This window comes from Neovison vison, chromosome 1 (genome assembly GCF_020171115.1).
Source record: "Neovison vison isolate M4711 chromosome 1, ASM_NN_V1, whole genome shotgun sequence".
Classification (NCBI taxonomy): domain Eukaryota; kingdom Metazoa; phylum Chordata; class Mammalia; order Carnivora; family Mustelidae; genus Neogale; species Neogale vison.
The window spans coordinates 83,332,779-83,384,446 of NC_058091.1; the positions used below are offsets into that span (position 1 = coordinate 83,332,779).

The window sequence follows — 51,668 nt, forward strand, 5'->3', positions numbered from 1 at the left end:
GAGGGCATGTGATGCATTGAGCACTGGGGGTTATACAAACCTGATCTATTATTGAACAGTACATCTGAAACTAATGATGTACTATAGGTTGGTTCATTGACATTCAGTTAAAGAAAAAGTATTCAAGCAAACACTCCTAAAAATCTGTATCAACCACCAAACATACTGAACAGCCAAAGCAATGTTGAGAAAGAAAAACAAAGCTGGAGGAGTCACAATATCTTGAAATATCCAGATTTCAAGTTATACTACAAAGCTGTAGTCATCCTAACAGCATGGCACTGGCACAAAAATACACACAGTGCCCTAGGGAACAGGAGAGAAGCTCAGATATAAACCCGCAATGGTGTGGCAAATTAGTCTTCCACAAAGCAGGCAAGAATATTGAAAAGGAAAAGGACAGTCTCTCCAACAAACTGTGCTGGGGAAACTGGACATCTACTCACAGAAGAATGCAATTACTTTGCTTCCTTACACCATACAGACACATAAACTCAAAATAGTTTCAAGACCTTAGTGGAAGACCTGAAACCATAAAAATCCTACAAGAGGGTATAGACAGTAACTTCTTGATCATGGACCAAAGCAACATTTTTCTAGACTGTCTCCTGAGGAAAAGAAAGTAAAAGCAAAAATAAACAAATAGGACTATACCAAAATAAAAAGTTTCCACACAGCAGAAGAACTAGAAAGAAAGAAGTAATAATAAGAAGACAATCTACTAAAAGGGAGAAGGTATTTGCAAATATCCTATGTAGTAAAAGGATAGTGTCAAATATATGTGGAGTGGATACAACTCAACACCAAAAAACAAACAATCCAAATTAATCTAATTAAAAAATAGTCCAAAGACATGAACAAACATTTCTCCAAAGAAGAAATACAGATGACCAATGGTCCCATGAAAAGATGTTCACTATCAGCCAAGTTCAGGAAAATGCAAATCAGAAGTATAATGAGATATTAGCACATACTGCCAGAATGGCTCCCATCAACCACACAAGGAACAGCAGGTGCTGGGAGCATGTGGAAAAGGGGACCCTCGTGCACTGTTGGTGGAACAGCAACCTGCTATAGCCACTCTGGAAATCAGTATGGAGGGTCCTCAAGACGTTACAAGTAGAGCTACCCTAGGACCCAGCAACCACACTACTGGGTATTTACCCAAAGTATACAAAAACAATAACACAAAAGGATACATGCACCCCTATGTTTCTTGCAACATTATTTACAAGATCACAATATGGAAGCAACCTAAGTGTACAATGATAAAGTGCTAAATGAGCTGAGAGATGTGTATATACACACACACAGTGGAAATTTACTCAGCCATAAAAAGAATGAAATCTTGCCATTTGCAGCCCATGGGTGGATCTAGAGGGAATTACCCTAAGTGAAATCAGTCAGTCAGAGAAAGACAATACCATCTGATGTCACTCTTCTATAGGATTGAAGAAACAAACTCACATAAATAAAGGAGAAAAAAGAGACAAACCAAAATACAGATTCTTAACAATAGAGAACAAACTGACAGTTACCAAAGCGGAGGTGGGTGGAGGGATAAGTGAAATCGATGAAGGGGACTAAGAGTACACTTTCTTGATGAGTAGTGAGTAATATATAGAATTACTGACTCACACTATCGCACACCTGAAACTAATATAACACTGTATGCTAACTTGACCAGAATTAAAATAAACAGTAAATAAAATTTTTTCTTCAGTAACCTATTTGAAAAAGCTTTGATACACAATGTTCATATGCCCTACTTGGGAGTATTTTCTCATCAATATTTATTCATTCTATGCCTCCAGTTCAAATTTCAGTAAATTCTTATATTTTACCTGTTAATCCCAGCCCACAAGGAGCCATGGTCCCTTTCCATCCAGGATCAGCACCTATGCATTCAAGAGAGTGTAAGTAGAGAAAGATGCCATGTCATAATCCAGAAAGCAGAAAAGAACCACAGCAGAAAAGAATAGGAAGTTCCTATTACTGTGTCTGTTTTAGTACAAGATGGTCACAGAGTGTGGAACACGTTTCAGACCTGGTTTGTTCTCTATACTGGATCACTAATTCAGTGACAATGACTTGGATCCATTTGGCTACTAGATTTCCTGTGGTGGAGCTTGCTTCCAAGCACATCCATGGAAGACACGAAGGTGGGTGGGCTCAGTGTGTGATAGAAAGAGGATCAAGTACAGACAAGGGTATGACCCCTCCCCTGATCCAGGAACTGCCAAGGGTGCAGGTATGGGACACAGAAGCAACGGGAAGCCACCAAGCTCCCCAGCTGAATGCAGAAGATAGGTCAAGGGATCTCCTGATGTGGGATGTAGAGGCTTCTCTGAGCTACCTCTGGGGAGGGGGAGGAATAAGAAAGAGAAACTGCCTGTCCCAGACCCATGTCACCTGCCCAATGCTCCTGGCACACATCAGTCTACACTGCTGACACAACCTGGGCTCAGGATGGGCTGGGTCCAGGGCTCAGGGACATGCAGAGGGTAGTGGCAAGGAAGGCTGGCCCTGCAAGGCCATCCCGTCTTTGAGTAGACAGCCCTGCGGGACTGCTGAAAACCCACTGAGAGGTTTGAAAGACATGCCATGGGTGAACTCAGGCATGGAGAAACACAAAACAAAATAGGTTTTTAAAGTCACAGCTATCCCCTGAGGAAGTATGACAGTTTCCCTGAGGAGGACTGAGGGGAGGGTAGGCCAGGCTGAAAAGGAAGATGTGGGTCTCCTTATTGGGACCTGCAGCTTCCTTCCAGGGCGGGGCATCATCCTCACCTCACAGGGGACTGATGGAAGTGTTACATCAGGGGACTGACAGAGCTACCTCTTGAGATGGCTACCCTGGCATCAACTTGCCCAAGGCAAAGGATGATGGTGAGATGGAGGGAGGGCAGTACCCCAGGGGGACACAGGGCAAGAGCATGGGAGCCCCTGGCATGAAAGTGCCATGGGCACAGTGCCCACAGCTACAGTGACTGTGCCTTCTGTGCCAGGCATGGTTCACTTCAGGGAACTCCAGACTGTGCTGACCACAACCCTAGGAAGTGTGCACCACCACCGCCCTCCTCTCCCCATGCTGCTGCTAGGAATCACAGTCACCAGATCCCGATTGGTTTTCATGGAAATGGAGCGCTGGCTACCACCACACTGTCCCTCTGGTGTGACCTTCATGCATGTCTCCACACAACTCAATAGACAAGAGGGTGTCCCTGAATTACATAGGTTCTTTTTTTTTTTTATAAGATTTTATTTATTTATTTGACAGAGAGAGATTACAAGTAGGCAGAGAGGCAGGTAGAGAGAGGAGGAGGAGGAAGCAGGCTCCCTGCTGAGCAGAGAGCCCGATGCGGGACTCGATCCCAGGACCCTGAGATCATGACCTGAGCCGAAGGCAGTGGCTTAACCCACTGAGCCACCCAGGCGCCCAAATTACATAGGTTCTAATGAGACAGACCACAGGCCCCACTTCCCCACCCACCACCAACACCCAGTGGGTCTCTCAGGACCTTGGCTATTGTCATGAAACTCACCATGCCCTGTTCCTGTCACTTAAAACAGCAAGTTGGATTCTGATGCCCCAGTTTACTGTACATCCTGGTTTATGACTTGGGCACCTGTTAGAGAAGGCCCCCCTGCACCTCCTTGAAAATGTTTCTAAAGAAGCACATGTTCATCAGGGCTACAGTGTGAACAGTGGTACACAGCTGGCATGGTAGTAATCAATAATTCTAACAAGGGTTGACCACCTCCCCCATCCCCAGTCTCACAAAAACTTTCTCTGTCCCCATGGAAGTCATGGTCTGCTCTCAGAAAATATCCCAGGAAACTAAACCTTTAAACTGAATGTTCCCTTCACACTCTGGTTCAAATCTTGTCCAACCACAGGAATATGAAAGTAGAAATCAGTCAGAAGAAGAAAATGGGACAGTCACAATTATGTGGAAATGCAAAAACATGCTAGTAAACAACCAATAGTCAAATAAGAAATCAAAAGACAATTTAAAAGTACCTTGAGACAAATGAAAAAGAGAACCTATGAAAAGCTATGGGATGCAGCCAAAGTAGCTCTAAGTGGGAAGTTCATAGAAATTCAGATCCTCATAAATCTATCTGAAAGCTCTCCAATAACCAACCTAATATACACGGGAAAGAAGTGGTGGGGGGGAGCAATGCCCCAAATCAGTAGTTGGAAGGATCTAACAAAAAGGAAAGTGGAAATAAATCCAATGGAGATGATAAAGACAAAAAATCAATGAAAATATGAGCTTCTTTTTTTGGAAAGTTAAACCAAACTAACAAACTTTTAGCTAGAAAATGAGAGGCCTCAAATATAATGAGGAAAGAAAGATAATTGAATCCTGTCTTGCATCAAAATCCTAGAGGAGAACACAAACAACAACCTCTTCAATCTTGGGCACTGCAACTTCCTGCAAGACATGTCTCTAAATGCCAGGGAAATAAAGCAAAAATGAATTATTGGGACTTCATCAAGGCAAAAAGCTTCTGCACAGCAAAGGAAACAATTAACAAATCTAAATGGCAATGTACAGAATGGGAGAAGATATTTGCAAGTGGCATGACAGGTAGAGATCTGGTATCCAAGATCTACAAAGAACTGCTCAAACTCAACACCCAAAAAACAAAGAAACCACTCAAGAAATGGGCAGAAGACAGGAAGAGACACTTTTCCAAAGAAGACACACAAATGGCCAACAGTCCGTGAAAAAATGCTCCACATCAACTGTCATCAGGGAATTCAAAACCACAACGAGCTACCACCTTCCAGCAGTTAGGATGCCTAAAATCAACAGGACAGGAAACAACAACTGTTGGCAAGGATTGGAGAAAGGGGAACTCTTACACTGTTGGTGGAATGCAAGCTGGTGCTGTCACTCTGGAAAACAGCATGGAAGTTCCTCAAAAAGTTAAAAGTAGAGCTTCCCTACAACCCAGAAATTGCATTACTGGGTACTTACCCCAAAGATACAGATGCAGTGAAATGAAGGGGCACATGCTCTCCAATGTTCATAGCAGCAATGTTCACAAGAGCCAAACTCTGGAAGGAGCTGAAATGCCCTTCAATAGAGGAATGGATAAAGAAGAGTTGGTATATACATATCATAGAATTTTACTCAGCTATCAGAAGGGACAAAGGACTACCATTTGCATCGACATGGATGGAACTGGAGGGGGTTATGCTAAATGAAAACCACAGAGAATGTGAAACAGAGAATGACAATAATCATATGGTGTCACTCATATGTGGAATACAAGGAATAGTGTGGAAGACCACAGGGGAAGGGAGGGAAAACTGAATGGGAAGAAATCAGAGAGGGAGACAAACCGTGAGAGACTCTTAATCATAGGAAACGAACTGGAAGAGAGGTAGGTTGAGGGGTGGGGTAGTTGAGTGATGGATATTAAGGAGGGGACATGTGGTGATGAGCCCTGGGTATTATATGCTACTAATGAATCATTGACCGTTACATCAAAAATTGTACCTTGACTAACTGAATTTAAATTAAAAGTGTAAAAAACCTTTAAAAAAGAAAGAAACATGAGCTATTACAAGGAATGTTACAAAAATACAAAGGATCGTTACAGAGTACTATGAGCAAATAGAGGCCAACAGCTTGGACAACCTAAAGGAAATGGATAAGTTCCTAACAACAACCTAGAATGAACCATGAAGGGGATAAAAAATCTGAACAGAGTGGTCACTAGTGAAAAGATTGATTTGATAATCAAATCCTCCCAGGAAACAGATGCCCAAGACCAGACAGTTTCACTGAGAAGTTCAACCAGACGGTTGAAGAAGAATTAAACCAACGCTTTCCCAAACGGCTTTTAAAAAAGGAGGGAAGGGCGTACATCCAAACTCATTTCATGAAGGCAGCAGTACCCTGCTACCAAAACAAGACAAGGATGCTACAAGAAAAGGAAAGGCCAATATCCCTCATGAACATATGTGTAAAAAATCATCAACAAATTATCAGGAACATCAATTCAACAGTCCATCAGGAGAAGCACACAACATGATCCAGTGGGATTTATTCCAGGGATACAAGGATGATTCCACATCTAAAAGTCCAACAATAGCCTAGACTGCCTTAACAAAATAAAAGATAAAAATCCTAGGATTGTTACAATAGAGCAGAAAGAACACTTGACAAGAGTCAATATCCATTTATGATAGACTCTAAACCGTCTGGGTACTGAGAAGACATATCTCAACCAAACAGAGGCCCTCTATGAAAAGCCCACAGCTGTCGTTATATTTGAGGGTGAAATATTGAAAAATTTCCCACTACCAGCAAGAATAAGATAATGATGCCCACTCTTTTTTTTTCAGCATAACAGTATTCATTATTTTTGCACCACACCCAGTGCTCCATGCAATCCGTGCCCTCTCTAATACCCACCACCTTGTTCCCACAACTTCCCACCCCCCGCCACTTCAAACCCCTCAGATTGTTTTTCAGAGTCCATAGTCTCTCATGGTTCACCTCCCCTTCCAATTTCCCCCAACTCCCTTCTCCTCTCTAACTCCCCTTGTCCTCCATGCTATTTGCTATGCTCCACAAATAAGTGAAACCATATGATAATTGACTCTTTCTGCTTGACTTATTTCACTCAGCATAATCTCTTTCAGTCCCATCTATGTTGCTACAAAAGTTGGGTATTCATCCTTTCTGATGGAGGCATAATACTCCGTAGTGTATATGGACCACATCTTCCTTATCCATTCATCTGTTGAAGGGCATCTTGGTTCTTTCCACAGTTTGGCGTCCGTGGCCATTGCTGCTGTAAACATTGGAGTGTGGTGAATCCAGGTGACTTAAGTCGCTTGTTTGCTTGCATGCTTTCTTCCTTCCTTCCTTCCTTCCTTCCTTTCTTTCTTTCTTATTAGTGAGAGTATTTATTTATTTGTTTGTTTTTTAATTTATTTTTACTTATTTTACATTTGTATTCTAAATGTTTTATTTTCACTTCTTTTTCATTATGATCATATGTGTTATTTGTTTCAGGGCTACAGGTGAGATCCTTCTGTTTTACACACCATACAGTGCTCACCACAGCACATACCCTCCTCATGACCATCAACCAGCCTCCCCATTCCCTCACCGCCCCCTTCAGAAACCCTCAGTTTGTTTCCTGAGATTACGTATCTCTTTGCTTTGACTCCCTTTCTGGTTTCATCTTGCTTCCTTTTTTTTTTTTCCTCTTCCCCTATGATCCTCTGTCTTGTTTCTTAAATTCCACATATCAGGAGCACCTGGGTTGCTCAGTGGGTTAAGGCCTCTGCCTTCAGCTCAGGTCATGACCTCAGGGTCCTGGGATCAAGCCCCGCATTGGGCTCTCTGCTCAGCAGGGAGCCTGTTTCCTCCCCTCTCTCTCTCTGCCTGCCTCTCTGCCTACTCATGATCTCTGTCTGATAAATAAGTAAAATCTTTTTTTTTAATTCCACATATCAGTGAGATCATAGGATAATTGTCCTTCTCTGATTGACTTATTTCACGTAGCATACCACCCTCTAGTTCCATCCATGTCATTGCAAATGGCAAGACTTCATTTTTTTATGGCTGCATAATACTCAATGGTATATGTACATATATATCCACTTATCCGTCGATAGATGTCTGGGCTCTTTGCATACTTTGGCTCGTGTGGGCATTGCTGCTATAGCCATTGGGGTGCAGGTGACCTTCAGATCACTACATTTTTATCTTTGGGGAAAGTACCCAGCAGTGCAATTGCAGGGTTGTAGGGTAACTCTATTTTCACCTTCTTGAGGAACCTCCACACTGTTTTCCAGGGTGGCTTTGTTGGGTCCATGATCAAAGGAGCAAGACTGATACAAAGCGAAGGTCCAGCAAAGCTTTATTTCATGCCAAGCATCGAGAATCAAACTGACCGGTCAGGTCCATCTCTTATAGAGAGGTGATCTCCCTCTGCCTTACCAACTAACTTTTAAAGGGCAAGGGCCATGTGGTTGGGCCTGGCCATGCACAGGTGGCCAATGAGATTGTGACACACGGAGAAAGCTGCACAGGAATGCTAGATCACACATGGGTGGCCAATTGAATTACAATTTACCCTTGTAGATATTTGAACTAGCCTATCACCTTGGTCAAAATTGGCACCCAAAAGGCTCCCAAAGGGCAGAGCCCATACTCCTTGGTAGCTAGGGAGACAGTATGCACCTCCACCAATTGAATACCTCCACCTGGCCTGACCCACCCTTGTATTTGGGCTTTGTTACCTGTGACTGGTTTCCGGGACTTGTTTTTAAGTAAGACCCTGGCAGGGAAGGGGGGACGGGGCAGGGAAGGTGGGGCGGGGCAGGGACAGCTTAAGTTTTTTTTTTTTTTCCAATTTATTTATTTTCAGAAAAACAGTATTCATTATTTTTTCACCACACCCAGTGCTCCATGCAAGCCGTGCCCTCTATAATACCCACCACCTGGTACCCCAACCTCCCACCCCCCCGCCACTTCAAACCCCTCAGACTGTTTTTCAGAGTCCATAGTCTCTCATGGTTCACCTCCCCTTCCAATTCACCCAAATTCCCTACTCCTCTCTAACGCCCCTTGTCCTCCATGCTATTTGTTATGCTCCACAAATAAGTGAAACCATATGATAATTGACTCTCTCTGCTTGACTTATTTCACTCAGCATAATCTCTTCCAGTCCCGTCCATGTTGCTACAAAAGTTGGGTATTCATCCTTTCTGATGGAGGCATAATACTCCATAGTATATATGGACCACATCTTCCTTATCCATTCATCCGTTGAAGGGCATCGGGTATTTACCCCAAAGATACAGATGTCGTGAAAAGAAGGGCCATCTGTACCCCAATGTTTATAGCAGCAATGGCCACAGTCGCCAAACTATGGAAAGAACCAAGACAGCTTAAGTTTTACTGCTTAAGTTAAACTTAAGACAGCTTAAGTTTTACTTTAAACAACAAAATTACTGTTTAACCAGATGGCATCGTTCTGGCTAAATAGGCCCTTACAGCTTCACCAGCTTGCATTCCCACCAGCTATATAAAAGGGTTCCCCTTTCTCCACATCCTCACCAACACCTGTATTTTCCTGACTTGTTCATTTTAGCCATTCTGACTGGTGTAAGGTGGTATCTCATTATGGATTTGATTTGTATTTTCCTAATGTTGAGGGACATTGAGCACTTTTTAAGTGTCTGTTGGTCATTTGGATGTCTTCTTTGGAGAAATGTCTGTTCTTGTCTTTGGCCTGTTTCTTGATTGGATTATTTGTTCTGTGAGTGTTGAGTTTGGTAAGTTCTTTCTAGATTTTGGATATGAGCCCTTTATCTGATATGTCATTTGAAAATATCTTCTCATTCTTTTTTGTTGCCTTTTGGTTTTGTTGACTATTTCCTTTGCTGTGTAAAAGCTTGTTATCTTGATGAAATCCCAACAGTTCATTTTTGCTTTTGTTTCCCTCACCTTTAGAGACGTGTGTAGCAAGAAGTTGCTGTGGCTGAGGTCAAAGAGGTTGCTGCCTCTGTCCTCCTCAAGGATTTGGATGAATTCCTGTCTCATATTGAGGTCTTTCATCCACTTGAAGTATATTTTTTGTGTGTGCTATAAGAAAATGGTCCTTCATTTCATTCATGACTATGGTATGGTTTTCTGAGCACAAACCCTTTGCCTCTTTGATTAGATGTAGTCCTAGGTATCATATGGTTTGGGGTGTGATTATACATGGAATGGAATCCTTAATTTCTCTTTCTTCTGTCACATTGTTGCTGCAGACAAGTGGAAGTAATTTCTGTGCATTGATTTTATATCCTGCCACTTTACAGAATTCCTGGATGAGTTCTAGCAATTTTGGGGTGGAGTCTTTTGCGTTTTCCACAGAAAGTATCCTATTGTCTGCAAAGGGTGAGAGTTTGACTTCTTTGCCAATTCAGACACCTTTTTTTTCTTTTTATTGTCTGATGACTGAGGCTAAGAATTCTATTACTGTGTTGAACAATATTGATGAGAATGGACATCCCTGTAATGTTCCTGACCTGAAGGGAAAAGCTCTCAGTTTTTCTCCATTGGGAATGATATTCGCTGTGGGTCTCCCATAGATGATCTTTATAATGTAGAGGTACCCTCTCTCCCTCCATGGTGAAGAGCTTGGGTCAAGAAGGGATGCATTAATTTGTCAATGCATTCATTTGTCCTGCATCTATTGAGAGGATTCTATGGTTCTTGTTCTTTCTTCTATTAAGGTAGTGGATTCCATGGATTGATTTGTGGTTGTTGAACCACCCTTGCAGCCCAGGAATAAATTCAATTTGGTTGTGGTGAATCAACCTTTTAATGGGCTGTTGGATCCTATCCTATTGACTAGTATGTTGGTGAGAATTTTTGTATCCATATTTTCAGGGATAGTGGTCTGTAATTCTCCTTTTTGGTGGGGTCTTTGTCTGGTTTGGGGGACCAAGGTAATGTTGGTCTCATCAAAAGGATTTGGAAGTTTTTCTTCCCATTCTATTTTTTGGAAAAGCTTCAGAGGAAGAGATGTATTAAATCTTCTTTAAATGTTTGGTAGAATTCCCCTGATAAGCCATTTGGTGCTGGGCTCTTGTTTCCTGGAGGATTTTTGATGACTGCTTCAATTTTGTTGCTGACTATGAGTCTCTTCAAGTTTCCTTTTCTTCCTGGTTCAGATTTTTTCATTTCTATGTTTCTGGAAATAAATCCTTTTTTTCAAGACTGCCTGATTGGTTGACATAAAGGTGGCATCTTATGTTCTTATAATTTTTTTGTATTTCCTTGGTGTTAGGTATGATCTCTCCTTCTTGATTCATGATTTTATTTATTTGGGTCCTTTCTGTGTTATTTTTGAGAAATCTGAGCAGGGGTGTATCAACCTTAGTAATTCTTTCAAAGAACCAACTCCTAGTTTCGTTGATCTCTTCTATTGTTCGTTTGGTTTCTACTTCATTGATTTCTGCTCTGATCTTTATTATTTCTCTTCTTCTTCTGGGTTTAGGCTTTCTATGCTCCTCTTTCTCCAGTTCCTTTAGGTGTAGGATTAGATTGTGTAATTGAGACCTTTCTTGGTTCTTGAGAAACGCTTGTAGTGCTATATACTTCCCTCCCAGGACTGCCTTTGCTGCATCCCAAAGATATTGAACAGTTGTGTTTTCATTCTCCTGTGTTTCCAAAAATTTTTTAAATTTACCTTGAATTGACTGGTTGACCCATTCATTCTTTAGTAGGATGCTCTCTAGCCTCCATGTATTTGAGTTCTTTCCATCTTTCCTCTTGTGATTGAGTTTCATTTTCAAAACATTGTGGTTTGAAAATATGCAGGGAATGATCCCAATCTTTTGGGATGAGAATGAACATGGCAGCATCCCTATCTCTGGCCCCAGAGGTGAGAGCTTGGGGCCCCACTACTCAGTGCACCTTCACAGAAAAGCAGTCAATTCTACGTGTCTCCCTGGTCTCTGTCTGCACTTTGTGCTCACCAGTCTTGTGACCAAGAATTTCTGTCTCTGGCACACAACCCAGTTTGGAGTCTCCAAACCCAGCAGACTCCTGCAGCATGCTCAGGCACAACTCCTCCTGGGGGAAAGAGGAGGCTCTCCCCCAGTTGTGCCACTCCTTGGACCCCTTCTCAAAGAGCAGTGGCCAGACTGTGCTGTGGATTACAGCTTATGGCAACCCCCAGCTTAGAGCCCACTCCTGAGCTCACTCTTTGCAGCCGGCTTCCCTGCTCCAATACCTGGGAGCTCTGCTGCCCTCAATAGCCCCTGGTCTTCCTGGGACCCTGAGGATCCTGAGACCACCTTGTCCCTTTGAGGGTTCCACCCCCTGCCCAGCCACCAGAGCTACATCCCTCACCAGAGTAGACTTCCAAAAGTTCCGATTTTGTGCTCTGCTGCCCCTAGCATTTGACAGTAGCCGGCTGACATATGCTCCCTCTCCCCAGGATTTATCTTCCTACCTATCAGCTTAGACTCACTTTACTCTATGTCCTACATCATGGAAAGTGGTCGCTTTTCTGTTTGTAGCGTTGCTGCTATTCTTTTCTTGGATCTCTGCTTGAATTTGCAGGTGTTCACATTGGTTTGGTAGCTCTCTAGCTGAATTCCTTGTGCCAGATGAAATGAAGGTTTCCTACACCTCTGCCATCTTGGACTCTCTCTCTCTTCTTCATTCTCCAGATTGCTTTGGGTTCAGTGGACATGTTAACATTATTAGCTCTTCCAGTTAATGAGCGTGGTGTATGCTTACATTTATTTGTATCATCTTCCAAATCTTTGGCCCATACATTCACCCACCAACACACACATATTTTTCCTTCCTTTTCCACCATGTGTTCAGTATAGCAGGACTTCCTCATTCTTGGTTACTTTCATTCCTAGATTTTTTTTTCCTTGATGCAAGTGTCAATGGCATTGCTTTCTTAATCTCTTTGTGAAAATTGTTCATCAGTACACAGAAATACAAGTTGGGGCACTTGGGTGTCTCAGTTGGTTAAGTGTCTGCCTTCAGACCAGGTCATGATCCTGGGGTTCTAGGAATGAGTCTGGCATTGGGTTCCCTACTCAGCAGGGTGTCTGCTTTTCCCTGACTCTCTGCTGCTCCCCCTGCTTTTGCTCTCTCTCTCTCTGTGTGTCAAATACATACATTCTTTAAAAAAAAAAAAAGAAAGAAATGCAACATGTCTCTGTATATTGACTTTGTATCCTGCAGCCTTACTGAATTTATTTATTCTAACTTATTCAAATTTGTTTATTTGTTAATAAAACAATTTTTTGTGGACTCCTTAGGGATTTCTACATATAGTATCATGTCATCTACAAATAGTGACCATTATTTTTTCCTATTTAGATTTCATATCTTTGTTCTGTTTTGGTTGTTTGTTTTGTTTTGTTTTTGTCTAAATGGTTTGGCGAAGGCTTTCAATACGATAATGAATGAAAGTGGTAAGAGTGGGCATCTTTATCTTGTTCTTTCTGGTAGTGGGAAATTTTTCAGCATTTCACCTTCAAGTATTGGTCAGCTGTGGGCTTTTCATATAGGGCCTCTGTTTGGTTGAGGTATGTTCCCTCAGTACCCAGATGGTTTAGAGTCTTTATCATAAATGTATATCAAATCTTGTCAAGTGTTCTTTCTTCATCTATTGCAACAATCCTAGAATTTTTATCTTCTATTTTGTTAAGGTGGTGATTGCTATTGGTGGATGTGCAGATGTGGAATCATCCTTGCATCCCTAGAATAAATTCCAGTGGATCACATTGTGTGATCCTCCTGATGAATTGTTGAATTGATGTTGCCAATAATTTGTTGAGCATTTTGCATCTCTGTTCATGAGGGATATTGATCTTTCCTTTTCTTGTGGCATCCTTGTCTTGCTTTGGTAGCAGGGTACTGCTGCCTTCATGAAATGAGTTTGGACCTATGTTCTTCTCTCCTTCTTTAAAAACAGTTTGGGAAGGGTTGGTATTAACTCTTCTTCTACCATCTGGTTACAACTCCTCAGTGAAACTGTCTGGTCTTGGGCATTTGTTTCCTGGGAAGATTTGACTATCAAATCAATCTTTTTAATAGTGATCAGTCTGTTCAGATTTTTTTTCCCCTTCTAGGTTCATTCTAGGTTGTTGTTAGGAACTTAACCATTTCTTCTGGGTTGTCCAAGGTGTTAGCCTCCACTTGCTCATAGTACTCTGTAATGATCCTTTGTATTTTTGTGATATTCCTTGTAATAGCTCAGGTTTCTTTCTCCTCCAGTTTGTTTCCTATGATTAAGAGTCTCTCATGGTTTTTCTCCTTCTCTGATTTCTTCCCATTCAGTTTTCCCTCCCTTCCCCTGTGGTCCTCCACACTATTCTCTGTGTTCCACACACGAGTGACACCATATGATTATTGTCATTCTCTGCTTGTCTGATTTCATTTAGCATAACCCCCTCCAGTTCCATCCATGCCAATGCAAATGGTGGCCATTCATCCCTTCTGATGGCTGAATACTATTCTGTGGTATGTGTGTTCTACATCTTCTTTATCCATTCATCTGTTGAAGGACATCTCAGCTCCTTCCACAGTTTGACTCTTGTGGACATTACTGCTATGAACATTGGAGAGCATGTGCCCCTTCATTTCACTGCATCTGTATCTTTGGGGTAAATATTCAGGAGTGCAATTGTTGGGTTGTAGGGCAGCTCTACTTTTAACTTTTTGAGGAACCTCCATGCTGTTTTTCAGAGTGACAGCACCAGCTTGCATTCCACCAATAGTGTAAGAGAGTTCCCATTTCTCCACATCCTTGACAACCATTGTTGTTTCCTGTCCTGTTAATTTTAGCCATCCTAACTGCTGGAAGGTGGTATCTCATTGTGGTTTTTAATTCTCTGATGACAATTGACTGGAGCATTTATTCATGGACTGTTGGCTATTTGTGTCTCTTCTTTGGAGACATGTCTCTTCCTGTCTTCTGTCCATTTCTTGAGTGGTTTCGTTGTTTTGTGGGTGTTGAGTTTGAGCAGTTCTTTGTAGATCTTTGATACCAGAACTTTATCCGTCATGCCATGTGCAAATATCTTCTCCTATTCTGTAGGTTGCCTTTTCATTTGTTAATTATTTCCTTTGCTGTGCAGAAGCTTTTTGAAGCTCCTTGATGAAGTCCCAATAGTTCATTTTTGCTTTTGTTTCCCTGGCCTTTAGAGACATGTCTTGCAAGAAGTTGCAGTGCCCAAGGTTGAAGAGGTTGTTGTCTGTGTTCTCCTCTAGGATTTTCATGTGAGACAGGAATCAATTATCTTTCTTTCCTCATTGTATTTGAGACCTCTTGTTTTCTAGCTAAAAGTTTGTCAGTTTGGTTTAACTTTCAAAAAAAGGCAGTGATCATATTTTCACTGATCTTTTGTCTTTTTAGTCTCCTTTGGATTTATTTTCACTCTCCTTTTTGTTATTTCCTTCTATCTACTGATCTGAGGCTTTGCTTGTTTTGTTTTGTTTTTCCACTTCTTTCTCATGTATATTAGGTTGGTTATTGGAGAGCTTTCAGATGGATTGATGAGGACCTGAGTTTCTATGAACATCCTCCTTAGAGCTACTTTGGCTGCATCCCATAACTTTTCATAGGTTCTCTTTTTCATTTGTCTCAAGGTGCTTATAAATAGCCAAGGTCCCAAGTAACCAACTGGGTGTTGGTTGTGGGTGGTGAGGCGGAGCCTGTGGTCTGTCTCATCAAAACCTGTGGAATTCAGGGACACTCCTGTCTGTTGAATTGTGTGGAGGCAGGTACACAGCAGTCTCTGGTGATGCACGAGAGTCACACTAGACCACCACCAGAGGGGCAGTGTGTGGTGGGAGCCAGTGCTCTGTTTCCATGAAAACTGATCAGGATCTGGTGACTGTGATTCTTAGCAGAAGCATGGGGAGAGGAGGGTGGTGGTGGTGGTGCACACTTCCTAGTGTTGTGGTCAGCACTAACCTGGAGTCCACTGAAGTGAACCATGCCTGGCACAGAAAGCGCCCAGTCACTGTAGCTGTGGGCACTGTGCCTGTGGCTACTTTCATGCCAGGGGCTCCCATGCTGCCACCTCCTATTTTTTATCATCTTCATGGTCATGGGCCTCTGCTCTTGCCCCATGGCCTGCCGGGGTACTGCCCTCCCTCCATCTGGCCCTCATCCTTTGCCTTGTACAAGCCGATGCCAGGGTAGCTGTCTCAAGAGGCAGCTCTGTCAGTCCCCTGATGGAACACTTCCATCAATCCCCTGAGAGATGAGGATGATGCCCTGCCCTGGAAGGAGGCTGCAGGTCCTCAATCAGGAGACCCACATCTTCCTTTTCAGCCTGGCCTGCCCTCCCCTCCCCTCACTCCTCCTCAGGGAAGCTGTCATACTTCCTCAGGAGACAGCTGTGACCTTAAAAACCAATATTGTTTTGTGTTTCTCCATTCCTTAGTTCATCCATGGAATGTCTTTCAAACCTCTCAGTGGGTTTTCAGCAGTCCTGCAGGACTGTCTGCTCAAAGAGGGGATGACCTTGGAGGGCCAGCCTTCCCTGCCACTGCCCTCTGCTTGTCCCTCAGCCCTGGAGCCAGCTGCCCCACTGAGTGCAGGGGACATGAGCCAGCCCATCCTGAGCCCAGGCTGTGTCAGCAGTGTAGACTGATGTGTGCCAGGAGCAGTGGGCAGGTGGCATGGGCCAGGGGCATGCAGTATCTCTTTCTGATTCCTTCCCCCTTTTCCTTCCCAGAGGTAGCTCAGAGCAGCCTCCACACCCCACATCACAAGATCCCTTGACCTGCACTTCCAGCATTCAGTTGGGGAGCTTGGTGGGCTTCCTCTTGCTTCTGTGTCCCAAACCCACACACATGTCAGTTCCTGGATCAGGGGAAGGATCATACCCTTGTCTGTACTTGACCCTCTTCCTATCCCGCACTGAGCCCACCCACTTTTGTGTCTTCCATGGATGCACTTGGAAGCAAGCTTGTACACAGGAAATCTAGTAGCCAAATGGATCCAAGTCATGATCACTGAATTAGTGATCCAGGATAGAGAACAAACCAGGTCTGAAACCTGTCCCACACTCTGTGACCATCTTGTACTAGAACAGAAACAGCAATAGCTTTCTGGATTATAACATGGCATCTTTCTCTACTTACACTCTCTTGAATGTATAGGTGCTGATCCTGGATGAAAAGGGACCATGGCTCCTGTGGGCTAGGATTAACAGGTACAATAAAAGAATTTACTGAAATCTGAATTGGAGGCATAGAGGGAATAAATAGTGATGAGAAAGTACTCCAAAGTAGGACATATGAACATTGTGTCTCAGAGATTTTTCAAATAGGTTACTGAAAGAAAAATCTTTTTTATTATTTATTTTAATACCAGCCAAGTTAGCAGACAATGTTATATTAGTTTCAGGTGTACAATAGCGTGAGTCAGTAATTCTATATAATACTCACTGCTCATCAAAAAAAGTGTAGTCTTAGTCCTCTTCATCAATTTCACTCAACCCTCCATTCACCCCCTGCTTTGGTAACTGTCAGTTTGTTCTCTGCTGTTAAGAATCTGTATTTTGGTTTGTCTCTTTTTTTTCCCTTATTTATGTATGTTTGTTTCTTAGTTCTACAGAAGAGTGACAATCATATGGTATTGTCTTTCTCTGACTGACTGATTTCACTTAGGATAATCCTGTCTAGATCCATCCATGTGGCTGCAAATGGCAAGATTTCATTCTTTTTATGGCTAAGTAAATTTCCACTGTGTGTGTGTGTGTGTGTGTGTGTGTGTGTGTGTACATATCTCTCAGCTCATTCAGCACTTTATCAATGGACGCTTGGGTTGCTTCCATATTGTGACCTTGTAAATAATGCTGCAAGAAACGTCGAGGAGCATGCATCCTTTTGTGTTATTGTTTTTGTATGCTTTGGGTAAATACCCAGTAGTGTGGTTGCTGGATCCTAGGGTAGCTCTACTTGTAATATTTAGAGGACCCTCCATACTGATTTCCAGAGTGGCTGCAGCAGGTTGCTCTTCCACCAACAGTGCAGAAGGGTCCCTTTTCCACACCCTCCCAGCACCTGCTGTTCCTTGTGCTGTTGTTGGGAGCCATTCTGGCAGTATGTGCTAATATCTCATTATACTTCTGATTTGCATTTTCCTGAGCTTGGGTGATGGTGAACATCTTTTTATGGGACTGTTGGCCATCTGTATTTCTTCTTTGGAGAAATGTCCATTCATGTCTTTGGACTATTTTTTAACTGGATTTTTTTTTCGGTGTTGAGTTGTATCCACTCCACATATTTTGGACACTATCTCTTTACTGCATAGGATATTTGCAAATACCTTCTCCCTTTTAGTAGATTGTCTTCTTATTATTACTTCTTTCTTCCTAGTTCTTCTGCTGTATGAAAACTTTTTATTTTGATATAGTCCCAGTTGTTTATTTTTGCTTTTATTTCCTTTGCCTCAGGAGACAGTATAGAAATTGACATGCTTTGGTCCATGTCAAGAAGTTACTGTCTATACCCTCTTGTAGGATTTTTATGGTTTCAGGTCTTCCACTGAGGTCTTGAAACTGTTTTGAGTTTATGTGTCTGTATGGTGTAAGGAAGCAAAGTAATTGCATTCTTCTGTGAGTAGATGTCCAGTTTTCCCAGCACCATTTGTTGGAGAGACTGTCCTTTTCCTTTTCAATATTCTTGCCTGCTTTGTGGAAAACTAATTGGCCACACCATTGCGGGTTTATATCTGAGCTTCTCTCCTGTTCCCTAGGGCACTGTGTGTATTTTTGTGCCAGTGCCATGCTATTAGGATGACTATAGCTTGGTAGTATAACTTGAAATCTGGAATTGTACTCCTCCAGCTTTGTTTTTCTTTCTCAACATTGCAGTGGCTGTTCAGTATCTTTATTGGTTCCCTACAGATTTTTAGGAGTGTTTGCTTGCGTTCTTTTTGTTTAACTGATGTCAATGAGCCAACCTGTAGTACATCGTTAGTTTCAGATGTAGTGTTCAATCAGGTGTGTATAACCCCCAGTGCTCATTGCATCACATGCCCTCCTTGATTCCCATCACCCAGTTACCTCATCCCCATTCCACCTCCCCTCCAGCACCCCTCAGTTTGTTTCTGTAATGAAGAGTCTCTCGTGGTTTTCCTCCCTCTCTGATGACTTCCCATTCAGTTTTCTCTCGCTAAACCTCTGATTCTCTGTGGTGTTTCTCCTGTTCACATATGAGTGAACCCATGTGTCAATTGTCTTTCTCTGATAGACTTATTTCACTGAGTATAATACCCTCCAGTTCCAGCCAGGTGGATGTGATGTTAAGTCTTCATCCTCTCTGATGTCTGAATAATATTCTGTTGTAGTTATGAACCACATCTTCTTTATCCATTCAACTGTCCATGAACACCTGGGCTCTTTCCATAGTTTGGCTAGAGTGGATAATGCTGCAATGAATATAGGGGGCGGGGCAGGTGCCACTACTTTTCACTCAATCTGTATCTTTGGGGTAAATACCAAGGTGTGCGAATGCTGGGTTGTAGGGTAGCTCTATTTTTAAATGTTTTTAAGTTCTGGGCAGTCTCCACAATGGATTCTATCTCAGGAGTTCTGAATCCCATCGCCCCTGCTCCTATGGAGTGCCCCCATTGGACACAAAGGCTGTTCCATGAAGATTCCCCAGGGCAACACTGGACTATCCAGTGTCTTCAGGGTGTGCCCCCAAGCCATCTGATGTGGCTGAGGGGCCATGAGCAATTCTGAACCCAAACCAAGGTTTTGGCTGTTATGCCTTACTTGCACACAAATAGCAGTGCCTGGGTCAGGCCTTCACTGCAACTGCTGAGCCAGCTTAGTGAGGACCTTGCCCAGGACACACTAGCCCCACGATACTGTGAGGGCATTCAAAGTCCACAGTGAAGTCATGCAATGCGACAAGGGATTCTACATTAGGATAGATGATGCAAGGTATCAATTCCCACCAAACAATGCAAAAAAAAACCATTTAAATGACAGAATAGTAAGTAGTTCAATGTACTGTATATAATGACAGTGATGGGAAAAGTGAATGATGGCATCAAAAAGGGGAAGGGGAGTTCCAAGAAGCAGGATGGAGTTGTAAAGGGGTAGGGGGTGTCTCGTGGAGGAAGGGACCAGGAGGCTTTCACAGGTTCCAAAGGGTAGCATCAGGATGTGCACTTTGCCTGACCCACAACCCTACAGAAATGCAAATTGGCCTGAGTAGAGTCGCTGTGGTCTCTCTTTGTTCCTGGGTGTGGTTCTTTCTCCGCTTCCAGAGGCTGTTGATTCTCCTTTGTTTTCCTCTGAGCTGCAGTATTTTGTGTGGATTCAGGGCTGTTAGTTGACACAAATTCTTCCTGCAGAGAAGTGGACCAGAAGCCATCCTTGTTTCCTAAGTAGACCTGAATAGATTCCATAGTAGTAGCCCTTTCCCAGGCCCCTGGGCCTTAATGTGCTCTTGAAGTTCTATTCTTAACAAGGTAAAAGAATTCTTTCAGTTTTTTAAAAATTCAACAAAGTCACACTTTTCATCATCTCTACCATGATCTGTAAACACTGAATGAACAAGGTTTGACAGGATGAAGGAAGAATTGGCTTTGGGTTTGGGGCACTGTTGCCCCCGTGTGGCCACTCTCCAGATAGCATGTGGCCTAATGTGTTTGGATTTACCAGATTCAAGGGAGAGTAAGACCGAAGAAGGTTGGTCCCTGAATTCCTTTGCTCCTGAAAACCATCCTCTAATTAATGAGCAGTATTCTAAATCGAGTATCTCTTAACTAGGTATTAGGGTTAGGGTCAGGGACAAGTTACATACATTAACTATAGGACAGCTTCTTGTATGTCAATCTTACCTGCCTGAGTTGTTTTTAGAAAATACAATAGGAGAAGATATAGTCACCAAAGCACTGAGCGCAGGACCTGTCTCCGGAAATAGGTCACTAAACACAATGGTTGTTTCATCTTAGCTGAGGACCAGGAGATGGGCCTATATGTGCTTGGCAGGTAGCATCTGTGGCCAGCTGGCCATCTCCCCACCACAGCCACCCACACCCAGCTCAGCCCATCCTCCGCTCTGTTCAAGGGCAGCAAGCAGACGGACCAGGTGCAGGTGGGACTCCCTCCGGTCAGGCATGACTTGCTTCCAACAGGTAGAGAAGTGGGTCAGCTCCCATGCACATGATGTGTTCCTTTGGTTCTTTGCTGTCAGCCTCCCCTTTCTGTCATCCTGGTCCTGAACCTTTAGCTCCTGTGAGAACTTGGGTTTGCACATTTGTGTTGACTTCTCAAAGTGTAGATCTGTGTTCCTTCGTTCACTGTCCTGGGATTGGAGATGAAGGTGGTAAAAGTCATCCTACTGTGAAAGCAGCCAAAAGAAATATCAATGTGCTCTGCTGCCAGCACCATAGATTTGAAAGCCATGGCCCACTATGTACTTCATGTTCTACACAATCAGCTTTAGGGACTCACAGATGCAAGTGACATGAAAGCGTACTGTAAGAAATTTCATTACCGAACTTTTGCCTTGCAAGAGACAGTTTAGGGTCACTGCCTCTCACCTGCACTATCATTTCCAGTCTGGCCAATGCCCAGTCACACTGACACGTGTAGCCACACAAGGGCACAGCTGTGACATCCTCCTGGAGCACCCCTGGTCCCTGTCCCCCGGTCTGTCCAACCCTGCACACCCCCAGTCCTCCAGAGCATCACCCATCGCATCACAGCTGTGATCACCCTCCTAGAGCATTCCCGGTCCCCCACCCCCAGGTTGTCCAACCCTGCACACCCCCAGTCCTCCTGAGTGTCCCCTGTTGTGACACTTGTCACACAAGGCTGTCAATTGTCTCTCAGTCTGTCCTTTCCGCTTGGAGTACATCTCTTACGGATGTCTGGCTGGGTGACAGGTGGATGAATGGTTTGGGGATCTTTTGTCCTGGAACAGAAGGTGTCCTTCAAATCCCTGATAGGCAGGGGGAGTCTCTGCCCCTCTGTGTGCCCCCAGCCTCAGTGGAACCTAGTGTCCAGGACAAGGGACTTGGGAGTCCTCGCAGATGAAGTTTGTTCTATGAAGGTGGCTTCCTTCTGAGATCACTATGCAACCACATTGCATGGCCATTCCTGGGGGACAGAAAGCATGCTACTGTATTGTATTCTCCTTGCACACTGTGGCTACCAAAGAGGAAACACACGCTCACCCTCACAAGTTCACACTTACACCTCCGTTTCTGAACATCACTAACATGGAAATGACAGTGAATTCCCATTGGACTGCAGACTTGTAGATGGGCCATTCAAGGTGTCAGTAGAGGAGGATGGAGATGGCGCTATGGCTAAAAGGATGGAAGTCCTTGCCTCTGGGGGTGAAGAAATTAGATTTGTCCCAGAGGCGCTACATTCTACTCAAAGAAGGGACATGATCCTACGATCTTTGAGACCAGGGATTGGCAAAGACTTTTCTGTAATGTCTTCTGTAAAGATTTTCTGTTAGGTGTTGCAGTCCACATGGTGTCTCTGACAATGACTGCACTCTTGCATTGTGTCTTGAAAGCAGCCACAGACCATCTATAACTAATGTTCCAGCCACACCTGATTACAAGAATATAGGGGGAGGTCCAATTGGCCCATGGGTGGTAGTTTCCCACACCCCAGATCTGCAAAATGTTGGATGATAGTGGAGAGGGCTCTTCCTTTCCAGTGGCAGAGTGGGAAGACACTGTGATCTGTCCTGCCTGACTCCAGCCCCTGTACTTGAATGAAAAGAAAGATGATAGTGAAATTGGCCAAAAGTTAAGGCCTCAGGAATCCCCCCCACCATTTCTCTGACAGTTTCTGTCAGAGTTTCTCTGACAGAAACTCTCTCGAGTTTCCCCCAACATGTTTGTCTGTGGTGGAATTCAACGTAGGTATTGTTTAGCTGAGTCAGTCCCCACTGCCTTGTGGCTATATTATTCAGGTTATATACCACACTGATGGTCATCTTGTTCAGGCCAAGACCATGAGCGCATTTAGGGTTCTCCTGAGTTAGCAGAGGATCCAGCATGTATGGGCTTCAGGACGAATCTGAATGAGCCCTCAGCAATGTTATGGGGCACCTAGCTTCCTGGGCCCTCTGTGGCACTGTCACGGGGCCATCCTAGGCCACAAAAAACATAGCTTTTTCCATCTTCTCTACCCTCTGTCAGCATCTGTGTTTCCTACCAACTGTGTCTTTGCAGACAAACTCTGAGATGGCCTATGACTTGGGACTCCACTGACATCTCAGAGTCTCATTATAACCAGTGCCAGAGGTTTCTGTGGCCCTGACCTGACTTTTGTTCCCAGATATGCCCCATGAAGAGTCCCATGAGAGCCTGGGAGTCCAGGAAAGATCTGTGGGTACAGAGGCAGGATCACCAAGGTGGTTAATGGAGGGCATGAGGTTCCGGGTTTATGGCCCGGGGGGCTGCCAATGTTGGCAGTGGCCTCAGTGGGGCATGCAGTTTCTCCTGTTCTGAGGGGTCTGTGCAGCTCCAAAGGGCACGGTTTCCTCCTGGGGTGTGACTCAAAGGTCCCCAATCTGGGGGGCTTCAGGGCCAGGACTCTGGGGACAGAAGCCTGAGAACCCAACCCAGGGTTGGGTTTCAGGCCAAGGGGCATGGAAGCCTCACCTTTTGGTGGGTCTCCCAGGGGGTCTAAGGAGAGGGAGATTGGGTAGGCATTCAGAGGAGACCCAGGCCACATGTGCACCCAGCATTTAGAGTTCTCTCAGACAGGCTTCCATCCATGACCAACCAGGACCCTGGGCCAGGCCTAGGTGACTCCCACGAAGGACCCTGCTGCCGGGAGCGAGTTCGCCCGGGGATTCCAGCCAATTCTCATGAGATTTCTGCCCAAATCAGTATTGATTGGGTGGTGATTCTGGCCGGGCACCCACCCGGTGTTGGGAGCGCTTTCTCACTAGTTGCATGTTGTGGCCATGTGGACCATGAGATGGGCCCCCGTGGAGGCAAGCTCCCTGGGGTCTGTGGGAGGGTGTGAGCCTGAGCTTCAGACTCTCGGTTTGTGGTTCGAAGGAGTCACCATAGGCCTGAGGGGGGGCATGTAGGTTTCTCCAGGTATGAGGGTTTTGCGCAGCTCCCAATGGCATGGTTGCCTTCTGCGTGGCAGGTGGAGTTCTGTGGTATGGCTTGGGGTCCCCAATCTGGAGGGCTTGGGGGATAGACCCCTGGGGATGAAAGCCTGAAAACCCAACTTAGGGTTCAGGTTAGGGCCTAGTGGCATGTCAGGCCCGATCTGCCAGTGCTGAGACTGGCAACCCAGAGGGCTGAGCAGTGGGAGGTTTTGGCCATGTGTGCACCTGGCTTTTAGAGCACTTTCTTGCAATGTTTGGGCCGCGACCACTCGGGATCTGGTGCCAGGCCCTGTCAGGTCCCCTTAAGGTCCATGTAGCTAGAAAGGAGTTTGCTGGGGGTTTCTGAGCAATTCTCATGAGCTTTCTGTCCAAGTCGATATCAATTTGGGCAGAAAGCTCATGAGAATTGGCCAGCATCGTGCAATTAAGCATCATGCAATTCAGGCCACACTCGTGCCTGCTGTTGAGAGCGCTTTCTGCGTAGGTATGTGTTGCCACAATCTGGGAACTCAGGCTGGAGACACCCAGTTTCATGGGTGCTGATTCAGAAGGAGATTCTTTGGGAATTCTCCTGGATAGAGGCATGCTGTGGTTTCAAGGGGCTTGGCGTCAGCAACCCTGGGATAAATTTCATGCCTGACGCTGGGTGAGTCAGGTTATCCCACAAGTTTTCCATTTCTCCCTTAGGAAATTGCTGGCAGATAATGTTCTGCTTGAAGCAGAACCCACCTCCACTGTCAGTGGGCATGCAGGCTGTTGCAGCCACTCTGGAAAAAGTATGGTGGTTCCTCCAAGAGCTAAAAACTGAACTCTAGGGTCCAGCAATTGCACTCCTAGGTATTTACCCAAAGGACACAAAAATGCACACTTAATGGGGTACAAGCACCGTGATGTTTATAGCAGTATTATCAACAGTAGCGAAACTATGGAAGGAGTCCCAATGTCCATTCACTGAGGAATGGAGAAAGAAGATGTGGGTGATCTATATCTATATCTATATACAATGGAATAGGACCCAGTTTCAAAAAGAATGAAATCTTACCATTTGCAAGGATGTGGATGGATCTGGAGTGGATTAAGCTAAGCAAAATCAGTAGGACAAGACCAATACCCTATGACTTGACTCCTATGGAATTTTCAAAAAGAAAACATATGAATATAGTGAAGGGAGAAAGGCCAATGAGAAACAGACTCCACCTTAGAGCACAAACTGAGGGTTGCTAGAGGCAGGGGTGTGGGGGAAGGGTTCAATGGGTGATGGCTATTAGGGAGGGCACTTGCTGTGATGAGCTCTGGGTGTTCTATGCAAGTGAGAAATCACGAAATCCTATCCCTGAAGCAAAGGATTTACCACTGCACAGAAACGAGTTGGAATTGAAGTCAATGAAGAAAAGAAGACCATGTTCTGCTTCATGAAGAGTGAGGTAAAAGTGGAGTGATTTTCACTCTCCTATTCTGTAGATGATCATTTTCAAACACACTGTGGTAGGATACGCTAGTTTATTTTTGCATAAGGAATCCTCAGAAAGCTGCCATGGGGAGGCACCTGGGTGGCTCAGTGGGTTAAAGCCTCTGCCTTCAGCTCAGGTCATGATCTCAGGGTCCTCCGATCGAGCCCCACATCAGGCTCTCTGCTCAGCAGGAAGCCTGCCTCCCCCGCTCTCTCTGCCTGCCTCTCAGCCTACCTGTGATCTCTGTCTGTCAAATAAATAAATAAAATCTTAAAAAAAAAAAAAAGCTGCCATGGAAGATTCAGATCTCAGAGCATGTACATGTTCCATTGATACGTTCCTTACAGTTTGCCCAGGTACACAGGTAGGTGGAGAGAAATGTGACAGAAGAGGAAAAGAGGTGTTAAGCATTCAGGAGGTAGCCTTTTCCCTTTCTCATGAAAGACTTGGGCCAGTGTAATTTTGGAAGAAGGAGGGGGATCCCAGAGCTCTGCGGCAGAGGGAGTTCCAAGTCTGCCTTGAGCTGACAGGGTCCCTGAGGTGAGCTAAGCTAAGGCATGATCTGCCAGTGCTGGAGCCGGATCCCTGGGGTGCTGAGTTGAGGGCAGGGTCAGGAGGTATGTTAGGCTGCGGGTTTGTAGCCAGGGAGCTACAGAAGGTGGGGGTGTAAGTTTCAGTGGGGCATACAGGTTTCTCCACCTCTGCAGGGTTCTGCACAGCTCCAAACAGCAGTTCCCATCTGGGTGGAAAGTGGACTCCTGGGGTGAGGCTCCTGGGTCCCAAATCTGGAGGGCTTGGGGGACAGACCTCTGGAAACGGAAGACTGAAAACCCAAGCTAGGGTTCAGGATAGGGCCCAATGTCACGGCAGGCCCAATCGATCTGCCAGTGCTGAAAATGAAACCCCAGGGGGCTGAGTAGAGGGAGGGTTTGGCCACCCGTGCCCCTGACTTTAAGAATGCTTTCTCACAGGGTTTGAGCCCCAACCACTCAACCACTTGGGACCTCCGGCTGGCCCAGGCGGCTCCCCTGAAGGCCCCCACAGCCAGAAGTGACTTCTGCCAGGGGTTTCCAGCCAAATCTCAGGAGCATTCTGCCCAAATCGTTATCAATTTGGGCAGAAAGCTCCTGAGAATTGGGCAGCGTTGGGCGGCGTTTGGGGCCACGCCGCCCCGAGCTAAGAGCACTTTCTCACTAGGTGCGTGTTGCAGCTGTGCAAGACCATGAGCCGGCCTGGAGCACCCCCCCACTCCCCCCCAGGCAAGCTCCCACGGTGCAGAGGTGAGTTAGGGTGTGGCCTGAGCCTCAGTCTCTAGCTTTTTTTTTTGGCAGAAGGGGGCGCTAAAGGTGAGGTGGTCTGAGGTGGGTATGCAGGTTTCTACCGCTCTGAGTGTTTCCTGCAGCTGCCAAAGGTATGGTTTCCTCCTGGGTGGCAGGCAGCGCCCTGCCATATGGCCCTGCCCTTGAGGGCCAGGACTCTGGGGACAGAAGCCTGAGAACCCAACTCTGGGTTAGGGTTTGGGCCTAGGGGAGTGGCAGGCCCCAGCTGCCAATTCTGAGGCAGGCTCCTGGGAATACTGAGTAGAGGGCGGGTTTGGCCACCATTCAGAGGCGACTGGGGCTGCACGTGCACCTGCCCTTTAGAGCGCTTTGTCGTAGGACAAAGGACATCCTGCAGGACCCTGGGCTGAGCCCAGGCAGCTCCCAGGAAGGTCCCGCTGCAGGAAGCCAATTCACTGGGGCTTTCTGGCCAATTCTCACAAGATTTCTGCCAAATCGACATAGATTGGAAAGTCAATGTGACCACTTGATTAAACAGCATACAAAAGGTAAATAAGTGATGAGTATATATTAAATATACCATTCCAGATTTGAAATTCTATTAAAGTTGCTTGATTTAAGTCTTCAAACAGCAAAGTCTTGAACATTCTAGAGCCAAACTTCGGAGGAATTTTTTTAAAAATATTTTTTAAATGTACTGTGCTCTATTTATTTTTTTTAAAGATTTTATTTATTTATTTGACAGACAGAGACCACAAGTAGGCAGAGAGGCAGGCAGAGAGAAAGGGGAAAGCAGGGGAAGCAGGCTCACCACTGAGCAGAGAGCCTGATGTGGGGCTCGATCCCAGGACCCTGGGATCATGACCTGAGCCAAAGGCAGAGGCTTTAACCCACTGAGCCACCCAGGCACCTCTACTGTTCTCTATTTAAAGGTGTTCTTGTCCAGGACAAGATATTTTTAAAAGTTTAGGGCAAAGCCAGCTTGGTAATAAGCTTCAGGGAAAGCTAGGGCAGGGATAAGGATAGACATGTAGATCAATGGAATAGAATGGAGAGTCCCGAAATAACCCCTCGCATTTAAGCTCAATTGATTTTTGACAAGATTGCTAAGGCAATTTAACAGGGAAAGAATGTTTTTTTCAACAAATGGTGCTGGGACAACTGGGTTGCCCATGTGCAAAAGAATGAAGATGAACTTTTAACTCATACCAATATACGAAAACTAACTTCAAATGGATCAAAGATCCAAATTGAAGAGCTAAAACTATAAATCTCTTAAAAGAACACATAGATGTAAATCTTCATGACTTTGGGTGAGGCAATGGTTTCTTAGCTATGACCCCCCAAAGCAGTAGAAATAAAAGTAAAAATAGATAAATTGAACTTCATCAAAATTAAACACTTCTGTGCTTCAGAGAACACCATCCAAAAAGTGAAAATGGAAGAAAATGTGCAAATAAGATCTGAAAAGGAACTTGCAAATAGAATGTATAAAGAACTCCTACAACTCAATAATAAAAAGACAAATAACCCAATTTTAAAATGGGCGAAGGATGTGAATAGACATTTCTCCAAAGAGATATACAAAGGAGCAGTGAGGGGGTGCCTGGTGGCTCAGTGGATTGGGCCTCTGCCTTCAGCTCAGGTCATGATCTCAGGGTCCTGGGATCGAGTCCCGGTTTGGGCTCTCTGCTCAGCGGGGGGCCTGCTTCCCTTCCTCTCTCTCTGCCTGCCTCTCTGTCTACTGTGATCTCTCTCTGTCAAATAAATAAATAAATAAATGTTGACAAGGACATAGAGAAACTGTCACCTCACATCCTGCTGCTGGGCCACAATGTAAAATGGCACAGCCACTGTGGAAAACCATCAGGAAGTTCCTCAAAAGTTAAATGTAAAGCTGCCCGGTGACTCAGCAACTTCCGGGATATGCTCCAGGAAGAACTGAAAACATATTCAACCCAAAAACTTCTACACAAATGTTCATGGCATCACTGTTCTTAACAGTCAAAAAGTTCAAACGACCAAAATGTCTATCAACTGATGAATGGATAATACATAAAATGGAATAATATCCAGCAATAAAAAGAAATAAAATAGGGCCCCTGGGTGGCTCAGTGGTTTGAGGGTCTGCCTTGGGGTCATGATTCCAGTGTCCTGGGATTGAGCCCCACATCAGGCTCTCTGCTCAGTGGAGAGTCTGCTTCTCCCTCTACCCTGTTCCTGATCTATTCTCTCTCTCTCTCTCTCTCTCAAATACATAAAATCTTAAGAAAGTAGGAAAGAAGAGAGAGGAAAAGATGGAAGGAAAGAAGGAAAAAAGGAAGGAAGAAAAATGGAGTAGGAGGTTATGTAGAGCAGTGCCTTCTTGACTGGGTTGAGGCAAATACAGAAAACAGGTGTTGTGGGACACCTGGGTGGCTCAGCCAGTTAAGCTGCTGCCTTCCACTCAGGTCATGATCCCAGGATCCTGGGATGGAGTCCCACATCTGGCTCCTTGTCCAGCAGGGAGCCTTGCTTCTCTCTCTGCCTCTGCCTGCCACTCTGTGTGCTTGTGCTCGCTCTCTCTGACAAGTAAACAAATAGAATCTTACAAAAGAAAAGAAAAAGAAAACAGGTGCTGTGATTTGTCCTCCTCTGTTTTCTCCTCTTCAGAGAAAAAAAATAGAGTACTCAGAGTTAGAGGATAAAGACGCAGGAATGTTGAGCTAAGGGCCTTCCCAGAATTCATAAAGTACAGTCATCAGAGAAAACTTTCCTACAGAAAAGACTGGATCCTGGAAGGAAAATGGTGACTATGAGGAGGATGTTGTGGTAAATGATCCATAGCAAAGAGGTGGTCAACTCCAATGATGAAAAGGGCAATGGCAGGGGCGCTTGGGTGGCTCAGTGGGTTAAAGCCTCTGCCTTCGGCTCGGGTCATGATCCCAGGGTTCTGGGATCGAGCCCCACGTCGGGCTCTCTGCTCCGCAGGGAACCTGCTTTCTCCCCTCTCTCTCTCTGCCTGCCTCTCTGCCTACTTGTGATTTCTCTCTGTCAAATAAATAAAATCTTTAAAAAAAAAAAAAAGGGCAATGGCAGAAAACAGATTAATTTTTTGGCTGAGATAACATTTAGCAATCATCTTCTGTGGGTCAGGCTGGATTATTTCATTTGATTTTCACAACAGCCTACTCTCTGCCCAGGGAGTCAGTCCCCATTCTAAATGTAAACCAGCTCCTGGTACTTGCTGCTTCCCTTCCCCCGAAGCTTCCCTTATGCATAGGGTAGAACGCAGACACCTGACCAATGTCTCTAAGACCGAGGCCAACTTCTAGAATTCAGCTCATTCCACTCCAGCCACTCTGGCCTCCTAGTGTTGCCTTAAAGCCTGTTGCTGTCACAAGGACTTTGCATTCCCTGTCCCCGAGCTTGGAACACTTTTCCCCAGGTGTTCCCATGGCTCACTCCCCGACTGCCACTCTCTGTTCAAATATTGCTTCCCTAAGGGAGGCCTTCCCCAAAGTCACTCTGCCTCACTCAGCATCTCCAATCCTGCTTTGAGCCTGCATCTCTGTCTGGCTAGTCATCGGCTTTACTGTGTCCCTCCTACATTACTAGTTCAATGAGAGTAGCCTCATCTTCTCTTCTGCTCTCTGTTCTAGCTACCAATGCCTGGAACTGAGTCTAGCATACAGCAAGCACTAAATAAAATGTGTTTGAATGAAATTGGTCCGTCAAATATTGTATTTGACTCTCTGTGTTTGTTTCCTCTTGGTTTCCTTCTTATTTTTAGTGGTGTGATATTGCTGGGAGCTTTCATTCATGTTTTATCTGATGAGACAAACAGGGAATGTTTTCTCTGAGGGAAAGGCTGAGTATGGTCCGCCTTTGGACCAGACCCTAAAAGAGGACATGGCACCCCCTGAAGCCAGCGTGATGGCAGCAGCAGTGACAAGCAAGAAATCACCACAGGACAGGTCCATCTGAGGAAAGAAGTTGGGCTCTGGGGATGCCTGGATGGCTCAGTCAGTTAAGCGTCTGTCTGTCTTCAGCTCTGGTCATGATCCTGGGGTCCTGGATTTGAGCCCCCATTGGGCTCTTTGCTCAGCAGGGAGTCTGCTTCTCCCTCTCCCTGCTTGTGTGATATCTCTCTCTCTCTCTCTCTTTCTCAAATAAATAAATAAAATAAAAAAGAAGTTGGGCTATGAGGGCCACCGCCCACCACCCACCCCCTTCCCCCAACCATGGAACCTACCTATCATTCTCTCTCCACTGCCAACCATAGTTTGGTCCCAGTGGACTTGAGCACCTCTAAGATATCAAACAGTAATTATTCTTCTTTCCTGTTTTCCCTTAGTAGCTCTCATAATAACCAGGAGAAGCAAAGAAACCAGCAGGAGTAGGGCTTAGAGTATCACTTCTGGATAGTTCAAGGAGGAAAACCACCAGGAAGGCTGAGGTTTTTTCCTCCCTGACTGAGCATTAGATTCACCTGGGGAGCCTTTAAACCGCCTGCTGCCCAGGCCACACCTCAGGCTAACTCAGTCAGAATCCCTCAAGGTGGGGCGCAAGCAGCGATAGTGCTTACAACTCCGCAGGTGAATCTAATAGGCCCCCCAGTTTGAGGGTGGGGAGCAACGATTCTCACACTTTAATGTGCACACAGATCTCCCAGGGCATGTGTAAAAAAGTTGATTCTGATTCCAGCACTGGGGCTGGGGCCTGAGATTTTGCACATTTGACCAATTGCCTAGCTCTGTCTAGCTCTCTGTGGACCACAGTTTGAGTAGCAAGTATGAGATCAAATACTGGCTTTGACTTAGGTTCACAACTTTCAGATCTAAGGTTTTGTAATCTGGACATTATTAATCCACGTGTTCTGCTAATTCCTGCGCATCTCAGCCCCTTGACGGCCCTTGTTATCTTTGCTCTTCCTGGCTACCTGACTGGCTGTTGCTGGGGAAACAGAAGACCCACCTCTTGAACCATCCCACAATCAATGCTGTCCCCGATGTTTCTCAACTGCATGGCCAACTTGTGGATTATCTCCTCCTGGTGATGGTTCTGGCCACTGCTACTCTCCTTGGGCTGAGAAGGCAGATAGTGACCTACATGGGCAGAAGAGTTCAGAAGAGATTATTAACTATCTGTAAACCCCTCACCACTAGTCATAAAAAACTGTCTTATTAGACGAGAGGGATGAAATGTCATCATCAATGATTATAGAAAAGCAAAGTCTTATATTGGAATAGATTATCTCTGTTCAATAAAAATATAATTCAAACTACATACTAATTTCAAATTTCCTAGTATTAACACCTAGTATAACATAAGTAATATATTCTATTTAAGATGATATATCCAGGGCGCCTGGGTGGCACAGTGGGTTAAGCCATTGTCTTCCGCTCAGGTCATGATCTCAGGGTCCTGGGATCGAGTCCCGCATCGGGCTCTCTGCTCAGCAGGGAGCCTGCTTTCCTCTCTCTCTCTCTCTCTGCCTGCCTCTCCATCTACTTGTGATCTCTCTCTGTCAAATAAATAAATAAAATCTTTAACAACAACAAAAAAAGATATATCCAAAATATTATCATTAAATGTATAATCAATATAAGATTATTGCTGATATTGTTTTGCATTCTGTTTATTATACCTAAGTCTTTCAAATCCAACACAAATACCTACAGCACATCTCAATCCAGGCACTACCCTGCTTTCCAGGTGGAAAATCTTGATCTGTATTTAGTCTCATGCAATTTACAGTTTAAAACATGAATTCATGCATCCAAGTTGTTCCAAACATACTTAAAGTTTTCCAACAATGAAATCAAGCATCATTAAAGATGCCAATCATCATCTGACTTGCCCACACCCCCTTTCAATAGAATCTGCCATGTTGCCTAAGCAATCAAGCTCCTTCTTCCATGTCCTCACCCTGACCTCAGGCCCATAGCTGTTTGGATCAGAGATGGATACCTGACCCAAGAACCATGACTCACTGGCTGGTCAGGTAGTCAAAACCCAGCCCCTAAAGAGAACAGGTCCCTTCCTCTCTGTTCAGTGTTCAGGAAACTAAGAAAAAATCAGCAGCAGGACCAGTAATGCTACAGGACTATGTTGGGCCTAAGGTAAGTCAAATCCATTTGCAAGCAAACATTATGAAAGGGAAGGAAACACTGAAAGGAGAGATGGAGAAAGCTGGTTGACAGAGAAGAACTAAGCCACCAGACACTTACTAGAAAAGCAAGATTAAAAAAAAAAAAAAAGACTGGCCCCAGAATTCCCTGAGAACCTGACCCCACCAACTTCAGTTCTGTTTCATAAACATCCTCACCACAGCTTTTTGGAGGTGACCAGAGTAGGTTTCTCTTCCCTGCAACCAAACAAATAATCATCAAAGTATCATATCAATTATCATTGTGCAGAGCTGTCAAATGTAGGAAAAACTGTGTAGGAAATTATGTTGGCTATACAGCTGCTTCAGGACAGACTCTGAAAGCAAAATTTAAAAATTAGGTCCCTGGGGCTGGCACAGTCAGTGGAGCACATGACTCTTGATCTTGGGGTTGTGAGTTTGAGCCCCATGCTGGGTATAGAGATCACTTAAAAACAAAATCTTTTAAAAATAATAAAATGAAAAAAATAAAAGGTTCCTGGTACTAGTGGCTTGTGTTTTGGTTCTGGTCATTTATCCATTCCTATTAAAATTTGAATGGAGGGGCACCTGGGGGGCTCAGTCAGTTAAACTGGGATCTCAACTGCATGGCCAACTAATTATCATTAAACTCCTCTAGCCCCGCATTGGGCTCCCTGCTCAGGAGCATCTGCCCCTTCTGCCACTCCCTCGCTTGGCCCACCCTCCCACCCCACAGAGCTTGTGCTTACATGCTCCCATGCACACACTCTCTCTCTCAAATAAATACAATATTTTTTTAAAGATTTTTTATTTATTTATCAGAGAGAGAGAGGGAGAGAGCGAGCACAGGCAGACAGAATGGCAGGCAGAGGCAGAGGCAGAGGGAGAAGCAGGCTCCCTGCCGAGCAAGGAGCCCGATGTGGGACTCAATCCCAGGACGCTGGGATCATGACCTGAGCCGAAGGCAGCTGCTTAACCTACTGAGCCACCCAGGCGTCCCTACAATATTTTTTTTTTAAGTTGAATGCAAAATGTCTTCAAGGCTCTGCTGTACTTAACCTGTTTAGTCAGGATCGTCTGCTGACTAAAGAGAGACCAGTATCCCTGTCCTACAGATATTTACACAGCAAAATACCTATGCCACAATGTTATAAGAAATATTATAAGATTACAGGAAAGAAATTATTTTTTTAAAGATTTTTTTTTAATTTACTTGACAGAGAGAGAGAGCACAAGTAGGCAGAGCAGCAGGCAGAGGGAGTGGGAGAAGCAGGCTTCCAGCTGAGCAAGGAGCCTGATGCGGGGCTCGATCCCAGAACCATGGGATCATGATCTGAGCTGAAGGCAGATGCTTAAATGACTGAGCCACCCAGGAAAGACTGAGTGACTCAGCCACCCTGAGGAAAGAAATTATTAAATCAAAGCTATAAAATAACCATATATCGGAGAAGTAAGAGGTCTTGTGACAAGATGACAAAAATGAATTAAACATAAAAGTAAAACTGTACTTTTCAAGAATTGAATTTTTAATATCCAGAGGGAAAAAGTATCTTGCTCTGTGCTGAAAAGTTGTGTGAATGTATATATGTAGATCTCCACACAGTGTTCTGAAAATAAAATCATAGTCTGAAAGGCCTCCTGGGAAATTTGGGACAACCATGTGGTTAATCTTTTGCAAGAATAATTCCTTCATAAAGCAAATAATAAGCCTCAATGTATTGAAACTTTAAAAAATATTGCTGTGGTGAGAATCTTACCTAGAAAACTTTGTCCCTTCAGCTGCACTTGGGAAAACTTTCAAGCAAACATACTTCTAAGGTTTTGTAAGTGTTTCTCTGCTGCTAGCTATACTGTGATGATTTTAATTTCTCCTATGGTGATCGTGCTTTCATAATCTTGATTTTGTTCACTAAAAATAGAGTTCTAGAGACTTCTGGCTCAAGTCTGGACATAAGCATTGGCCTCCCATTGCCCCTAATCCCTCCCAAGACACCACCAAAATGAATGCATAAAATTAGAATAAAACCACAACAGTGAAAAGAATGGGAGATGGATCAGCAGCAGATGAGAGATGTGTATGTGTTTCTGGAAGGCAGAAAGCGGATGAGACAAGATATGGACAAATGAGCCAGGCAGAGAAAGTGCCAAGACCTCACCACAGGAGCTCCTGAGGCCTGGAAGCCCATTTACTCCACTAAAACCCCAGGACTGGGAGAAGGAGACATGACCTTGACTGGAAGGCTGATGGGGATCAACTGTACCACATGGTACTCTTGACACCCCCAGGCCACTATACCCAGCACAAACTTCAGGCAAGAAAAACCCAGGCCACTCTTCTCTAATGGAAGAGAACAAATCTTGTGGAGAAAGCCAAAACTTCTTTATGAATGTTGGTGCCTCAAATTAAAGGTTTCCTTGTTGTAGCATTTGGAGGACCTGGGACCAGAAAGTGAGCTCCCTGACTTGTGTTCCTAAAGTCCCCCTAACTCAGAGCCCTCCTATGCCTCAGTTTGAGTCCCCACTCAATGGGGCACTAATTAATCATAGTGGTAAAATTCTGAAGCCAGATCACTTGGGTTCAAATGTAAAATCCACTATAGGTAACACTGTGTAACCAGGGACAAGTTATTTAATCTCTCTGTGCCTCAGTTTCTCAAACTGTAAGAAGGGAATAGTAATGTATTATTTCATCAACCATAAGATTTTGTAATGTCTCCAAAATCAGAATGTGTTTTATAACCTATGGCATGTCATATTTCAATGACATTTACCTTTTAGAAGTAAACAAAATGATGGTATATTTTACAATTGATGGCATATTACTAAACCTAATGAAATAGCATAGTAAGTCTCTCATAGAGAGTTTGGGAGATGACTGAATCAGTTCACAAGGAAGTGTCCGGAACATAGATAGACACTATATAAATGTTAGCTACTACTACTACCTTCTTCATACTCACACAACAGCAGAAAAAACCCACATCAGCTACCCAGTCCATAATTTCTTTAAAATAAAGGATCACTAGCAATTGAGAAGGACCACAGAATGCAAGAGAAATACCAGAAAAACAAAGAAAACTAATCCTGAAGAATACATGTAATTCAGGGAATGGAAGAGAATGTTTGCCAATTCTAATGTATATATTTTGAGAGATTTAAGAAAATATTACATTCAAGAAAAAAAAAACTGCTATGAAGAAAGAGCAATCCTAGAACAAAATCTTTCCAATTTAAAAAATATGATCGCCAAAATTCAAAAGACAATGGATGGTCTGAAAAAATTAAATCAAGGAAATCACTCCGGGAAAAAAAATCAGAAGGTGAAAAATATACGAGAGAAGAGATAGGTAATATAGAGGGTCAATATGGAAAGATGAGCATTTGATTTATGGGATGGCCAGAAAGAGAGAAACAGAGGAGGAAAATTTCAAGGCAAGCAGTGTAAGAGAGCTTCCCAATGCTGAAGGACACCAAACATCAGATTAGAAAGTCCCCCCAACTCCGCACCCTGCCACCGCCACACACACACACACACACACGCGCACGCGCACCCCTCCAAGTTCCCAACACAGCAAATGGGGAAGTAAAAACCTCACCTCCAGAACATACTAAAATTTCAAAACACTAGGCATAAGAGACACTAAAAATCTCCAAAGAGAAACACAGGTTAGTTTGGCCACTGACTTCCCAACTACAATGCATACTAGAATATAAAGGAACCATTTTTGCCCCCAAGAATTCTATAAAAGATTATTTTCAACCTAGAATTCCATGTCTAGATGAACTCTCAGTCACACATGAGAGGTGAATGAAGACATTTGCAGATCTGCACAGGCTCAAGAATTTTTCTCCCATACAAAATTCCTTAGGAGGGAGTATTCCAATAACACAGAGTATGACTACACCAAGAAAGAGAAAGAAGATTTAGCAGAAGGTGAATCCAACTCACGTGAAGGAAAGTCCCAGGATGACAGTGGGACAATAGGCCCAGAGAGAGACTAGATGAGAGCCAGAGAACAGTTCTGGAAGGGCAGACCCTTGAGCAAGGGAGATTTAGTAGAATAACTGGTATGGAAGAAAATTGGGGGAAACTCAAAGAAATGGAAACTATGAATCATGTGGGAGAAGAGAAGGAAAGGGAGTGAGAAGGTCCAGAAAACAATAAAAGGTCATACAGGAAGTTTATGGCCTGAATGTGAAGCAAATTTTAATGTGGTTTAAGTTGAAAATAAAGGAATCATTTTTTAGGTCCTTTCAACAGGATAATCCTGTGTGTTCCACTTTATGGTACTCTACCTGTATGACTGGACAAGGTTTCAAACAATCGCAGGTTTTGTCCCTTGTTTTATGACTGGGAGGTGATTACTCTGAGGGAAAAAGTCATTCTAGCACATATGGATTTTATTGCTGGTAGCCAGAACCCCTAATCCCAGAGCCTTGCATAACCTTTTACCTTTGGATACTGACACAACGGGTGGACAGAAAGAGTGTGAAGATTCTGAAGTCTTGGCCTCTCTTCATGCTGGACCATCTGCTTCCAAATTGGAAAACAGATACCTCCCCTTCACAGGGACAAACCACCTTTTCCAGAATGCAAGTCCTCATCTCAAACTCAGCGGGACCTTTTCTTTTAGCTGAGGAAGGGAACTTCTTTTAGGAGAGCTTGAAGCCATTAGCTAGTACTTTGAACATTTAAATCTGTGAAATGCAAAATCAACAGTCATTTCCTCATTTCACAGGACATCAAGTCAACATATTATAATTAAATGTTCAATGGCTAAAAAATATCCGAGCTGAATAATAATTTCAAAACAGTTTGCCTCAATTTAGCGGGACTACTGGTCAATCTCAGAAAGGCTCAAAGTCTCTCACCAAGGACAAACTGCTCTTTTTAAAAAGAACTGCTGATGTCACCCAAGACTGAAGTAAAGCAAAAGAAAATTGGCCATGCAGGAAGGCCGAACAGAAGGAAGTTTGCATGACAGTGAAGTGTGAATTTGAACCACCAGACTAGATGTAGCAAGAAGTATAGACTACTCTTCCAAGCGGTGTCCATGATGGAAAGAGAACAGACAGTGGCAAGAGGAAGAGGTGAGTTGAAGGAATTTTCTAGGTTGAGAGTCTTGAGCAGGTTTTGTAGGTTGAGGAGAGGAATTAGAGCAGGAATAATGGCAACGGAACATAGAGCAGAGCAAATTGTTGAGGCCAAGTCCCAACAAGGTTTGGGACAAAGGAGAATGAAATCACATGGAAAGATTGACTTTGAATCGAAGTTAGAGGGTGGGGCACCCTTCCTTTGAGATACAATAGTTGGTAAGATGTGACTTGCAGGTACAGAAGTCTGGGACAAGGGAGAAGGAAATTAGGTGTTTACCCCCAATGACTTCAGTTTTGTACATGAAGCGGAAAACTACGCCATCTGCTGAGAAAGAGGGGGATCTTGAAGTGGCTGAAATCTGTCACTAACAGAAATGGAAAAAAAGAAGGCTGACCAGAGTTACATAATAGGGGCTAAAGACAACCATCACCTCCAACCCCACCCCCCCAAAAAAAGAAAAAGGAAAAAATGTGTATATATCCTTGATGGGCATTCTCTTTCCAGCTGGTAGGTGTCCTAAACTTGAACCTAAAGAAAAGACATTATTATCCTATCTTCCCATAGAGGAAGCTTCAAGGCTTGGCCCAGTTACTTTCTAATTTGCTATCCTTAGGCAAGATACTTAGCTTCTCTGGGCCTCAGTTTCCTCATTTGTTAAAAAGGACTCTAAGATTATTGGGGCGCCTGGGTGGCTCCGTGGGTTAAAGCCTCTGCCTTTGGCTCAGGTCATGATCCCAGGGTTCTGGGATCGAGCCCCGTGTCGGGCTCTCTGCTCAGCGGGGAGCCTGCTTCCCTTCCTCTCTCTCTGCATGCCTCTCTGCCTGCTTGTGATCTCTATCAAATAAATTTTAAAAAAAAAAAGGACTCTAAGATTATTATGAATATTAAAAACTGATGTTCATAAAGTGCGAGGTATATAATAAGCTTTATATTATATATCTTAGCTACTACCATTGGACTTGGTATTAGATGATATTTACCTAGGTATAAAAATGTAAACCAAGGTTACTAGTTTCTAACTTTTGGACTCAGCTGATGGACAAAGTATGGAAGAGTTGTTGTGGCTGGAGGCCAGAATATAAATGCTAATGACTCCAGCTCTATAGAAATAAAAAAAGTGTAAGGGACAAAGAGCAGGGTATGGAAGGCCAAGTGAACAGAGGACAGGGAAGTTAATATCTGCGTCTTATAAAACTGGGAGTCATATGACAGTGCTAAAAATACATGAAGTAAGAAAGAGGATTTTAAATTACTGAAGTCTCCAAAGACAACAAATGGAAGTTTTACAATAATTTAACTATCAACAATGAGAAGAGAGGGTATAGTATGAGCTAAACCCCATCTGTCATGTTAAAGAATCAATGGGGAGAGAAAAGAATCAATGGATGGCACCAATTTAATAAATCAAGTCATAGAAGAATAAACACACATTATTAGAACAGTAGTTCTCAACACTGGCTGCACATGAAGATCAACTTGGAGACTTAAAAAAATTTTTTTTTCTTGGTCTGGGAATAAAACTACAGATTGGTGTTTTTTTTAAAGCTCCCCAGGTGATCCTAGCCTACAGCACTGAGACTCACTAATTGACACAACTGGAAAACAGAGCCAGTTAAAGTTTCCTTCCTGGAAATGGGACAGTGGGGCGGGGGATGGAGGTGAAAGGAGAGACTGGATACTAACCTAGCCTTCCTTCACTCATTCACTCATTCATTCATCCATTCAAGAAATATTATAGGGGGCACCTGGGTGGCTCAGTGGGTTAAGGGCCTCTGCCTTCGGCTCAGGTCATGATCTCAGGGTCCTGGGATCGAGCCCCGCATCAGGCTCTCTGCCCGGCGGGGAGCCTGCTTCCTCCTCTCTCTCCGCCTGCCTCTCTGCCTACTTGTGATCTCTGTCTGTCAAATAAATAAATTAAATAAATAAATAAATATTATAGAAGGCCTTCTATGTACCAGACACTGCTTCACACCCTTTTTACCACAGCCTCTCTAATTCTAGTTGATTTGTTCTCGTGGACATGAGTGCTTGGAAAAGATATTCTAGTGCAATGAAAACACAGCATCATTACCTGAACCCACACGTTGACACACTCTGGACAGCCAGTGAGACCCACTTCTGCCTGACTACAAGGAGCATCACCTATACAGGGTGACACAGTTGGAAAACAAAATCTTTCACAAGGGGACAGCCAGGCTGTGAGGGGACTGGGAAAGACAACAGGAAGAGTGTCTAAGGGCACGGGAGATTACTCACCCCACTTCACAGGCCCCCTGTCCAGAAGCCACTGAGCCATGGCTGCCTGACTGGGTTCAAAAGTAGAGCTCTGAGGGCACCTGGGTGGCTCAGTCTGTTGAGCCTCCAACTCTTGATTGCAGCTCAGGTCATGATCTCAGGGTCCTGGGATGGAGCCTCATGGCAGGCTCCGTGCTCCGCAAGGATTCTGATTCTCTCCCTCTCCTTTTTCTTCTCCCTCTGTCCCTCTCTCTATTCTCACTATCTCTCTTTCTCTCTACAACAAATTTTTTAAAAAGCCTTTTTTTAAAAAGTGCTCTAAGGGCAATGGCTCCAGAATTCCTGAACCCTACAACAGGGTTAAGTGGGGAAGGGAGAATATAGGAGGTAAGGAGGGCCAGGGTCTCAGTGCATTAACTCACCTCAGGTAAGAGAAGGTAAATTACATAGTAGGTGAAATATACGGCCCTTTGATAAAAATTGCAACCATACTGCCTGTCATTTCAGTTTCTATTGTTGTTTTCAAGAGTATCATGAACCCTATACACATTAATGACATTCTCATCTCAGACCATTTTGAAATAAGACCCTAATAATTAGTTGACACCCAATCAAAGATTACGTGAGGGTACCGGTGAGGGCTGAGAGCTCACCCAGGAGCGAAGGCACGCAGAGAGAAGAAAGGGCAACCGAGTAGGGAGATCCTCCAAATGGAGGTCACCTTTTCAAAATGGATTTAGGACCAGCCCTGCCCATGCCAATCAGAAGCATAATGATCTGCATCTATTAGTTTAACTGATCAGTTAGCTGACACCTGGGAAATACCAAATCCAGTATCTGCATTAGGAAGATGGAATACAAGTTGTATATGTTTCAGTAATGGACAATGGGAGAAATGAAGAGCTATATAGAAGCCAATAATACTTGAACAGCTCAATTGGAATTGGGTAGGCAAAGGGGCAGAAAAGAAAGGACATGCAGATAGGATGCAATAAAAGATTAAATGTACCAAAGCTAGGGATGTGTTTTACATTCCAGAACTCAACATAATAAATAATATTTTGTGCATGTCTGACCAACTAAACGGTGTATTCCAGGTGCCTGGGTGGCTCCAGTGGGTTAAAGCCTCTGCCTTCGGCTCAGGTCATGATCCCAGGGTCCTGGGACTGAGCCCCATATCGGGCTCTCTGCTCAGTGGGGAGCCTGCTTCCCTTCCTCTCTCTCTGCCTGCCTCTCTGCCTACTTGTGATCTCTGTCTGTCAAATAAATAAATAATATTTTTTAAAAAATAAAAATAAACAGTGTATTCCTTGAGGACTGTATCTATTTCATAACTCTGAGACCTAGTTCAGTGCCCTGCACATAAAAGGTCCTCAACAGATATTATTGATTATGATTCTAAAGATGCAGTTGCATGAGGGGGTAGAGAGAATGGGACAGAAAATAAGGTTAGGGTTAGATGAAAAATGTTGGCTATTCTATAAGAATAAGAATAGCCCTACCTTTTAGTTTCTCTTGAAGACAGATCTTTCATTTAAACTTGTAAAATATCAATCAACAATAATTCACATTCACATATTTTACCTCTCGGTATAGAACCTTATCAAAAGCCTGAAGAAACTCCCACAGTTAGTGGTGGGAGTGAAATTGGTACAACCTCTGGATGAGGGGGGCAATGTATCAATCAATTTTTACAAATGCAAATATGTGCAAGGTTTACAAATGCAAATATGCAAATTTGTTGTAGCACGGTTTCAATATTAAATGATTGGAAACAACCTAAATGTATATTAAGAATAAACTATTTTTTTATTTTTTATTTTTTATAAACATATAATATATTTTTATCCCCAGGGGTACAGGTCTGTGAATTGCCAGGTTTACACACTTCACAGCACTCACCAAAGCACATACCCTCCCCAATGTCCATAATCCCGCCCCCCTTCTCCCAACCCCCCTCCCCCCAGCAACCCTCAGTTTGTTTTGTGAGATTAAGAGTCACTTATGGTTTGTCTCCCTCCTAATCCCATCTTGTTTCATTTATTCTTCTCCTACCCCCTTAAACCCCCATGTTGCATCACCACTTCCTCATATCAGGGAGATCATATGATAGTTGTCTTTCTCTGCTTGATTTATTTCGCTGAACATGATACACTCTAGTTCCATCCACGTTGTCGCAAATGGCAAGAGTTCATTTCTTTTGATGGCTGCATAGTATTCCATTGTGTATATATACCACATTTTCTTGATCCATTCATCTGTTGATGGACATCTAGGTTCCTTCCATAGTTTGGCTATTGTGGACATTGCTGCTATAAACATTCGGGTGCACATGCCCCTTTGGATCACTACGTTTGTATCTTTAGGGTAAATACCCAGTAGTGCTATTGCTGGGTCATAGGGTAGTTCTAGTTTCAACATTTTGAGGAACCTCCATGCTGTTTTCCAGAGAGGTTGCACCAGCTTGCATTCCCACCAACAGTGTAGGAGGGTTTCCCTTTCTCCGCATCCTCGCCAGCATCTGTCATTTCCTGACTTGCTGATTTTAGCCATTCTGACTGGTGTGAGGTGATATCTCATTGTAAGAATAAACTATTTAAATAAATTATGCTACATTGACACAATGGAATATTATGTCATTGTAAATAAAAATGGCACTCTGTAACTATTAATGGAAAAATATCTACAAATCATACCGTTAACTGAGAAAACAAATAAGGACAGTTTGTTTTGAATGCTACCTTTTCTCTAAAAAGGGAGGGGTATAAAAATCTATATTCACTTTTGCTCATACTTACATAAAAAACCTCTAGAGGGGCACCTGGGCGGCTCAGTGGGTTAAAGCCTCTACCTTCAGCTCAGGTCATGATCCCAGGGTCCTGGGATTGAGACCCATATCCGGCTCTCTGCTCAGCAGGGAGCCTGCTTCCCTTCCTCTCTGCCTGCCTCTCTGCCTACTTGTGATCTCTGTCTGTCAAATAAATAATAAAAAATATTTATTAAAAAAAGAAAAGAATGTCCCAAAATCAAGAACAATGGTTGGGGCACCTGGGTGGCTCAGTGGGTTAAGCCTCTACCTTCAGCTCAGGTCATGATCTCAGGGTCCTGGGATCCAGTCCCACATCAGGCTCTCTGCTCAGCAGGGAGCCTGCTTCCTCTTCTCTCTCTCTCTCTCTGCTTGCCTCTCTGCCCACTTGTGATCTCTCTCTGTCAAATAAATAAAATCTTTAAAAAAAAAAAAAAGAACAGTGGTTGCCTGCAATAAGGAGTCTTCAGAGTGGGAACTGAACAGACAGGGAACAAGAATGCAAGACACTTCACCATATGCCAAAATTTTCATATTCTTTAATTTTCCACCCATGAAAATATGTTTTTATAGGCAAATACTTCTATAGCACTTAATATCTTAGTCATTGTTAAAAAGCCATTTAAAATTAGTAACCATTTATTATTAATGTATTAACATAAATACTCAAAATTTAATTTAGAAAGTATCTCAAGAGTGTCATAACTCTATTGTGGTTATACAGGAAAATCTTTGTTCTTAGGAGACAAATTATTTAGAAATGGAATTATTTAAAGATGAAGTTAGTAGGTCTACAACTTTATCTCATAACTTTCTTTGTAACAAAGAAAAACATCTGTACATGTGTTTGTGAGTATGTGTGTATAGGGAGGTAGAGAAAGAGAGAGATAAAAAGATAAATCAAATGTGCTCCCCCCTCCACCAAAAAATGATAAATCCATGCAAGGGGTAAGAGGCAGAGGGAGAAGCAGGCTCCCTGCAGGGCAAGGAGCCCGACGAGGGACTCAATCCCAGGATGCTGGGATCATGACCTGAGCCGAAGGCAGTTGCCCAACCAACTTGAGCCACCCAGATATCCCTCATTTGTACAACTTTTTTGCAGATTTTAAATTTTCTAAGGTAAACAGAAAAGAAAAAATATCTCAGGAAAGTCCTTAAAAGTGAAATAGAACATTTTTACTTAGTTTCTATAAACCCTTTGGACTGATTTTCAAGGTCCTTAGAATATATCTCAACTCACCTCTCCAGCCTTCTACTCTATTTGACCAAATTTTACCTTTGAATCACAACTCAAAAAATACTTTCTCAATATGGCTTTTTTGAATCTTCCAAAATAATGTGATCTCTCACCACTGTGAATATCTAGAGAGCTTTTAGTTCAACTGAGATACATCATATTCTAAATTTTGTTATAATCATTGAATGTTTTGGGACGCCTAGGTGGCTCAGTCGGTTGAGTGCCTGCCTTCAGCTCGAATTATGATCCCGGGGTCCTGGGACTTAGCCCACTGCGGGCTCCCTGCTCACTGGGGAGTCTGCTTCTCCCCCTTCCTCTGCTTGTGCTCTCTCTCACTTTCTCTCTCTCAAATAAATAAAATGGAATCTTAAAAAAAAATCATTGCATGCTTTTATTATATAAAACAAGAGATGATAATGTATATTAGATGTGTGTATTATATACTTACCTACTGTACATACATGGTCTATAACAGTAATTATTAGTTATGAGTTACTCCCTAAGAACTTAACAATTAAAAGAAAAAAGAAGTGTCTTCGATAACTTAGAGGCCAATATAATTTATGTGTAGTGGAAATGAGAGATGGGAAGTCACTGGAAGAGGAGAGACTATCAGCTCTCCCCTGCCCAAAAGGCTCCCTTTGCCTCCTTCAGATCTCAGTCCAGAGTTAATCTTGAGGGAAGCCTTCTCCCAACTCCCTGCTTGATCAAAGCCCCATTATAGCATCTGGATCTATCTGCCTCCTTTACCCCACAATATGCTCCAGGACGGAAAGGACTGTTAATGTTTTTGCTCACCACTGTCACCCCAGTACCTAGCAGTGTCTGGAACTTAGTAGACCCTGGTTGTTTGTTTGTTGTTTTTTTTTTTTTTAATTTGTAAAAAAAAAATGTGTCCCGCTGGAGAAAGAGGACACTTGAGACTTAGAAGAAAAGAGAGGGGCAAAATGAGCTTCCAGCCACTCTCTGAGGGAGAAAGAGGCTGAACAACTGGATTCTCTACTGACTTCTACAATCAATATATCGCATTTATACTACCTACATACACACGCATACGTACAGACACACACATATACATAATTCTACCCTTTCCTACCAGTAATTATTACATTTTTAGAAGTGGAAAAGCCCTCTTTTGCTCTTATTACGTTTTGTTTTCCCCAGAGTTTCTGATTTCCCTTAAACAACCTATCAGGGTGGTTTCTCCGATTTCCCAAGATCCTACGCATCTCCTCAAATTTTCTTTTAAAAAGCGGTTTTAAATTCCCCTGACAGAAATTGTGTTTTCTTTCTCCAAAGAGTTATACTTTCAAACGTGTCTATTTCCCCAAAGTAGCCGAAATATTTTGGCTTCAGCTAGTCGCTAAGGACTGGGGATTTCCACTTTTAGTCTGTGCCCAAGAGGCAAAGAGGGCATAAGGGGACCTTTCAGTGACCAGCTTCCTCAGTAGGAGTTTTAGGTGAAGTAGTACTTAAGGCATTTTTTTTTTTCCCCCTTTAGGGTTCCCAGCCAGAGAGCTTCCGCAGATCCTCTGCGCGACCTCCTCGACCTTCGCGGGACCTACAAGCCGTTGACCGCGCGGCCAGTCTGTCCCGCGGGAAAGCGCGCGCTCCAGCCGGCGATTTTGGCGCCAGAGGTCACGTGGTCCCGCTGTGGCCAATGAGGGGCGCACAAAGCGCTCGCGGCGGCCAGAATCAGTCTCCCGCGCGAGCAGGAAAGCGCCCGTCTAGCTGCTGGCCCCCGGCGCGCTCGCGGGAGCTCGGAGGCTGGAACCCCGGAATACACTGCCCCGCGCCTCCCATTACCCTGCGGCTGGGCGTTCCTGACGCTGTTCTGACACCTTTAGGGCCGCCTCTGTCTCCACGCCTCTAAATGACCTAAAATATGAGGGGACAAACGCGCCGCCGCTTCCAGAGCCGGGAAGAGAGTGAGAGGGTGGTGGAGGGCTTATGTCCGCTTCCACCTCACGCTGACCGATCCCTTGTTTTTCTAACACGCCGGTGGCCCACCCCCTGCCCCCGACTAAAATTCCTGTCACAAATAAGATTTCGCATGCAGGGTAAAACGAGAGTTCTAGACGCGAAAGCAAACGTAAATTAGGTTGTTGGCTGTTACTGTATAACTCAAACGTAGGGGCTTTATTCTTCACCCTGCTTCTGTTTTTGAGGTGAAACTCTAATTTGGATTAAATGTGGCAACCGGCCACAGGGTACCTCAGAAGTTGCTTGAGGAAGGCTCTGTGAGGCTCAAAGGGTATAGTTGAGTGCGGAAACACTGGGAAAAGTTTATAATAAAACAGAAGTTCCAGAATAGTGAAAACGATCGCACAACTTGATGAATATGCTAAAACCATTGGTTTTGCCCTTTAAAAGTTTGAAGTTTATGGTGTACGGATTACATCTCAATTTTAAAAAAAAAAAATCTATGTTCTAGAAGATATTCATAGGTGACAGAATCTCAGGCTTTGAGAAATCATTGTTGACACCTGCGCAGATCAAAACTCAGTTATTTTAGTCAATCCAGTTATTTCTGGAAAACGTACCATATTTGATATGTGGCAAGAGGCTATCACGATGCCTGAATGTCCACTTTCTCAGTGGCATATATTCTTTTAAAACTGGAGAATAGTCTGAGATTAGCTTTAATTATTCCTTCCAGGTGTCTAACATTTTTTTTTATTATTATTATGACAGAGAGAGAGATCTCAAGTAGGCAGAAAGGCAGGCAGAGAAAGGGGTGTGGGGAAGCAGTCTCCCTACTGAGCAGAGAGCCCAATGCAGGGCTCGATCCCAGGAGCCTGAGATCATGACCTGAGCCTAGGGCAGAGGCTTTAACCCACTGAGCCACCAGGCGCCCCTATCTAGCATATTCTTTTTTTTTGGTCTAGCATATTCTTAATCTAAAAGTCTAAAACCCCATAAATTTAGCTTCTTTAACCCCAACACCCTAGTGCCCTTCAAAACATGAGACTAATTTTCCAACACTCAGGGACATTTAGGAATCATGCAAATTTTTGTAAAACAAAAATTCATGTTTATATTTCCCTCATGTTCTTTCCTGTACTGGCAAAATCAAAGAGGAACCGAAACTGAATTTTCTCTACTTAACAATATTGACTTTGTCCGGTCAAGTTAAAGACAAATCTCTATTAGAATGCAAATTTGATATATTTTAGTTAATTTTGGATCATCTTAATGAGTTGTCACATCAACAATTTAGAGCTAACAGACACTAAGAGATTTATGAGGCAATGTCAGTCTTAGATTTTTACCACCTAAGAACATTAATGAATGATTGACCACTATCTTCTTACAGTTAATGTTTAAATAATCTATTTAAAGCCCGATTTTATGTTCTCAATACCAAGAAAAACACATGCTAAGTATAATATTTATCTTAGCTTAATGCAAATAATATCTTACCTGGGTTCCTTGACAAGGCTGAAACTGGCTGGGAGCTGACAAGTCGGTCATGTACTCCTGAAAACTGTATTTCACCCACAGGGATTTGCAACAATTTGTTACTTTGGGAGAGGCATTCAGAAGTTCTTTAGGTTCACAAACAATGGTATCGTGTTTTTTCTTCATGTTTTTTCCCTGTTGAAAAATACATCTTCAGAAAATTTCCCCCATCAGTATATATTCAGTATGTTTGGTGAATATTGGTGTTCTAACAATACAAACAGCTTTTATTCTATATATCTAAGGGTTATGGTTTTGAGTGGAAAATGGAACAGAGTAATTAAGGTCTTTTTCAACTTAATTAAACATCTTTCTATATTGTTGGTCTTTAGATCTGCAACCACATCACATCCTCATCTCCAGGGAGTTTTTCTTCATTTTTTCAGTAGCCACATTCTACCAAGAGAGTAGTCTAAATAAGTATGCATAGAAAAATGCAGACAAAATGGCATAGTCAAAAGAACATAGATTTAAAGCCTAGAGACGGGGAGGGTTGGAGATGAAATATATTTTTGTCCTACTTCTTTGCGTGTATATGATTTTGTATTCTTTCTTTAATTCCCCATGTACACATAGTCCATCTCTACACATGGTTCATAGTCCATCTCTACAACCTCTAATGAAGACTGTTCTTCCGCCCCTACACCTTTTTTCTAATACGGCAGCACCAAACCAATACACTGAAGAACTGAACTAAGACTTTCATTGTTTACCTGTGTACTTAATTCTCTTGACTTAAAGGTTGAGGGGCGCCTGGGTGGCTCAGTGGGTTAAGCCTCTGCTTTCAGCTCAGGTTATGATCTCAGGGTTCTGGGATCGAGCCCCACATCAGGCTCTGCTCATCGGGGAGCCTCCGTCCCCCGTCTCTCTGCCTGCCTACTTGTGATCTCTCTCTCTCTGTCAAATAAATAAATTAAAAGAAAATCTTTAAAAGTTGGCCACAGTTTCACTTTGTAGTTTACCCTCTAAATCTAAGCACTTTAATGGAAATGGAAGAAATGGTTAGAAGTCAGACAATAAAGAACAACTAAAGAAAGTAACAGAAGAGGACTTCGGGTGCCTTAGATCAATGGTATCCAATAAAAATATGTGCATCACATATGTAATTTTAAGGTTCTTAGCAGCTACACGAAACAAATAAAAAGAAACATGTAAAATTAACTTTAATGATATATTTACCCAAATATATTCCAAAATAAATCCAAATGCTATTATTCCAATGGGTAATCAATATAAAAATTACTGAAATATCTTATATTCTTGTTAATGTACATCTTCAAAATCCAGTATGTATTTTACAATACATCTCAATTTGGACTAGCCATATTTCTGGTGCTCAGTAGCTACCTGTGGCTAGTGGCTGCATTCCAACTTTAGACAAAGAAGCAAGAAGTAAAAACAAACGACTAAAAGAAAAGCAATGAGCAGTTATCCCAGCTATGCAAACCAAGAGGGGGTGGGAATCAGCAAGTAGAATTCTGACTCATTCTTTTTCAAATTTACTATATTTTCCAGAGCAGAATGCTACTTGAATATTTTGATTTTTGCAATGTGGGCCAGATGAGGGAAGACGGAGCTATGCTTTGAAGGGCTGTGGGTGCCTGGGCCTTTTTGATACCTTGGGAAGCTTGACAGTTGGTTTTTTTTTTTAATCCCTGTGACTTCTTTATTTTATAACTGAAAGTTTCTTCTTCTTAATCCCCTTCATCTATTTTAACAGTATGGCATTTTAACTATATGCATCAGACAACCTTTTGATCCTAATCTGATTTCTCAAGTACACTTTCCATTGGAAAAAGGACATGCTCTCCAGCTAATTTGGCAGCACGGCCAAATTAGCCCTGAATAAAATTTTTAAATTACTAAATTAGCCAAAGTTGACGGGTTTGTTTGTTTGTTTGGGTTTTTTTTAAGATTTTATTTAGTTATTTGAGAATGATAGACAGCATGGAAGGTTGTGCAGCAGGAGGGGAAGAAGCAGGCTCCCCAGTGAGCAGGGAGCCCAATGTGGATCTCAATCCCAGGACCCCAGGATCACAACCTGAGCTGAAGGCAAACCGTTAACTGACTAAGCCACCCAGGCACCCCCAGAGTGAGGTTCTTATCTGAAAGAGCTAGCTGATAGCCTTTCCCATCAGCCCCTTGTGAAATTATCATTTTGTACTGTGTAGTCACATGACATTGCTAGATAACTGAGAAGGAAATATCTAACCATGGTCTTTCAAAATAAGCAATTAAGAATGCTGGAATTGGTTTTCCCCAAGTAGGTTTTTATTATAATTTTTCCCAAACAATTCTGCAGGATGTTAAGAGGTATTTATTGAAAAATAATCAATGCTAATTATATTTTTCCATCTAAAGTTTATTTTTAAATATATGTGAGAAAAAACACTATGCTCTTTTTTATAGTTGTTTGTATAATTAGATAATTGCCTTTAGGAAATGGTGTGCCTACCTGAAACACCAGGAAATCCCAGGATTCATGAAAGGACAATAATGGATATGCACATGGAAGCAAGGCAGCTACTGAGCTGATGATGTATTTGTCTATTTAATAATCATTGGTTTAAAATAGCATGGAGGACAAAGGGGAGTTAGAGAGGAGAAGGGAGTTGAGGGAAATTGGAAGGGGAGGTGAACCATGAGAGACTATGGACTCTGAAAAACAATCTGAGGGGTTTGAAGGGGCAGCGGGGGAGGGGGGGGAGGTTGAGGGAACCAGGTGGTGGGTATTGGAGAGGGCATGGATTGCATGGAGCACTGGGTGTGGTGCAAAAACAATGAATACTGTTACGCTGAAAATAAATTTTTAAAAAGTTTTTTTTTAAATAATCATTGGTTTACTGTCTTATTATTTCAATACATATTTATGATATTTTTCACTTAATAAATTATGTTACCTACTTTGTTTGGAGGTTGTTCTGATTCAAAGTTTAAAGTATATATGAGGGAAGTTTTATCATTTCTTGCAGCAACTAATTCATGTATGGATTTACATTCTACTGTCTATGTGTAGTAGGCTGAATAACCATCCCCCAAAGATGTTCACATCCTAACCCCCAGAACCTGTGGATATTTTATCTTATGTGGCAAAATGGATTTTCCTTATGTGGTTAAGTTAAAGCTATTGAGAAATATCTAATCATCCTGAGTGTTCTGGGCACAACTTAATCACGTGGGTCCTTATAAGAGGGAGGCAGAAAGGTCAGAGTCAGAGAAGGAGGTATGACAATGGGAGCAGAGGTCAGAGTGTGTAAGAAAGAGTCTATGAACCAAGAAATAAAGGCAGCCTCTGGAAGCTAAAGAAGAAAAACCTGGAAGCAAGGAAATGGATTCTCCCCTAGAGCCTCCAGAAGGAAGGCAGCCTTGCCAACCCATTTTAAACTTCAAACCTCCAGAACTACAAGATAAAAAATTTGTGTTGTTTTGTCACTCAGTCTCTGGTAATTTATAGCAGCAGAAATAGAAAATTTGTACACTATGCTGATCAGAGTGCATATTACCATCAGTACATTATGATCTTAAAAGTGTCCATGAAAGTAAGTTTGGAAATGGACAAGAGTCATTTTATAGTGTTTCTATAACAATAACTAGACAATCATAACTAAGATCATGAAACTTTAAATACTTATTGGTGGTATCAACTGAAATCCAGCTATTTTTTTTAAAAACTAATCTCTACATTCAACATGGGGCTTGAAGGAACTCACAACCCCAAGATCAAGAGTCACATGCTCTACAGACAGAGCCAGACTGGTGCCCCAGCTACAAATCTTTATAATGAGTAATATATGTTGATCAACAATGAAAAATATATATTTAGTGATGCCTGGATGGCTCAGTCAGTTAAGCATCAGCCTTTGGCTCAGATCATGATCCCAGGGTCCTGGGATTAAGCCCTGCATCAGGCTCACTGCTCAGCAGGGAGCCTGCTTCTCCCTCTGCCTGCCGCTCCCCCTGCTTGTGTGCTCTCTCACTCTCTCTCTCTCTGGCAAATTTTAAAAAAAAATCTTTAAAATATATGTACATAGCCCCTATTAAATGTTAGGCATTGCACTACACACTGGGGATATAGCAGTCAGCAAGACAGAAATGGTCCCTTCTCTGGTAGAGGTAATGGTCTAGCAGGGGAGGCAGACATATATACCTAATTAGAATCATGATAGGTATTTGAGACTGAATTATAGTGAGTGGACCTAACCTAGTCTGGGTTAGGAATGATGTTTAAGCGGGACCGAAAAGATGACTTGGAATTGGCCAAGATAGCTGAGATAGTCCCCATTTCACTACTCCCAAAAATAATAAGGAGGAAAAAGAAAATACAGGTTTCATATTTATTGAACTAGTAGTC

The 51,668-nt window shown here is 43.2% G+C and overlaps 1 protein-coding gene across 1 annotated transcript; it reads right to left on the reverse strand.

Moving 5' to 3' along the window:
• Positions 1-19,575: 19,575 nt before the first annotated feature.
• Positions 19,576-47,443, reverse strand: PXT1 (peroxisomal testis enriched protein 1). The gene is given in 4 exon segments (XM_044237042.1): positions 19,576-20,846; positions 31,324-31,454; positions 47,279-47,323; positions 47,326-47,443. Coding segments are annotated over 4 exon segments (627 nt in total). The 3' UTR covers positions 19,576-20,513.
• Between the last annotated feature and the right edge of the window lie 4,225 nt (positions 47,444-51,668).